The following is a 71,783-nucleotide window of genomic DNA, read 5'->3' as shown; positions in this document are numbered from 1 at the left end:
CAGTGGGGTCATTGAGAGGGGTGGTCATGCTGAGAAAGCCACGGAGGCGGACAATAAGGCGGACTAAGACAATGATGAGGTGGGGTCCGCGTCCCGCGCCAGAGCCGCCACCGCGGACAGACGCCCACCCAGACCCTCCCCTATAGGTCAAGGTTTTGCGGCCGGAGTCCGCACCTTTGGGGGGGGGTACTGTCACGTTCTGACCTTTATTTCTGTTGTTTTGTATTTATTTAGTATGGTCAGGGCGTGAGTTGGGTGGGCAGTCTATGTTTGTTTTTCTATGTTTTGGGGCAGTTCTATGTTTTCGGCCTAGTATGGTTCTCAATCAGAGGCAGGTGTCATTAGTTGTCTCTGATTGAGAATCATACTTAGGTAGCCTGGGTTGCACTGTTTGTTTGTGGGTGATTGTCTATGTTGATGGCTTGTTTCAGCACAGGTCTCATTTTGTAGCTTCACGGTCGTATTTGGTTTATTGTTTTTGTTACTCGTTTGTATAATGTTCAGTTTTTCTTGATTAAAGATTTGCCATGGACACTTACCACGCCGCGTATTGGTCCTCAGATCCATCTCGTCTCTCCTCTTCGGATGAAGAGGAGGACGGCCGTGACACTCACCTTAGCACATACACACATACCCACACATACATATCACAATTGCTGCTACCAGACTCATTTACTATTGCTAATACTGCACAATTTAAACACTTGCCCCCCAATCCCCCCTTTCCCTGATAAATATGCAAATATTGGACTATAAATTGTGCCTTCCTGTATTATACTTATGCTAAAATGTTTATTCTATTCTACTAAGCCATTTACTTTGTATTCTTATATTTTATTATTGTTGCATTATCGAAAAAGAACCTGCAGGTAAGCATTTCATTGGACTTAGTGTATCCTGTACATATGACTAATAAAACTTGACACTTGAAACTAGGTGTGAAAACAATAGTAATAAGATGAAGCCTCTTTTATAGAGACATATTTTGATTACAAGCAAGTGTCCCGTTCCGGTGATGCACGCACATGGGGCGGCAGGTAGCCTAGTGGTTAGAGCATTGGATTAGTAACCGAAAGGTTGCAAGATTGAATCCCTGAGCTGACAAGGTAATAATCTGTCGTTCTGCCCCTGAACATGGCAGTTAACCCACTGTTCCTAGGCCGTCACTGAAAATAAGAACTTGTTCTTAACTGACTTGCCTAGTAAAATAAATGGAAAAAAATAAATCTTGCACCAAAAATCTCTGTAGCAGGATGGCTAATGGTAAGGTCAGGACCTTGACAAGCTTAACAGTGAGACATGACCATGAAAGCATGTAAAACTGATGGCTATAGCTATGTTCAACAAGTATATTATTCTTCTGGCTTTATCTAGCCCTATTTGGGATATTTTACCTTGCCTCACTGGCTTTCTAGGTAATCAACCCTCAGACGACATCAAATCAAACAAAATGTTATTGATCACATACATGTGTTTAGCAGATGTTATTGCGGGTGTAGCGAAATGCTTGTGTAATCTGCAATGTTATAGACAATAAGCATCTGATTATGTGTTAACTTGCATGAGCTGCATTTGAAATTGCATGTGATCATATCCACGGTAAACAAAGATTTTTCTGATTCCGAACTGGGCGTGCAAACTTTCATGACGCTGCCAAGAAATGGGTCTATATGTAGTGGTAAAACATTTGGTGGGTAAACTCTGATCCCCAGTCTTGGGTAAAGAAGTAATGTTTCCTATTCTTTCAATGCATTTTTACGCACAAGGTGGGTAAGCTATTAGGCAAAATATAGCTGTATTTACCCTTCACAACACCACTGATCTATTCAATGGAGAGTTTCTGTGCAGGTCAAATCTCAATGACACTTGACTCCACGCGAGAGACAGTTTTTGCAGAACTAGAAATATTTATAGACTATTTAGTGCATGTGGAAACTGACAATCATGATGTTTTCATCTGAAATACACTACCAGTCAAATGTTTTATAACACCTACTCATTCCAGGGTTTTTCTTTATTTGACTATTTTCTACATTGTAGAATAATAGTGAAGACATCAAAACTATGAAATTACTCATATGGAATCATGTAGTAACCAAGAAAGTGCTAAACAAATGAAAATATATTTTATATTTGAGATTCTTCAAATAGCCACCCTTTGACTTGATGACAGCTTTGCACACTCTTGGCATTCTCTCAACCAGCTTCACCTGGAATGCTTTTCCAACGGTCTTGAGGAGTTTGCACATGCTGAGCACTTGTTGGCTGCTTTTCCTTCACTCTGCGGTCCAACTCATCCCAAACCATCTCAATTGGGTCGAGGTCGGGTGATTGTGGTTGCCACTCTTTGCCTTGATGACAGCTTTGCACACTCTTGGCATTCTCTCATCCAGTTTCATGAGGTAGTCACCTGGAATGCATTTCAATTAACAGGTGTGCCTTGTTAAGAGTTAATTTGTGGAATTTCTTTCCTTCTTAATGCGTTTGAGCATTAAGGGGGGGGGGGGGGGTGTACAGAAGATGGCCCTATTTGGCAAAAGACCAAGTCCATATTATGGCAAGAACAGCTCAAATAAGCAAAGAGAAACGACAGTCCATCATTACTTTAAGGTAGTGGCGGATTTAGGTATAGGTAACATGGGCAGCCGCCCAGGGTGGCATCTTGACGGGTGGCGGCACTGTGCGCCCACACAAAAAAAATTGGAATGGTGACATTAAACCAATAGGTTTTCTATTGCTCTTTGCACGTCACGTCAATGATATCATGTCACCGTGTGGGACTGTGGGTCAATTAACCTAGTTGGAGTGGGCACCCTAATTGTAGTTTGTGAGCTAGGCAGGCAACTGCCTGGGAAGGTCTCCAACTCAGAAGTACGAGATGGGGAGGGGGGCGAGGATAGGTTGACCTCAGGTCTCCCCACTGGAAGCCCGGTGTAGGGGGAGCGGGGGAATCTATCAAATAGCGCACCTCTAACTTTGTACAGTACTAATGCAATTAGTAAAATCATTCACACTACGAAATGCTACCAAATAAACCACAATTAATTCATAATACTGTGAATATATAGTTTCACATTATTATTTGTATTTGTTACTTCTTTTTGATATTTATGAGTCTTATTTTTGTAAAAATGTTTATATGTATATAGTTTTAAAAGTTATTATTATTTATTTGTTATTATTTATTTGTTCCAATTGTCTGAATAAAAACTACAGTTAGTGCAGAATGGGGTGTTTTTAGTTGGTGGGTGCGCTGAAGGGGGGGTTCGCCCAGGGAGCCATACAAGCTAGAACCGCCACTGACTTTAAGGCATGAAGGTTATTCGATACGGAAGATTTCAAGGACCTTGAAAGTTTCTTCAAGTGCAATCCCTGTAAGGATTTCTTTCCTAATAATAATAATGAAAATGAACAAATTTACAGAAAGACCTGTGTGAAGGCCAACTTACAGAAGAGGAACGTTTTGAGGCAACTAAATCTTTTCAGTCTGGAAAAACATCAGGGTAGAGGTATATCAGACCTTTTTTGATGTATTCAAATATCCATTATTAACATGTTTCAATTACTCTTATACAAATGGTAGATTTTAATGTACTCAACAAGAAGGTCTGATTTCATTACTACTAAAACAGGACCCAGGTGGTAAGTATAAAGATTCAGTCCATTTAAAAAACTGGAGGCCTCAAACACTTCAATGTTGTGATGCGAAAATCCTGGCAAAATGCATAGCATATAGAATAAAAAAGGTTTTATGAGATATTGTTCATCCTGATCAGACAGGTTTTTTTACATGAACGATATATTAGAGATAATATACGACAATTACTTGAAACAAGTGAACATTATGAAACATTGAAGATACCAGGCCTGATCTTCATAGCAGACTTTGAAAAGGCGTTTGATAAAGTACGACTAGAATTTATATGTAAATGCCTAGGTTACTTTAATTTTGGTGACTCTCTTATACAATGGGTTAAAGTTATGTACAGCAACCCCAGATGTAAAATAGTAAATAATGGTTACTTCTCAGAAAGTATTGAGCTTTAAGAGGAGTAAAACAAGGCTGTTCGTTGTCGCCATATCTATTTATTATGGCCATTGAAATGCTAGCTATTGAAATTAGATCATCAAGGGGTTAGAAATCCAGGGGATAAAAACAAAAGTGTCGATGTATGCCAATGACTCTAAGTCCGCAATCTGGATCCCTGCACAGTCTCATTGAAGATCTTGATCACTTTTCTAGCCTCTCAGGAGGCTATTAAAACCTAATTATAAAGTGTACCATATTACATATTGGATCATTTAAAAATAGTGTTTACACTACCTTATTATTGATTGAATGACTCACTTAAAATTTAGCAAAATGCTGGCCATCTTTCTGAAGGTTAGATTCTTTCAATTCAGCAGCTCTATAATGATGTATTTTAAAGGTGTTGACAAGCACTTGATAGATGCTGGAGGAATGGCATGTCCTTTACTGAATGAAGAGAGACACACTCAATAATTATTTAATTTCATACTTATTTCATTGTCACATTTAGGAGTTTTAACAATGGGTGGATTGATGCTCCTTCACAACAATGTAATTAGGCTACACAATTACACAGGGGCGAAACTTTCACTGGGGAAGGAACATTCTGAAATGACATTTTTGTCCCCCCAGTTTTATCATTGGAATGTGATACAAAACAGGGCAACTGTGTGCTTTAGGACCATGCGGACGCCTCCGAGCGTCGGGTAGGCCGTTTGGAGTGTTTATCCGACTGGATTAAAAAAATATATAAATAATATTGATATTATGCCCCCCCACTTATAAAACCATGTACACGTGTATTATTGCACACTTACCACACCTTGTGACAACCTCCTGCTCTTCTCAGTTCAAAAGGTACATGAATTATAAACTGATTGCACGGTAATTACCAGAAAAAACTAGGCTACTGGGGTCCAGCATCTCCCCATAGACCCAGACAGACGGGCTCAGAGAGACTGAGAAAGAGGAAGAGAGAGTCCTGCTCATCATGAGTCACAGCTGGTGCTGCATGCTGCATGTTGCATGGTGCTGGGTCCCCCATCTTGCTCAACACTGTCCTCTGGAACGGTTACGCAAGCACAGTGGCAGATGGAAAGTGGAAACACTCAGTGTGCTGCCTCCTTCATCTGACTGGAGCTTGAGATAGGATAGAGAGATGGACAGAAACTTCTTATTTGTTTTGACAAACACATCTATAAAAATAGAGAAATTGCGGGCCGCTGTTGAATTTTTCTGTACATATACAGAACATCAGACACACATGGCTGTGAGGACTTGTGGTGTAGCTATCTGAGAGTTTGTGTGGTGCATGATGTTCTCTCTAGTCCACAGACTCACCTTCTGTCTTTGAGAAGATGAATATGGTAAAATATTGATAAGTCAAGTGTGATGAAGGGAATTGTTTGAAAGTAAAGTGTTGGATATGCTATTTTGGGACATACAGGCCTATGTAATGTTGTGTCCTGCTGTGTAACCTATTAAACTATGGTATACTGTTCAAAGACAATACACTGTACTAAGGTTTTATATTATATTGTGCTGCCAAAAATCTAGTGTAGTGGAGAGCTGCTATCTCTCCTTTTTGATTGACTTAACTGTTTAATAGATAATATCGATTGGCCTGAGAGCTAACAATTGCATTCACTCTCACCTGCGCTTCCCATCAATAGTTGTTTATAAGGCAAGGGTGGAAACCTGCAGGCCCTTAACCACTGGCCTTAAATACTCCTGTAACTCTGTGTATTATTTAGGATTTTATTTCACTGGTATAGGGCATAGCCGCCTTAACGCATGTTGAGCTGAGGTGGAGTGGACATTAATGTATTCGTATGGTAAAGAGACATTTACTCACTGTGTTGTGTGTCCTGTTCAAACTGCAAACTTCATTAGTTCTCCTTTACATCATCTGGTGTTTTCATTCATTATTCATACAGCTACAGATAAAAAAAATATATATAATATTCATATAAACAAGCTTCCAAGAAAGAGACAGATAATATCATGAAGAATTGACTTATACAAAAATTACACTTATTTTTTATTGAATTGAACTATCTTATTAAAGCATTAACCCTAGTGAATAACAACAAGAATAACATTTTCCTGAGTCATTATAATAAGATTTTTTTCAGTGTGACTACAATTGCACTAGAATTGTTTCTTTTTTTATTATTTCATTGATATTTTTTGCATGTTTTAGTATTTTCTTGTTAATACTTGTGTTCTGTTTTGTATGACGTAACAACGTAAATTGTTGATCTGTATTATGAAAAAAGAAAATAATAATTGTGTGCAAAGCTATCAAAGGGTGGCTATTTTGAAGAATCTCAAATATAAAATATATTTTCATTTTTACTACGAGTCCTTGTGGTATTTCATAGTTTTGATGTCTTCACTACTATGCCACAATGTATGAAAATAGTAAAAAAATTAAGAAAAACCCTTGAATGAGTAGGTGTGTTCAAACTTTTGACTGGTTTGTTGTTTGTTTAACCTTTATTTAACTAGGCAAATCAGTTAAGAACAAATTCTTATTTACAATGACGGCCTACACCGGCCAAACCCGGACGACACTGGGCCAATTGTGTGCCGCCCTATGAGACTCCCAATCACGGCCAGTTGTGATACAGCCTGGTACTGTATATTAATCCAGAAATCTAACCTATAATTAGTCATGCTTTTATTTTATTTTTTGAAACATTGAACAATCCGCACACATTAATATAGGCTTCCAAATGTCTTTATTGTTAAAGTTGCACTATGCAGAAAACTGCTTGCTAAAACTCTAATAGTTTGTCTAATTTCAGTTTATGTGACAAAATAAGACAGTATAGTGTAGGGATCATTGTACTATCTAAATCGCTGTGAAATATATTTTCCATAACCAAAAATATTTGTATTTCAGCAGTTATAAACTGGTGTACAAAACCGAAAGTAAAAGATACAAAAACAAAACTTAAGAACATGAAGCATAGAAATAGAGCACATCAAACTGATATACTGCATCTTAGACTTGTTTTAAAGTAGATTGGTAGGTCTATAACTCACAGTTCTATGTGAATTTGGTCAAGTCTCACAAAAAGTGTTGTACCCTTATTTATTTACTACAAAAATGCTAATAACTGACACACAATCCAATGAAGGTATCTATAGAAAACCTACTCAAATCCTCTTCAGTGAATTAATTTAAAGGAAGAGCTGCCCAAATCCTCTTAACCAGGACCAAGGGAAACTATTGTGCTTGCCCTGAAGAAAAGTAGCTACTGTGGATGTGTAGGAGAGTTCATCAAAGTGAAAAGACATAAAGGCCCATCAAAGTAACAATTTGCACAGTAGCCAGATTAGGCTATAGCTCAGTGACAATGTCAATTATATATGAGTCCTCTATAATTCTACTGAGAGAAAATGGCTGCTGTTTAAATAGGGATGGCCTTCTCTAGGCCAAATAATCTCATTTAACAAAAGCTCTGGAGGTTTCACGGAGCGTGGATGGGTTGTGGCTGAGGAGCTCCCTAATTCAACTGAACTGAGAGAATTGGGCATTTGAGAATATGTGGAGAATATGTGGCATTTCGATTTCCTATTAATCCCTGCAAAGGGAACTGAATATGAAAATTATACTTTCTTATTGACTTTAAGTTGAGCTGTAAAAGACTTTTCCCCTAATGGTATGAAATATGTAGAAAGTGAAGAATCTTAAGGTTAAAAAACCTGTGTTCTCTAAGTTTACTGTGCTTTTCAGATATAGATGCAGCCAAGGATGCAATGTACCCTATCCTTAAACTCATTGAGGTTACGGATACCAGTATCCTGTGTGTGTGTGTGTATCCTGTGTGTGTGTGTGTATCCTGTGTTCTTTTCTCTCCTTCTCCCCTCACAGGTGAAAATCATCACTCCCCAATCAGTCAACAATCAATCATCAATCAGAAGACACACCTCCTCCTGTTTCCTACCCAATCACAGTTCCTTTCCCTTGGTTTAAAAACCCTGTCAGTTGTTTGCTCTAGAGCGCAATCTCTCTGTAAATGCCGTGTCTGTAGGTCTTGTTGTTTCACTCTCGCGGTATGTATTGACCTCTCTTTTGTTTGAGCACCTCCATATCACTTTGTCCTCACCTGTGAGTATTGTTTTTGGTTATGGTGTTTGTAGGTAAACTTTGTTAAATACACTAGTTAGAACTGGGCGGACCACCCACTGTATTTTTGGTTGGTTAGTTAGCTGCTGTTAAATAGGCTAGTCTAGCTTAGGGGTGTTTTTGTATACTTATTGTTTCTTTCCTTGGGTCCAGCTCAGCCCCTTTTCCTGCTCCCCCCCCATTACCGTGTGTTTATTAATGAACCCCGAGTTTGACGGTAGATTTCAGTTGTCGTGGTTATTTCGTTCACACTTTTACTTTGTCACTATTATAAATTGCATGAGTTATGTTACGGGTCTCATTACCACCCCCCCCCCCCCCCCCCCTCCTAGACTGTCGGGCTAAAAGGGATTCGTAACAGAGGTGAAACTTAACCTTGAACTTTAACACATTATCACATTCAGCAGAAAGAGACAACCTACAACTCCCTGTGCTTGGTCATATTGGACTAAAGTTTTCTGAAGGTCAACATTTAACTGTGACTGTGAATGGAATCCTGTGTGCATGTTGTTACCATCGGGATCATTGAACCTTCAGAAACCTTTTGGCGAGCAAAGAAATAAACAGACAAACAAACGAAGAAAGAATACTGCAGCACCTGGGATTATTTCCCAATATCTCATGTAAAAGAGGAGGGCATTAGAAGTAAATGTGCTGCCATTACAGGGTGATCTTGGTTTCATTCAATGAAGATCATGAAGCAGTGGAAAATCATAAATACAGCAATGATACTGCAATGTAAAAATAAGTTTAGGGCCTTGTCAATGCACCCGTTTTCATCCCTCACCAAGCAAGGCTACGGTAATGAAATTGCATTCAGGAAAAAATGTATAGATGAGGATGTACAGAAATATAATTCATGAGCATTAAACCTGGGATACAGGAAATCACATCACAAAGATACTGAGACACATGTGTTTTGATATCTAATCATAACCTTCCACATCACCCACCTTTACATAAGCAAGACCATTACAAACAATATTTTCTTAATCCTTGTGGTATCTAAATATACACTGATACATTCCATTTATTCCAATAGCTATTTATCCCACTTTCTAAACCTCACTCTGTACTGTTAATCTTCTGAACAGTAATCTGTGGTCTAAAATAAGAAGCCAGGCTTGATCCATGAGGTAATCAATTCAGACAGAGGGCTGCAGGACACAAGCTATATTTAGACTTCCTAAAATGGAGGAATTTTAAATAGAAAGGACCCCTGCTTACCTGGTGCAGAGATGGCCGGAGACAAGGCAGGAACAATAGTGATTCTGTTAATGAGACAAAAAGACAACATTTATTATGACACTTGTAATCATATGCGAACCACAACCTAAGTTTTTTTTCGCCTGATAGTGACATTCTAGCGCTGAGTGAAGTAAAGCAATAGGAGAGCTTGACGGTTGTTCTTAACATAATTTCACACCATGAATCTCTGACTGACAGAATACTCCCACTACTCACTTTCTAAAGCTTCAGAAGATTGATCTCTGTAGCTCAGTTTGCAGAGCCTGGTGCAGAGCACACCAGGATTCAATTGGGTTCAACTCCAAAGACCACCTATACATACAATATATGCATTGAAAAAAGTGTCTGGGGTCTGCCACAGCCACATGAGGCTGAAGAAGTGGGACAGGCTCTACTGTTGGGGGTAGTCACAGAGTCAGCCTTTGAAGTGCGTCTCTGGCTTCATTTCTATGTGCATGTGTTGACTTAAGGATCCAACACTTTTTTTTACATTTTCGCCTAAAATGACACCCAAATATAACTGCCCGTAGCTCAGGACCTGAAGCAAGGATATGCATATTGTTGATACCATTTGAAAGGAAAAATGTTTAAGTTTGTGGAAATGTGTACTTAATGTAGGAGAATATAACACATTAGATCTGGTAAAAGATAATACAAAGGAAAAAAACATATTTTGGGGGGGGAGGGGGGTTGTACCATCATCTATGAAATGCAAGAGAAAGACCATATTGTATTATTCCAGCCCAGGCACAATTTCGATATCGGCCACTAGATGGCAGCAGAGTATGTGCAACGTTTTAGACTGATCCAATGAACCATTGCAAATCTGTTCAAAGTGTTGTATTAAGACTGCCCAACCGTGCCTAATTGGTGTATTAATACATTTCCAACTTCATAATTGTGCACTCTCCTCAAACAATAGCATGGTATTATTTCAATGTAATAGCTACTGTAAATTGGACAGTGCAGTTAGATTAACAGGAATTTAATCTTTCTGCCCAAATCAGATATGTCATTGTCCTGGGAATTGTTTTGTTACTTACAACCTCATGTGAAATTTCTCAAGTGAAATAATGTACTTGAAAACTAGTTGTCTGTCGTTGAATGACAAGAAACACTTCATTGATTGTTGACCAATCACTGACGAAGGGGCGTAGACTTCAGCTACCGAACTTCGACAAGCCACAAGAAAAAACAAGGTGTCCACGAACAGCCTAAAAAAACCAGTCCGAACGCTGCAAAACACCAAAACAAACGTCATAATATACAGTGGGGCAAAAAAGTATTTAGTCAGCCACCAATTGTGCAAATTCTCCCACTTAAAAAGATGAGAGAGGCCTGTAATGTTCATCAAAGGTACACTTCAACTATGACAGACAAAATGAGAAAAAAAATCCAGAAAATCACATTGTAAGATTTTTTATAAATTTATTTGCAAATTATGATTGAAAATAAGTTTTTGGTCAATAACAAGTTTATCTCAATACTTTGTTATATACCCTTTGTTGGCAATGACAGAGGTCAAACGTTTTCTGTAAGTCTTCACAAGGTTTTCACACACTGTTGCTGGAATTTTGGCCCATTCCTTCATGCAGATCTCCTCTAGAGCAGTGATGTTTTGGGGCTGTTGCTGGGCAACACGGACTTTCAACTCCCTCCAAAGATTTTCTATGGGGTTGAGATCTGGAGACTGGCTAGGCCACTCCAGGACCTTGAAATGCTTCTTACGAAGCCACTCCTTCGTTGCCCGGGCAGTGTGTTTGGGATCATTGTCATGTCGAAAGACCCAGCCACGTTTCATCTTCAATGCCCTTGCTGATGGAAGGAGGTTTTCACTCAAAATCTCACGATACATGGCCCCATTCATTCTTTCCTTTACACGGATCAGTCGTCCTGGTCCCGTTGCAGAGAAACAGCCCCAAAGCATGATGTTTCCAGCTTCACAGTAGGTATGGTGTTCCTTGGATGAGATTGCCTTTAAATTTCAATCACTCGGTAAAGAGGAACTTCCGCGATGCGGATTGAAAAGAGCCCTTAGCATGAAGAACGGAAGTAGAATGAGACAAAAGGCGAAAAATCTGTCTACATATCAACACAGCCAAAACCCACCTGTGAACAAAAACACCTTCATAGAGAGATCCTGCTGTGATGTGATTCAGTTAGAAGTGATCCTCTACCCAGGAGCACCAGGGTAACAGGATGCCTCAGACATATTACAGCAGGGAGAAAAACAAAGGCAACATAAAGGAAGAGCCTCGCCAGACCTCATGAGTTGGTGTGTGTGTGTGCACTCAAATGATGTCCCTCAGGTTCTTAAAAATGCTGCTGTTGTGGCGTGGATCCAAGGACTCAAGGGGAGAGGTAACCTGCTAGTTCCTATTAACATTTTCTCTTCATGTTAATTTAAAGCCGGAACTATGGGTGGGTCATCACTGGTGGAGTGTGTGTGTGTGCGTGCGTGTGTTCATCCATGCGTGTGTGCGTGCGTGCGCGGGTTAGAGTGTGACGGCTCTATCTACTGGCAATTTCACATATTTCTATTTATAAACTCCGTTTAGAGAGCAAGAAGCCCCATTTCCTGCTGTTTCATTGTGGAGAGGAGAACAATGACTCTCCAGAGTGTCATCATCTCATAGACTCTCCAGAGAATTGCTCTCTTCCTCCTGTTTGAAGACAAGGAGATAGAGAGAAAGAAAATCAACAATCCTTTTCACAAGGGTAGAATTGTTTATAGAGTGCACATATATCAACGAGCAGAATAAAGCCACTTGATGTAGGGCTCCATAGCTAAAGCGAGAATTGGACATTGGCTGCACAGAGTCACATTAAGAGAAATCCCATGCAACCTTGTTTAAAAAAACACTGGAATCTGATATCCAATCTACACCTCAATTAGGCTGATAGAAATCCTCATTTTTAATTTAATTATTTAAAATATGAGAGTCATTATTTTTATTTCTACACTTTCTTGTTCTGAACTTCCAACATGAGTGGGATGGGTGTGGCTGCGTGACAATGAACAAGAACAGCTGCTCACTGATTTCACAGCTGTAAACGCAGTTACACCTCTGACACCGCCAAAACATCAGCTATGTGGGTGTCGGCTATCCCCTGTTAACGCAGGATCTGATTGAATCTAGGCCTTTATTGTACTAGCCGTCACTCACCAGAGATGGAAAAAGTACCCAATTGTCATACTTGAGTAAAAGTAAAGATACCTTAATAGAAAATGACTCAAGTAAAAGTCACCCAGTAAAACACTACTTGAGTAAAAGTCTGAAAGTATTTGGTTTTAAATATACATAAATATCAAAAGTAAATGTAATTGATCAAATATACTAAAGTATCAAAAGTAAAAGTATACACTACCGGTCCAAAATTTGGGGCCACTTAGAAATGTCCTTGTTTTTGAAAGAAAAGCTATTTTTCTGTCCATTAAAATAACATCAAAATTATCAGAAATACAGTGTAGACATTGTTAATGTTGTAAATGACTATTGTAGCTGGAATTTTTTTATGGAATATCTACAGTGGGGCAAAAAAGTATTGTCAGCCACCAATTGTGCAAGTTCTCCCACTTAAAAAGATGAGAGAGGCCTGTAATTTTCATCATAGGTACACTTCAACTATGACAAACAAAATGAGAAAATAAAATCCTGAAAATCACATTGTAGGATTTTTTAATGAATTTATTTGCAAATTATGGTGGAAAATAAGTATTTGGTCACCTACAAACAAGCAAGATTTCTGGCTCTCACAGACCTGTAACTTCTTCTTTAAGAGGCTCCTCTGTCCTCCACTCGTTATCTGTATTAATGGCACCTGTTTGAACTTGTTATCAGTATAAAAGACACCTGTCCACAACCTCAAACAGTCACACTCCAAACTCCACTATGGCCAAGACCAAAGAGCTGTCAAAGGACACAATAAACACAATTGTAGACCTGCACCAGGCTGGGAAGACTGAATCTGCAATAGGTAAGCAGCTTGGTTTGAAGAAATCAACTGTGGGAGCAATTATTAGGAAATGGAAGACATACAAGACCACTGATAATCTCCCTCGATCTGGGGCTCCACGCAAGATCTCACCCCGTGGGGTCAAAATGATCACAAGAATGGTGAGCAAAAATCCCAGAACCACACGGGGGGACCTAGTGAATGACCTGCAGAGAGCTGGGACCAAAGTAACAAAGCCTACCATCAGTAACACACTATGCCACCAGGGACTCAAATCCTGCAGTGCCAGACGTGTCCCCCTGCTTAAGCCAGTACATGTCCAGGCCCGTCTGAAGTTTGCTAGAGAGCATTTGGATGATGCAGAAGAAGATTGGGAGAATGTCATATGGTCAGATGAAACCAAAATCTAACTTTTTGGTAAAAACTCAACTCGTCGTGTTTGGAGGACAAAGAATGCTGAGTTGCATCCAAATAACACCATACCTACTGTGAAGCATGGGGGTGGAAACATCATGTTTTGGGGCTGTTTTTCTGCAAAGGGACCAGGACGACTGATCCGTGTAAAGGAAAGAATGAATGGGGCCATGTATTGTGAGATTTTGAGTGAAAACCTCCTTCCATCAGCAAGGGCATTGAAGATGAAACGTGGCTGGGTCTTTCAGCATGACAATGATCCCAAACACACCGCCCGGGTAACGAAGGAGTGGCTTCGTAAGAAGCATTTCAAGGTCCTGGAGTGGCCTAGCCAGTCTCCAGATCTCACCCCCATAGAAAATCTTTGGAGGGAGTTGAAAGTCTGTGTTGCCCAGCAACAGCCCCAAAACATCACTGCTCTAGAGGAGATCTGCATGGAGGAATGGGCCAAAATACCAGCAACTTTGTGTGAAAACCTTATGAAGACTTACAGAAACCGTTTGACCTCTGTTATATACCCTTTGTTGGCAATGACAAAGTATTGAGATAAACTTTTGTTATTGACCACAAACTTATTTTCCATCATAATTTGCAAATAAATAAATTAAAAATCCTACAATGTGATTTTCTGGATTTTTTTTCTCATTTTGTCTGTCATAGTTGAAGTGTACCTATGATGAAAATTACAGGCCTCTCTCATCTTTTTAAGTGGGAGAACTTGCACAATTGGTGGCTGACTAAATACGTTTTTGCCCCACTGTACATAAGCGTACAGAGGCCCATTATCAGCAACCATCACTCCTGTGTTCCAATGGAAAGTTGTGTTAGCTAATCCAAGTTTATCATTTTAAAAAGCTAATTGATCATTAGAAAACCCTTTTGCAATTATGTTAGCACAACTGAAAACTGATTAAAGAAGCAATAAAACGGGTATTCTTTAGACTAGTTGAGTATCTGAAGCATCAGCATTTGTTGGTTCAATTACAGGCTCAAAATGGCCAGAAACAATTAACTTTCTTCTGAAACTTGTCAGTCTATTCTTGTTCTGAGAAATGAAGGCTATTCCATGTGAGAAATTGCCAAGAAACTGAGGATCTCGTACAACCCTGTGTACTACTCCCTTCACAGAACAGCGCAAACTGGCTTTAACCAGAATAGAAAGAGGAGTGGGAGACCCCAGTGCACAACTGAGCAAAAGGACAAGTACATTAGAGTGTCTAGTTTGAGAAACAGATGCCTCACAAGTCCTCAACTGGCAGCTTCATTAAATAGTACCCGCAAACACCAGTCTCAACATCAACAGTGAAGAGGCAACTCCTTTTGCCCATCTTAATCTTTTATTTTTATTGGCCAGTCTGAGATATGGCTTTTTGCAACTCTGCACTCACTCTGTCAGTGAGTGAGTGCGTGCATGAGTGTAAGAGAGCAAGAGAGAAAGAACACACCTCAAAGCAGAATAGCCAACACATAGAGACACTGGCCAGGGGGAGAGAGCTAACGAAGGACGCCGATTCAATGTCATGCAAATGTATTGAGGGGGAACTCCTGTGGCTGACAGGACAGAAAAGGTCAGAGAACTAAACATTGGGAGGCGGACAGGTCCAGTCAGGTCCGATGACCTTGATCCACATCCAACTGAGAGATGGCCAACCTAATGAGGTTGGTGGAGTGACTGATTTGGAGGAGGAGGCAGTTGCCCCTTACACACTGACTGATATGAGGTCAGATTTGCGTTTCTGAGTAGGATGAAGTTGCACACAATCAATGCCTTCATTACCACTGATTCATGAAAGGACTGGATAGGTTGACACACTATGTTGCTTTCACCTATCATGTTTATCTATATCAGTGAGTGTGGAAGAAAGGACACAACGAAAGGGAAAAAGTTACACCTCTTTAAACAGAGCTTCTACTTTAAAGAGAGGAGAGGAAGACGCTGCATGTTTAAAAATAGGCTCTTAACTTAATCTCCCTGTAACTGTTTGAAATAACTGTGCCCAAACAACAGATGAATGTGGATGATTATTTTCTTTACATTACCTGCCTAGAAAATAATACAAGGCTGAAAGCTCCTAGTCTGGACTCTCCAGACAGTATCTAATATGTGATATTGAGTGTAGCTACTGCATGTGGCTGTGAGATTAAAGGTCCTGAACTGTGAATTGGCTTGGTCAGCATCTGCGGCCAATAGAAAACAATAAAAACAACACATCATAGACCATCTCTTGGGAAAAAATAATCAGCAGCATGGCTACCATTCTGTTGGTTTTTCAGAGCTCTAGGTCCTACTGTATTCAATCAAAAGCTGTCACTGGGTTTATGAGGTAAGACTAAAACTTATTTTTCATTCACTAAGACTGTTACGTTAGAACACACCTTATCTCCTTACTCCCACCCGCCCACCCACCCATCTCCCCACCCACACATCTCCCCACCCACACAATCATTCCTGACAGACAGGGTCAGATTGATGCCCTTTATCACACACAAATAAGAGAACAGAAGGAAACACCATGCCGCTGCTCCCACTGGACACCATCACTCATCCCCAGCAGAGATTTATACACTCTTGTCATGTAGCATTGGAGAGGGGGAGACATACACACAGAGGGACAGAGAATGGAGGAGTGAGAGATTGAAATGGAAAGGGAGTGATTGTGTATATGGGGTGGGGGTGAAAAACGTGTGAGAGGTGAAGAGGATGAGAAAAAAAGAACTAGAACATCCTCTCTCCCTCCCAGCCACTAAGCTGCACAGTTAGTACACCATGTACGTACAGTGAATGAGGTTGACTGACGGGTATGAGTAGCCCACATGAAGGCTTCTCTGGGAACCCTGGCATACCCAGGCCCTCTGGGAAACCAAATGCCATCCCTCATGGAGCTTAGTCTGCTGACTAGGGCACAACTCCATGATCCTCACAGAGCGCAGTGTGCCAAGGAACAGAACACAAGGCTGGTGACCATGCATGATTAGGATTACCCATGACACCAGGAGACAGGGAAATATTGTAGCCCCTCAGAGACAACCCAGCTGTTATGATGTAGCCAGCAGGAGTTTATCCTAATGGGAGATATCACTTCAAAAGACAGATGTGACACTGCTTCTCCACACCCTCAGATTACAAGACAAAGTTCCAAGGTGTCTGGGTTTATTTAGTTTAGTTGAATGCACCGGTAGACCAGCAGGGATAATGCACTCCACTGTCTACTTAATGGTGCTGTTCTTTGCTGAGTCGTTGGTTCAGACAGTTGAATAGAAGTGTCTGGGAGATATTTGTCTGCATGAAATGTGTTCACAGTCTGGAGTTGGGCCTGTTCCTTGTCAGCCTGCTACCAACTGATAAGCGTCAGTCTGGTAAGCTTTTTAGGCGTGACGAATAAGTCAATACATTGCATTTAATGTGAAAAGATATGCGTCACGGTATAGCTAGAGCATATAGCTAGGATTAGGGTTGATCCAAGATGTGGAGATGAAACGAGGGTTAGGGTTGAGCTGGGAGCATGAAGCTACGGTTAGGGTGAGGCTTAGGGGATGAGCCAGGATGTGTGCATGAAGCTAGAGTTAGGGCCTTAACACTAGACGAAGCCTAATCCAAATTACTTAATGTGCCCCTCTCCCCACTACATGGCAGAAAGGCAGGCCTCAGTAGAAGCCTGACCTAGAGTTCATTTTCTTTTGAGTGACATTGGCTGAATTTTGTGCTGGCTTTGGACGTGGGAACCATTTTTCTGTCATTCGGGTCAATATCTCTGCGTCATCTAATTTTGATTGGACTGTGGCATCCAATCACAGTACCAGCAGACATTTGGTTTTTAATGAAGACAGTGATCTTAAGTCTGGAGTTATCGTTGTCCATAATTACTACCTTAACTGGCCGGTGTGACTTCTTTTTGGGGAGGTTGGCCAAATTTGTATGACTTCATTGCCATGATAATTTTACACTTCAAGGCTATCCATAATCAGATGGGTCTTCTAGTACCTCCGGAGGTGGTCAGGAAAATCTAACCACAATCTGTTCACAATGTGTCTTTTGATTGTCTACACCTGTCGACAAATGGGCACAATCAGAATGTGGACAAGATCAGGACAACAGCCGCATGTTAGAACCATGTATAAACAGGCTAGAAGGAAGGAGGGCGGGAGAAGGACAATTAGAGGAGAGAGACATGTCTCTGTCGGGGGTCTTTCACCAATTTATCCAGTGCAGCTTTTTTTTTTTTTTTACTGCAAAGGTTTCAAAGCAGTTCCTTCGATGAGGGGCATTAGTGATTGTGTGTGCGTGCCGGCATCATTCTTTACAGGTATACATTCAATGCGTCTGCCAGGGGTCTTTGGATGATTACAGTCAGCTTTGATATTTTTAACACTGACAAGCCAACCTATGATCAAGGCTAGAGGGGAACACTGCTAACTGAACCAAGGCAGTATGTAGAATAGGTAATTCAATGTTCAAACATGCAACTTTCCCTGAACAGAAAACACAAGAATCATAAGGTATGCTATAGGTATTTTACATGATACCAAAAGCATTTGTTCACCTTCATGTTGGTTGTGTTCAATCACCTTCACATAGAAATAAGACATCTCATGCATTTTACATCAATAGCTTTTTATGATGGCAGCCACTGTCGCATGTATGAAGCCATGAGAGACACACCCCTACCTTTAAAATATGGGAACATCTCCATAATTCCTGTGTTGTTCTTGCCTTCAGGCTACCCATATTCTTATCCCAAGCATGAACAGGTTTATGAAGGACAAATAGAGTATCAGGGCCAGGCAGTCCAGTCTTCAACTGCTAGCTCTGGGAAACAATCATGGTGTGTGTGTGTGTGTGTGTTTTGAAGCAGTAAGTGAACAATAACAGACTCTACATCGTTTTCATCTTCTTTCTCAACATTTAAAGAAACGTCCAGCAACAGAGTGGCTGCGAATCCAACTTTTCTGGGCCCATCTTCCTGACAGCTAAAGGTCCCGAAGCTTCTGCGCTCTACTCCTAGAAAACAGGCTACTGTGGCAAAATGGTGCTTGTTGAATAAAGTTGCATCAAAGCTGAATAACAGAACCAAATACAATAGCATAGTATAATGATACTGCAAGACAAACAAAAAAAACCTCATGAGATTTTAGGATGATTGTGCGAATGATTGCATTTCTCTCTCGTGGCCAAAACTCAGAGAATAACACTAGGCCAAATATGTGCTTTGATAGAAACAAAGCAGAAGGTATGCTACCGTTTTAAAACCATCTGCTCTGAAAATGTATTTACTGAAAATCATTCAGAAAACTGTGGACTGCTTCTAAACAACACAAAATGCATAACTCCATGAAACTGAGATCAAATGGTTGGCGTTCAGATGCTGAATGGACGTTTCACTGGTAAAACAAATCATTCACGATCGACAGGGAGAAAAGTGTAGGGAGGGTCACCACAAAAATGTGTGAGTAAAGTAGAGGTAAAGAAACACTTGCGCAGAATGTGATTCAAATCTTCAGCTCTGTGGAAAAGGATCCAAGGGGCGGGTACGTACTTAAAGCAATGCAAAATATCGTCTCCAGCAATCAAACTCCCATCACCTCATTACAGTACAGTGTATACCAACTCAGTCCACCCACACAGCGATAACCCACTGGGTCACAGCCTTTAGCTCCTGATATGCTGTGGGCCCTGGCTTCAAGGATGCTCAAGGCGAATGTATCCTTGAAGCGTGTCAAAACCAATGCCACAGTCCACATGTGCCATACAGAGACAGACGGTGCTGGCAACAGGAGGTAACCCTGCTCTGACACAATCCTGTTTTTAAACTTTTAACATAGTACGTATCCCCAGTGGATTAGGAGATGGAATAGAATACAACTTTATCGTCCATTGGTTAGAACAGAAATTAAAATAGAAGCCAAAATGACTTATTATGCAACTGAAATACATGTACTGTCTGGCATGTAGAAAATGTAAGAATCTGACACTTATGCTAATGTCTCACAGTATAGAACCTAATTTGGCATCACATGAGCCTGGTCTTTATATTTCTTTGTGCTTTTGTTATCATTTGTTGCCAAACAGCCATACGAGATGCAGACAACTTTCACATTGTAAGTACCGTACAAGTGCAACAAAACTAAAACAAACATTTCTTTTTTCTTTTTTTTACTCCCCAAGAGAAGCATAAATATTTTACAGAAGATAACGGCGGTCTCGTTATTTACAAGATATAATAAATGTCTTGACAACTCACAATAACTGTTTCTGTGTTCTGAGGGCTAGGGAGTAACAGAGAGAGATAGGAATGGAGAGAGAGAGATATGGAGAGGACTTAATTACAATCTTTTAACAGTTTAGTTGAGAGGACACTGCACACACCCAAGTGAAAAAGGTTTTCCCCATGACATAGTGGCAGACTACACATACACTGTAGCAGGCTCTTATAGGGGAGAGTGAGGGGAAGGAAGAGACAAATACACAAACATGCTGACAACCAGATAGGCAGTAGTTTTGATAACACACACAAAGAATAGAACTCTTACTAGTTCAAAACGAGAGTACTAGAAAGCTTTTATCCAGCTATGCATTCAAAATTGCATGGAAATTAAATGAGTGACATAAGAGGTCCTCCTAACAGCAATGTATAAGCTCAAGTGTTATCCCCTAGCTTCTGATGAGCTACATTCTGCATAGTGGCCAACTTCCCCCATCGCATCTCCCATTCTCAGAAGCACTCAGTAAAAGCCTCTCCTGTAGGGGCAGATGGAAGAGATTTAAAGGGGAGAGGACTATGACTGACAGCGACATAACTCTCTTTAGCCAAGTGATCCAGGAGAACGAAGCCTAAGGGGAATTAGCTGTACCTTTACAGACAGCAGAAATTCTCCCAAAATGTACCGGTAAATAGATAGGTCTATCACCCTCTCAAAGAAACAAGCAAGGTTGGGGGGGTTGTGCATTATGACTAGAGCTAGGCATTCTGGGAGCTGAAGGAGAGAGGTGGGGGAAGAGGAAGTAACTAGGAATCATTGTGAAAACAGAGCGAGTAATAATGGAATAATCTGAAGGAACGCCCCCGTGCCTGATCTGAAAAGCATGTTAATGTGTTGCATTTGAACAGACAATACACACTAGCCATGGCATACATAACAAAACAGAGAGGGAGGAAAGTCGAGATTAGGAGAGCAAAAATTCCCACATTAGTGGTGTGTATGCACATGTGTATTTTGGAGCCTTGCCACAGAGAGAGAATCAGAACTAACAGAGAAGTTGATGGGCTGTGTTGTATTGGAGTATTCGCTCAGTAGTGAGAGGCTCTTCTTGCTGTTCGAAAGGTTGGGGGTGGGGTGTCGAGGTTTAGGGGGCATGGCTTAGAGTGGCAGCTGGAAGGAGATGTCCACATGAGCCTCCTGAGCCAACGACACAATCTCAGAAAGCTTTACAACCTGAGAGAGAGTGAGAAAGAGGATAGTTTAACACAGACACAGAGCTAAACAGTGGCAGGGAACAATACGAGTACAAAAAAACTAACAAAGCTAAAAAAGGTTTTGATTGCGAGGGGCTGCAATTTCCATTAGGTGGTCATGCCAAGCTGCCACTGTGCTGGCTAACTGATGCTCATCTCTGGAGTAGATCACTCCAAAAACAAGGGAGAGAGATGGTGGGAGTCAGTGAGAGCTAAGCCAGACTAGAGGTTGAGGGAGAGCGAGAGATAAGAGGAAGGGGGCCTCAGCTCTGAGTCAATGCCACTGCTGTTAGCGCCACCAGAAATCAAAGCCATAAAACTCAGGCTGTGTCACTTCAGCCAGGCAGGATGGCAATGAGCTGCATTTAAACTGTCACTATACCCTGACAGTTCCAATGGACACCCACACTACCCTGTTGGTGCCCCTTGTCTCAAACAAACCCCATTACTCTGGACCCTCAAACGGTGCATGACATTCCTTAGTTTCCACATTCACATAGACCTACTGTACCAAACACACAACGCCCAAGGTGCTTAGAGAGACTGAATTGGGTAGAGAAAGGGGGAGAGGTGTGTGACTCACCATTCTAGCAGCCTCGTCCAGATCGTCACAGGCCAGGAGCTTCAGTGGGCTAGCAGCGATCAAAGCTTTGGCATCGTCCACTCTGGATCCTGAAACACAGCAGAGCAGCAGTCTCTCTTTAGCCTCTATCTTTTCCAAAGCTCTTTGGTTCTCTTTTATATTCTTTCAAATATCCTAGTTTGAATCCCTGAGCCGACTAGGTTAAAAAAAATCTGTTAATGTGCCCTTGAGCAAGGCACTTAACTCTAACTGCTCATGTAAGTCGCTGATAGTGTTTGGTATAAATGTGGTCTAGATTACATTTCATATTAGAGTAGGTGATCATTATTGATAAGGACATTTTGCAGAAGAAAGAGCCTCAATACATGCAAGGCATTGAACATTACATACGGTTCCCCAACTGGTTTAAGTTCATCATAATAAATCATATAAAAGACTAAAAACATCAGGAAATCGGCTACATGTGATTTTCATTTTGGAAATCTGTTCCTAAGTATTCCCTCGCATAATAAAGGAGATGTGATTGTATAAAAATGTAAGGAAGGTTAAATAATTACATCTGTTAGGGCCTCGAGGTCCATTTACAGTCTACAAATTATGTGTAGATATTTTACGGCCCCCCCAATCGTCCATTCAAGAAAAATGAAAAATTCTAGTTGATGATCCCTGGGCTGCATGAATGGAAAAAATAGCTCAAGAAGACATACAGTAAAATAGAAGTCTATGATTTGTTTGTGAAGGCAATAATTTTAGTCCAATTACATTTAGTTTAACTGAGTTACTGAGTTCTGTATAAATACACACAATCTATTTTAGTACATCTGGAATAAAGCTGGGAGCTACAGGGTCCCACAGCACAGGTTGTGTGTGTGTGTGTGTGTGGAAGTAGTAGAAGAGCCCAATCATGACAGGCAGCTTGCTCTTTGACCTTTAAAAGGCCACGCTCCATTGTTGCCCTGGTGTCACCCCTTCCTTCTCTCCCGGCCCACTGTGTGTGTGTCACTGGGTGACCGTGCCAAAATGTCAGTGCTGTAGCCGATGACTCCACGAGGGAGGTCAGTCTTACCTTGTAACCGTACCACAATGGGGATCTTCAGGTCCAAGTCTGTAACAGCCATGATGATGCCCTGAGCAATGATGTCACACCTCATGATGCCACCGAAGATGTTCACCAGGATGGCCTGCACCTGAGGACCACAAACAGAGATGTTGACCATGAAAACATGACTGAAGATATGGACTGTAGAAACAAGACAAAGCCAAGCAATCACAAAGCATGATCACAAATCCATAAAGGACCATTAACAACCAAAACCTAAAAATCCTATAGCATCAACAGAATCATAGGCATCAACATTAGCCACAAATCTACCACCAGTGAGCTTTTAACCATCTATCAAACCTCACAGCTTAGGCTATGTACACTAGCATGTGTACGCCCATAGGTGTTCCCTTAAGTCATCCGCCATTTAAAATCTCCCAGATAAATGTCACCCCATAGCTTCCACCAGTGTTAAACCTCACCCCCCGGAATGGGCCCTCCTACTGATATCCTACAGGTATCTCCAGACATGTCTGTCAAGACACACCTACTAGGGGATGCGTCTACTGAAAAGTTTCCTTATAAATTTGAAGTGGGAAGTTTGCATACACCTTAGCCAAATATATTTGAACTCCGTTTTTCACAATTCCTGACATTTAATCCTAGTAACAATTCCCTGTTTTACATCAGTTAGGATTACCACTATTATAAGAATGTGAAATGTCAGAATAATAGTAGAGAGAATGATTTATTTCAGATGTTATCACATTCCCAGTGGGTCAGAAGTTTACATACCAAATACTAATTGAGTGTAGCATTGCCTTTAAATTGTTTAACTTGGGTCAAACGTTTGGGTAGCCTTCCACAAGCTTCCCACAATAAGTTGGGTGAATTTTGGCCCATTCCTCCTGACAGAACTGGTGTAACCGAGTCAGGTTTGTAGGCCTCCTTGCTTGCACACGCTTTTTCAGTTCTGCCCACACATTTTCTATAGGATTGAGGTCAGGGCTTTGTGATGGCCACTCCAATATCTTGACTTTGTTGTCTTTAAGCCATTTTGCCACAACTTTGGAAGTATGCTTGGGGTCATTGTCCATTTGGAAGACCCATTTGAGACCAAGCTTTAACTGATGTCTTGAGATGTTGCTTCAATATATCCACCTAATATTCCTTCCTCATGATGCTATCTATTTTGTGAAGTGCACCAGTCCCTCCTGCAGCAAAGCACCCCCACAACATGATGCTGCCACCCTCGTGCTTCACGGTTGGGATGGTGTTCTTTGGCTTCCAATCCTCCCCCTTTTTCCTCCAAATATAACGATGGCCATTATGGCCAAACAGTTCTTATTTTTGTTTCATCAGACCAGAGGACATTTCTCAAAAAAGTACAATCTTTGTCCAGTTGCAAACCGTAGTCTGGCTTTTTTGTGGCGGTTTTGGAGCAGTGGCTTCTTCCTTGCTGAGCGGCCTTTCAGGTTATGTCGATATAGGACTCGTTTTACTGTGTATATAGATACTTTTGTATAGGTTTCCTCCAGAATCTTCACAAGGTCCTTTGCAGTTGTTCTGGGATTGATTTGCACTTTTCGCACCAAAGAACGTTAATCTTTAGGAGACAGAACACGTCTCCTTCCTGAGTGGTATGACGGCTGCGTGGTCCCATGGTGTTTATATTTGCGTACTATTGTTTGTACAGATGAACGTGGTAACTTCAGGCATTTGGAAATTGCTCCCAAGGATGAACCAGTCTTGTGGAGGTCTACAATTTTTTTCTGAGGTTTTGGCTGATTTCTTTTGATTTTCCCATGATGTCAAGCAAAGAGGCCCTGAGTTTGAAGGTAGGCCTTGAAATACATCCACAGGTACACCTCCAATTGACTCAAATTATGTCAATTAGCCAATCAGAAGCTTCTAAAGCCATGACATAATTTTCTGGAATTTTCCATGCTGTTTAAAAGGCACAGTCGACTGTGCTGGAATTGTGATACATTGAATTATAAGTGAAATTATCTGTCTGTAAACAATTGTTGGAAAAATTACTTGTGTCATGCACAAAGTAGATGTCCTGACCAACTTGACAAAACTATAGTTTGATAACAAGAAATTTGGGGAGTGGTTGAAAAACGACTCCAACCTAAGTGTATGTAAACTTCCGACTTCAACTGTATAACCACAACCTTCATGAAGGTCCAAACATCAGGAATTATTAATTAATCCCTACCACTACCCCCCATCAAAACATCCTTAGTATAAGATGCAGGCTGCTCATGACCCAGATACCCAGCCATGCCGTTCCAGTTGGGGTCAGGGTGAAGGCCTGTGGAATACGTGACATGTCTGTGCCTGCTTGTGCCACAGTGAATACCTACTGCAGCTTAATGGTTCTTCTATGACCACCAGAGATGAGAAATGCTAGTTACAGTGACAAGTGTCCCCCACTCTCAGTCCTTACCTTCCTGTCGGAGGTGATAAGTTTGAAGGCCTCCATCACCTGGTGGGCTGTAGCTCCGCCCCCCACATCCAGGAAGTTGGCAGGAGTGCCACCATGCAGCTTGATGATGTCCATGGTGGCCATGGCTAGACCAGCCCCATTTACTGCACACGCACAGTGTATAGAATGAATACACAAATAACAAAATATGTCTATCACTACTGTTACTACAGTGAACCAAAGCTAGGTGTGTGGTGCAGTGAACCAGTGGTGGGTGTGTTGTGGCACTCACCCAGACAGCCGATGGATCCATCCAGGCCGATGTAGTTGAGGTCAGCCTTGGCTGCCTGTCGGTCCCTGGCATCCTCCTGGGTCCAGTCCTGCATGTCAAACACCTTCTTCTGGCGATACGCCGCGTTGGAGTCAAAGTTTATCTTGGCGTCCATGCACATCACTGTCAGAGGAACACAAGAGAAAGAGGCTGGCATCATCATTGGACGACAAAACCAATGACCCTGTAACTTCATTACGACACAACCCAGCGGCAGATATCCATTTATACTTTGAGAGAACTTTTTGTTATAACTGGTCCAAGGTGACATCGCTTTACTGTGTAACATTTGTTGGCTGTACTGTACATGTCAAGGATGAATCTGGGTTCAGTGGGTTGAGGTATAGATAAGATAGACAGACCACTACATGCCCATACAGTACATGCTCGTCGAACATCTCATTCCAAAATCATGGGCAATAATATGGAGTTGGTCCCCCTTTCTCTGCTATAACAGCTTCCCCTCTTCTGGGAAGGCTTTCCAATAGAACATTGCTACAGAGACTTGTTTCAATTCAGCCACAAGACCATTAATAAAGTTGGGCACTGATGATTAGGCCTGGCTCGCAGTCAGCGTTCCAATTCATCCCAAAGGTGTTCAATGGGGTTGAGGTCAGGGCTCTGTGCAGGCCAGTCAAGTTCTTCCACACCGATCTCAACAAACCATTTCTATATGGACGTCACTTAGTGCACGGGTGCATTGTCATGCTGAAACAGGAAAGAGCCTTCCCCAAACTGTTGCCACAAAGTTGGAAGCACAGAATTGTCTAGAATGGCATTGAATGCTGTAGCATAAGAATTCCCTTCACTGGAACTAAGGGGCCTAGCCTCAGATCATTATTCCTCCTCCACCAAACTTTACAGTTGGCACTATGCATTGGGTCAGGTGGCGTTCTCCTGTCATGCGCCAAACCCAGATTTGTCCGTTGGACTGCCAGTTGGTGAAGCGTGATTCATCACTCCAGAGAATGCATTTCCACTGCTCCAGAGTCCAATGGCAGCGAGCTTTACACCATTCCAGCCAACGCTTGTTATTGCGCATGGTGATCTTAGGCTTGTGTGCGGCTGCTCGGCCATGGAAACCTATTTCATGAAGCTCCCGACGAAAAGTTATTGTGCTGACATTGCTTCCAAAGGCAGTTTGGAACTCGGTAGTGAGTGTCCCGTTCTGTGAGTTTGTGTGGCCTACCACTTTGCGGCAAAGCCGTTGTTGCTCCTAGACGTTTCCACTTCACAATAACAGCACTTACAGTTGACCGGGGCAGCTCTAGAAGGGCAGAAATTTTTACAAACTGATTGTTGGAAAGGTGGCATCCTATGATGGTGCCACGTTGAAAGTCACTGAGCTCTTCAGTACGGGCCATTCTACTGCAAATGTTTGTCTATGGCATATCTGTGTGCTTGATTTTATACACCTGTCTGCAAAGGGTGTCGCTGAAATAGCCAAAACCACTAATTTGAAGTGGTGTACAGATACACTATATCACCAAAAGTATGGTTTGCTGACGTGGTAGCGTCAAAGGGCCATCATTGGCAATTCCTGCTGTCAATCAACTCTTCTTTTGGGGTTGGTAAATTCAGTCCATAACCACAAAGTCCTTAGAAGTACATATAAGCATTTGAAAGCTTTTCACATTTCAAAGCTAAAATAGTGCCTCTTACTTGACCCTCATCAGCCACCATACTCTGTCATATATGGCTATGGTGATGACAGTTGGTTGTGCAATAACACCCTCTCATTCCTTCAGTACTATTGGGTTTAGCTGCCTAATTGGCCCATCACTTAAAAGTACTGTGATTCACACTATGATTGTTCACTGGGAGTGCATTAGTGAGCATGATTGACAGTGAGTAATAGATCGATGGGAGAAGCCTACAACCAAGATTTTAACACTGACTGGCAACTCTCTCACCCAGCACTTAACACTTGCGTGTCGAACAACATCACTGGGAACGAAAAGCAAGTATGTGTGTGTACCCTGGCCAGAGGCGTCCTCCACCATGGGGTTGATCTCTAGCATGGAGGCATCGTACTTCATGAAGACGTTGTACAGCTTGATTATGTTAGCCGCTGCGTCGCCGATCAGAGCAGCAGGGAAGCCCATCTTCGTGGCAATCTGGAGAAAGAGAAAGTGGAGAGAGAAAATGAGAGAGACCGAAAAAATATATACTTTGGCAACACTAAGTAATGTATTCCCAGCTTGTAAAACACTTTGAATTCAATTGAAGGTGAGAGGACGTGAGGGAGAGGAGGAACAAACTACAATAAGAGGTATGTGAGTGAATGTGAGAGACAGGATGTGTCAGTTCATGGAAACACTGCAGGCACATGTGACATGTACTAAGTGAGATGGCATGTTGAATGAGCATCACAGACTGTATCAAAGTCAACCCTGACTTTGAAAGACACTGCGTGAAGGGATAACTAACAAGATTCTAAGGCCTTTTGAGGCTTCTGGGGCTCTTCTCATGAGAGAGAAACTCGAGACAGACCAAATATAAATATACAGTAAATGTTGCCACAAGCATTTGCTTAAACGTGCTCCAAAATAGCTACAAATCAAGAGTTTGACATGCGCTTTGTCTTGTCTGACTAGGTATTTTTACAACCCGATCCCAACTGTACCGAAACCGCCTGTTCCATCTTGATTCCATCCATGATGTCGATTGGCTCCTTCACAATGGCGTCGGGATTCTCCGCCGCCACATCCTCAATGTTCACACCCCCCTGAGAGCTGCCAATCAACACAGGGCCCTGTTCAGAGGGAGGGTACGATAGATTATTAGTACCAATAATTATACACCGTCATTGAGTGGCAAGTGGCAATCAAACTGAAACGGAGCAAATTAATGGAACATAATTCTCACAGCAATATCACAAATTTAACAAAAGATTGAATTGATCCATCGGTCATCAAGTTCTCAATGTACAAATGACCTCAAACCTGTACCCACGCACATTGACTCGGTACCAGTACCCCCTGTATATAGCCTCGTTATTGCTATGTTAATGTGTTACTTTTTATTATTTTTTACTTTAGTTTATTTGGTAAATATTTTCTTAACTCTTCCTGAACTGCACTGTTGGTTAAGGGTTTGTAAGTAAGCATTTCACAGGAAGGTCTACACTTGTTGTATTCGGAGCATGTGACAAATAAAGTTTGATTTGGAATGACAACTGGTATCTCTAACCTTTTGAGTGAAAAGACTAACTGCATATAGCTTTACAGCAGGACAACCAAGTCCCATGGAGCACAAGCATTTCCAACATGTCCATACCCATGTCCTTTACCACTACACCATCTAGTGGTAACATCACCAACAACATTCTTAAATCAAGATTCACACAACTGACCAATCTGTCGGTGTCACCTGTTGTCACCTGAGAGGCGTGGAGGGGCGGAGAATGGCCTCACCTGGAAGGATCTCTCCATGGTGATGGCGAAGTAGTACTCCCTGCGGGGGTACCTGCGCTCACAGATAAACACCTGGTTACAGATACGGCCCTGCTCGCCTGTCTGCTTGGTGTACAGCTTACGACCAATCATCTGAGAGGAGATGTCCCGGGCCTCCTCTGGCCTGTAAGAGAGGGGAAGAAGAATCGACATTGCCATGGTCAGACAGAGTAGAAATGTGGGTGCAGTTTGAAAGGAGATGTCGCTGACACTCACGAGTAAACAATCTTCACTCCTCCCTTCAGCCCTCCTTCGAATGTGCCTTTGCCTCGGCCTCCAGCCAACACCTGGGCCTTCACCACCAGATCCTTGGTGCCTGAGACAGACAGAGACAGACAGAGAGACAGAGAGAGAAACAGTAACTGTTACAGATATGCCGGACATTCCACTTATACACAAAGATAATGTATATGAAACAAACTACTCAAAACATTGTCAAACACAACCATTTTAGCAGAAGCATGCACTCATAAGCCCCTAAATGACTAGACTGTTGCTTTCAAGTTAATCTGTATCCACCACCAAACAAATTGTGTTAGCAATGAGTACTTAGTGAATAGTTTAGTCCTACTCATTAGAAACGTTTGTGGTCATACGCACATCCTTAACTTAGGTGCTGGGCTAATAAAGAATAGTAGTAAAGAACAAGAAGGCCCGTTCACTGTTTTTGCTCCCAATTCACCGCTTTGTTGACAATTATTTAAATCCGAAATGGATCTTCGTTAGGTCAAACAGACTTGTGCTCATATCCCAAAATATACACGTCACTATTCACCACTAAACACGCTGGGTGTGGAAACATTTAACATCAATAGTCAATCATAATTAAATCACAGAGTTACATATGGTCATAAAGGATTATATACAATTGAAGTCGGAAGTTTACATACACCTTAACCAAATACTTTTTAACTCCTTTTTTCACAATTCCTGGCATTTAATCCTAGTAAAAATTCCCTGTCTTACGTCAGTTAGGATCACCACTTTATTTTAAGAATGTGAAATGTCAGAATAATAGTAGAGAATGATTGATTTCTGCTTGTATTTCTTTCATCACATTCCCAGTGGGTCAGAAGTTTACATACATTCAATTAGTATTTGGTAGCATTGCTTTTAAACTGTTTAACTTGGGTCAAATATTTCAGGTATCCTTCCACAAGCATCCCACACAATAAGTTTGGTGAATTGTGGCCCATTCCTCCTGACAGAGCTGGTGTAACTGAGTCAGGTTTGTAGGCCTCCTTGCTCACACACGCTTTTTCAGTTCTGGCCACAACATTTCGATAGGATTGGAGGTCAGGGCTTTGTGATGGTCACTCCAATACCTGGACTTTGTTGTCCTTAAGCCATTTTGCCACAACTTTGGAAGTATGCTTGCGGTCATTGTCCATTTGGAAGACCCATTTGCGACCAAGCTTTAACTTCCTGACTGATGTCTTGAGATGTTGCTTTTGTTGTTGTTTTTGCTATTTTGTGTTGTGCACCAGTCCCTCCTGCAGCAAAGCACCCCCATAACATGATGCTGCCACCCCCGTGCTTCACGGTTGGAATGGTGTTCTTGTCCTAACCAACTATAGTTTGTTAACAAGAAATGTGTGGAGTGGTTGAAAAATGAGTTTGAATGACTCCAACCTAACTGTACATCATGGTGCGAACTACGGGGTGCAAAGGGGGAGGCTCAGCTCCCCTAAAATAATGCTAATCTAACCATTCTCCTATTTGTTTAAAATGCAGTGGTAAATATATGAAAATTTCCCAATGAAAAGGAAACCCCCAGCTCTCTGTCATGGTCGCTGTCCATCCAGTAATGGGGGTGGCAGGTAGCCTAGTGGTTAGAGCGTTGGAACCGAAAGGTTTGCAGATCGAATCCCCGAGCTGACAAGGTAAAAATCTGTGTTTCTGCCCCGCAAAGGCAGTTAACCCACCCTAGGCCGCCAATGACAATGAAAATAAGAATGTGTTCTTAACTGACTTGCCTTGTTAAAAAAAGGTCAAATAAATCAATTAAAACATTTTGAATTCCAGCCTCAGCTCCTTCATGCATAGATTTTCCTTTGAAGGCATATTTTCAAATTTGATAAAAATAGCCTTTATTCCAATGCATTTGATTTATCTGTTGATTTATCATTATTTGCTTTTGTCAGTCAATTGTTTAGAGCGCTCATTGCTTTGTTTTTCAGGTCTACGCATTCTCCGTGACATCCGTAGCCAGAAGTAGTAGCATTTATTTAGCAACATTATTTTCTATCAGTACTGTTTTCTTTCCTGGATCAGCTGATGATGATTGATGTCACTAGACAACTAGTCTATAGCTAGACACCATTGCACATCCAATTCATCCAACAAGTTTACATCAATACAGGTAGGCCTACAGTTAACTCTTTGGGTTAGAAGCATTCGATTTCGCAATGACATAGATCTACATTATTTGGGATTTATGTGCCCATGAGAACGGTTTTCACAGCGAACCATCATTACATTTTACGTAGGCAGTTTCATTTACAGTGCATTTTCAGAGATCTTCAAGATCCATAATTCGTAAGTATAATGTTGTAATTTAATTGTAATTTTAATTAAAATGCTTAATAATGACAAACACTGATAAATGTCCTTAATGTAAGGAAAGAAAGGTAGTGTTTTATGTCACACAATCTGTGAACAAGCATTAACTAGCATTAACATTAATTATGGTCAACTTTAGGGTGTAAAATGTGCTTTGATTCAACTCATGTATTAAATTGAATGTAGGATACCTATTCTGTGTGTGTTCATTTGTTTAAAATTGCCTTGGCTGAGAGGATAGGCTACCCGAAGTGGTGTAGGCCTAGTGTAAGGTAAACGGCATTTACCCACCTTAAAAAAAAAATGCACTTGAAAGTAATGGGAGCATGGCCTTTTTCACTGTGACCAGCAATCAGAGTTCACCCACATATTTATTTTAACACATAAATGTCTACCGGTAGGCCTATTTGAAGTTCATGGTAATACACATTGTATACTAGTTTAGTAAGTTGACCTTGTTTATTGGAACATTGCTGTGGGGACTTGCTTCCATTCAGCCACAACAGCATTAGTGAGGTCAGATACTGATGTTGGGCGATTGGGCCTGGCTCACATTCGGCGTTCCAATTCATCCCAAAGGTGTTCGATGGGGTTGAGGTCAGGGCTCTGTGCAGGCCAGTCAAGTTCGTCCACACCGATCGACAAACCCTTTCCATGTGGACCTCAACCCCAGATTCCTCCTCCACCAAACTTTACAGTTGACACTATGCATTCGGGCAGGTAACGTTCTCCTGTCATGCGCCAAACCCAGATTTGTCCGTCAGACTGCCAGGTGGTGAAGCGTGATTAATCACTCCAGAGAACGTGTTTCCACTGCTCCAGAGTCCAATGAACCAGTGGAAAGCGAATAGCGCGTAAAAATCGTCTGTCCTCGGTTGCAACACTCACTACCGAGTTCCAAACTGCCTCTGGAAGCAACGTCAGCACAAGATCTGTTCGTCGGGAGCTTCATGAAGTGGGTTTCCATGGCCGAGCAGCCGCACACAAGCCTAAGATTACCACGCGCAATGCCAAGTGTCGGCTGGAGTGGTGTAAAGCTCACTTCCATTGGACTCCTGAGCAGTGGAAACGTGTTCTCTGGTGCTTCACCATCTGGCAGTCTGTAATGGGAATTTGAATGTTGGTGCTTTTCTTGTAACTAATTTCTGAGTCCTATTTATGTGCTGTTCTATAAACCAATCTCTGTGTTCATGCAAGTGGCTGACTGCAGCTATTGATAAGTGGGGATTTGTTCAATTTGGCAGTACGCCGAGACGTTTCGAGAACTAACGAAAGTTATCAGTTTCAAGGTCTCAGTTTAAAGAGGAGAAGCCTTGTGGGGTGTTGGTCTGTCACGTTATAAAACAGTATTGGTCGGTCACATGAATAAAACAAAACGGCAATGATTAATGAATTATTCTAAATCATGCAAAAATAACTTGTCTTATATAGAGCTATACACAGACAACTGCTGAGTCTGCCCAGGGAGAGCTCCTGATTGACATGTGTACTATGGTGCACTGAGTTGGTTGGAACCTCTCCAGCGTGCTGACAAACAGTTATTCATTTAAGATTGACTTTGAGTGTCTCTGTGTAAGAATTTTTTCACAACAAGTGCAACAGACGAATCTGGGTTTGGCGGACGCCAGGAGAATGCTTACTGCCCCAATGCATAGTACTAACTGTAAAGTTGGGTGGAGGAACAACAATGTCTGGGGCTGTTTTTCATGGTTTGGGCTAGGCCCCTTAGTTCCAGTCACGGGAAATATTAATGCTACAGCATTCAATGACATTCTATATGATTCTGTGCTTCCAACTTTGTGGCAACAGTTTGGGGAAGGCCCTTTCCTATTTCAGCATGACAATGCACCCGTGCACAAACGAGATCGGTGTGGAAGAACTTGACTGGCCTGCACAGAACCCTGACCTCAACCCCATTGAACACTTTTGGCATGAATTGGAACGCAGACTGTGAGCCAGGCCTAATCGCCCAACATCATTGCCCGACCTCACTAATGCTATTGTGGCTGAATGGAAGCAAGTCCCCGCAGCAATGTTCCAATATCTAGTGGAATGTCTTCCCAGAATAACAAAGGCTATTATAGCAGCAAAGCGAGGACCAACTCCATATTAATGCCCATGATTTTGGAATGAGATGTTCAATGAGCAGTTGTCCACATACTTTTAGTCATGTAGTGTAACTCTGATTATGATTAAGCAGTGGTTTAAAATACTTTAAAGTGCTACTTAAGTAGTTTTTGGGGGCATCTGTGCTTTACTATTAATATTTTTGACAACTTTTACTTCACTACATTCCTAAAGAAAATACTGTGCTTTTCCCTGACACCCAAAAGTACTTGTTACATTTTGAATGCTTAGCAGGACAGAAAATGGTCTAATTCAAGAGAACATCCCTGGTTATCAAGAGAACATCCCTGGTCATCCCTACTGGCTCTGATCTGGCGGACTCACGAAAGACAAATGCTTCGTTTGTAAATTATGTCTGAGTGTTGGGAGTGTACCCCTGGCTATCCGTAAATTTAAAACATTTAGTTGTGCCTACTGGTCTGCTTAATATTTGTAATTAGAAATTATTCATACTTGACATTTTTGTCATTACATTTTACTTTTGATACTTAAGTATATTTAAAACCAAATACTTTGACTTTTACTCAAGTATTATTTTACAGGGTGACTTTCACTTTTGCTTGAGTCAATTTCTATTATTATCTTTACTTTAAATGAAGTATGACAATTAGGTACTTTTTCCCACCACTGTGATTGACTATGCGCAAAAGTGAATGGAAGTTTAAAAAATCCACACCCACCATGTGTAATGTGCGTAATGGTCATATCAGGTGAAATGTGTATATTTTGGGATGTGAGCACTCAGTGAACCATCCCTAGATATCGTTAGCAGTCATAGCTCGTAAGCTAAAAAAATATACAGAAAACAAATATAAGTTGGGGACAGCCCTAAACTGCACTGTCTTATAGAGCTGTGACGATACCAGTACAGCAATATTTTTTTCCATGGAAAAAATGAAAAAACAAAGCAGACCAAACTCTTTAGTCCTTTAAAAACCTGCAGTATGTAAAATATTGTGTGCTACAGCTTTTGAAAATAAATGTGACCGTGGATGACACAACATTAGGGCTGTTTTCCTAAAGAAGTCAAATCCACTTTGTGTTTAGTTTCCATGCCACGACACTAACGAATATTGCGATCCTGGTATCGTCCCGGCCCTACTGTCTTTTGAACTCTTGCTCTTAGTATTGCACTACAATGATACTGGGGCATCCCTAGATTACAGTATACATCCCACTCTCAGACCATACCTGACTCAGCCAAACATCAAAGAAGATTGGTTAGTTAATACATACAGACTCTCTACTACCTGGTCTGACATAATATAGGCCTACTGTCAATTCAAAGTTTTTATCCCCAATTTACTCTAGTGCAATTTATTTGCCCACATCCTATTAGGCTATGGATTACCAATCTCCTTGGCAACAGAGTAGGCCTCATCGGGTGAGCTGGCCACCTTGCCCTCGGGCACACAGACGCCAGCCTCTTTGAGCAGACCGATGCTCATGTACTCGTGCAGGGAGAGGTTCCTCTGCTGCTGCTGCAGGTGGGGGGACTGCTGCTGAGGCCCAAGCAGGCCAGAGGAACCACCCAGCACCTTGAGAGAGGGAGTAGAGTGAGAATGGGATAGAGGAGAGAGAAAGTGATGTAGGGAGAGGAGGGTACATTAACACTAGTGAAATTACAGTACCTACTCATGTCAGGGGGAGTACATCGTCTGTGCAAGGACACTGAATGAAAATTGCTACATCCATACAAAAGGGCACACACAGATGCACACAACACAAATGTGGAGTAACGTTTGTGTCAATAGTGGAAGTTTGCGGATATGAAAGAGAAATACATCAAACATGTCATTTGGACGTCAATTGAATCGACACCAAAAACGTTTTTCGAATGTATAAAAGGCCCACTAACTCTTATAAATTGGTCAGTTAGCTAGCTGGCTATTGTAGCTAACCTATTTAGCTAAATCTCAGATGCCGACAGCCTCGATGTCGCATAGCCTCTATTCATCCCGTTCTGACGTCGGCGCTTTGGTGTTGGAGGTCACTGTGTTTAGAACTATGTGAGCGGAAAATCTTGTTAGCAAACGCAAATCCCTGAACCCCCAAAATGGCTTGTCTTTTAATACATTTAGTTGTTTATGAATACATTCATTTTGCCATCGCTAGCAAGTGAAAGTAACCAGCTAGACAGTGATATAGACATGAATGTCTAGGTAGCTAGCATAGCCAGTTTCCTAGCAGCCTCAATGGCAATGAGCTAATGTCAATATGACCCTGTCTCTTTTGGGGGAATTTTGGACGTCGAAGAAGGGGCAGCAAAAGAATAATCACAGCTACAGGCAGTCGGATTTCGTGCCATTTTCCCCAATGCACACTTACCTTGGATGCAGTGGTAAGTGTCGATCTGGCCCCAGAATTTCTCAGGCTAGCCGAAAATCGGCCACAAATCAGGGACGCCGCCATGTTTCCTTCCCTGAAGCGAACAATAAATTGGGCGCATGCGTAGTAAACCAAGTGCCCCTTACACAGACTTGTGCACATTCCATGGTCTTTACAATTTGAAGACAAGGCTATAAATAAATACATATGGTCAAGTCAACTCCACATTGCGCATACGTATAACTTATTATACAATGTCCTGTCAAATTATATCAAGAATATCAGCACCACACAAAGTATTTACTCAAAAGTTGTATTTATTTACAAGCCTGAAAAAAACTACAATATATACAGCCTTATTTACACATGGAGCAACAAGTCAGTCAATTAATATGCAGTTTTTCAATATAAAGAATATAAGGTGTGCTTGATGAATCTTGCCTGAAATAAGCAGTTTTTACTTTTGGAAAAAAAAGAAAGAAAGTAAAAAAACTCAGGTAAGTGCAACTACAATGTCAAAATCCACTCCTGGTGACATGTTTTCAGCAATAGCAGAGATGATAAGGAGCACTTGGGTTCGAATCAACTTTTTTTTTTTTTTTTATGAAATACTGTTATATTCCTTCCTACACAAAAGGTACATGTACTTTTCAACACTATTCCCCATTGCCAGTCTAAAAAAAAAAAAAACAGCAAAGAAACAAATAAAGGGGAACCTGATAGCAAACGAAAGGAGTATGTATGTCTGTTATCAGTCACGTAGTACCAGACATTTCCCTGGGGTGTATTCCTTAGTCGGATTCCATTGCACAACATTTGGTCTGTTACAAAACATTTTGCAACGAAAACCTTTACTCTAGGAACCAAACGAAACGGGACCTACCCAAATTTGTCAATAGAAACATTTGTTTTCATCGCAAACCGTTTTTCATTACCGAATCTGACTAATGAATACACCCTGAACTGAAACAGTGGACTTTAGAGAGAGCTGGTGATATTACATTGGGGATCACAGATAGTGTTGTACAAATGTCTCATCAACAAGCCGGTAATAGAGAGGGTCAGAGAAAAACAAGACCATGAGATGAGAATCTCTCAATATTCTCTGGATTCTATGTAGTTGTTTGCTATATTGGATAGCTAAACCTGTATCAACTGATGCTTATCGTAAATGTTATGGGTGTGATGAATAGCTGGGTCTACGAGGTACTGGGTGTGTCCAATTCCCAAATCAGAGTCAGATATACACACACAGATGGGCAGACAGAGACAGACACACACACTTAGTCCGAGTCACTGCTGCTGCTAGATGAGTCTGTAGACATGGCCTCCACGTCGTCCTCGTTCTCCTTGTTGTGGCCGGGGGGCTCCAGCCCAAAGTCGTTGCCATGGTGAGGAGGGAGCATGCCCACTGAGACATCTGATGATTGCCAGGGGTACTGAGGGGTGAGCACATCTGATGAAGGGAGGTAAGAAAGAGTAATTAAACAGTGATAGGGTTAGTATTACAGTATATTTCACAGAAACATATCAAAACACACAGATCCCAGGAGAAGACAAAAACAGTTGATTCCATTTGTCAAAAGGAGGAACCACACAAACCGAAAGCATACCTGGCAATCTCCCAGCTGCCAGTGCATCTCCAGGGAGGTGTCCATTCACGCCATTGGTTGGCAGGTTGCTCATGTGACCCAACAATCCACTGCGCATCTCCAGGTCAGTGGGGTATGGTCTACGCGGATCACCTGTTATAAGGAATATGCCATGAAGTTGATTGAAGAGTAATTACAGTAGTATTGTGAATGCAAGTGACGGCTATGAGAGAGACTGAGGTTCAAATATTCCCCATCAGTACTGAGAGGAATTTCCAGTCTGGTGAGAAGGAACATGCAAGGGAAGGAGGATCTGGCGGGGGGTGGGGGTTGAAAAATAGAGGGCATCGAAGACAGCATAACAGAAGCTCAAATGGGCAGAAACAGGACATACCTGGTACCCAGTTGAGAGGGGCACAGACTGCATTGCTGGCACTGATCCTGTGGGCATATTTGATGATCTCTTCTGAGGAGATGCTCCCTGAAAGACAACAGTACTTTTAGTTCCATGTATTATCTTTGGTAGTATTTATCATAAAGTTCTCCGGCTATTCAGATGAATGCTGTGAAAAATCAGGCTCACCTTTTTTGGCCTTATCAATAGATTTCAGTTTCTCCTTTGCTTGGTATACAGCAGTTGCCTAGAAGAGAGGTTTGGGTAAAAAGGTTAGGTTGAATCAAAGTCAGAAACAAAGTGCTGTTTTGTTCCAATTGCATGTTATTAAAATGTGACCCATTTTATAGTCTCTTTAGGATTTCTAATTTGTCCTCAGCTCTGCTGTACTCACAAGTATATGTTCAGCCTCCTTCAGCTGTTTCTGGAGCTGCTGGATGTCGCTGTCTCTCTTCTCCACCTCCTTCTCAAGGACCTGCATCTCCTGGTGCACCTTGCCTTGCTCATGGGCCACCCTCATCAGCTCCTGGAACTCTTTGTCTCTCTGTACCAGCAGCTCCAGGATCTGCCCACAGCAAAACACATCCATTTAGACTTCTGACATCTATTGCATGCACATTGCAATGTATACTATTAAGTCAGAGTTGTATGGAGAAAAGGCAGACTCAAAAACCTATTTCACAATACATGTAAAATAAGAACTACATTTTATTAGTGGTATAGTGTACATTTAATTATGTGACTATTAGCGATATTGCTACATAAAAAATAAAAAAAGGTATAGACGGGTTAGTTGACATCACGAAAATGATGTGCACGCTTCAATGGGGCAGAAGTCTGTGTGCTGTTGTGAGTCTGGATGGCCAGATGGCTACTTCTTGTCATTGTTGCTAGCTATGTGGGGAATCATAAGTGGCTTGTTTCAGCTAGTTTCATCTTGTTCTTGATATCATGTCTTGTTTTGACTGATATCACATCTATGTTAATATGGCTAAAATTCACTAGCTAACCCACAACTGTAACAATGTATTTCAGAGACAACAAGTGCTTATTGTGCAAATGTATTTGTTTTCAATAAACATTGGAGACGAAATATAGTTTACATGTTGTCAACTATCTTAGCCAACCTTGTCTTTTTTTTCTAAACAACCAACCTGTCTACATAGCGAACGCATTGTACAGTTTTATGTTGAATCAGATGCCTGTTACTAGCCCTTGATCCTGACTCTCAGTTCCATTACATTACACATAAGAGTCATGACGGCATCTTCTGTACGGGGGAGTTTAAGACACCCAACGCTCGGTCTGAACATTAACACGCATCGCTTGCGATACAGTTTTGAAAGAATAAGGACCCTGTTTTTCATATCAGCGAGGAATGCATTTTTTCACTCCAAAAAATTTAGGGGGTTCGCACTGGCTGAAAGTTGACTGCATTTGAATTGGAGCTGGGCTGCCTCCTGGCATGAGCCAGGTGCTCCGTTCAAAGCCCAGGGCAATGTCGGCTTAAAACAAAAGTGACGTAATTAAGCACGTGTAGTACAAAGTAAGATTGTGTTTTCACATGCAAAAGTGATTGTTTTTGATAAAAAATTATTTAATCTGCATTCCCAATGAAAACTAAGTAGAAAATAAACATTTATTTTATGGAACATATATGACAGCGGTGCAGATTACTGTTCAATTTGACAAGGCCCCCCCCCAACAAACGTGTTGTTACTGAAAAATACTGTTGGCTGCAACTGTGATAAAACCGGTTAAAACAGTGTACATTAAATGTGTATTTTGCATTTGTGAAATAGTTCTTACGTGATATGAAATTAACGTGATTTATGTTTCTAGAACCGTACCACAATTGATTCACGTTTAGATTACTTGGCTGTTTTGTTTTCCAAAGCCAATTTGCCTTTAAACAGAATATCTAAGGTCCTACGGAGTAACGTTAAGCTCCTTTAGTCCATTATTCGGGTTAGCCTGTTACCTGAGTGTCCTCACCTCCTTGAGGGAGTTTTTGGCTCCTTGACAGTGCAAGCATCTCTATCAATTCCCTGAAATATGAGTAATATTGGGTTTAGTTTCCATGCATGATAATGGAGAGAAAACAGAACTTCTCAGTTTGAAAGACAATACTTGACAGAGAAAATGACCAGATAATAAATTAATGCTAATCAGTTACTTGAACATTGCGTTTGCAAAGATGAGTTAATATAGTCCTCCTGACCATCCATTCAGACCTGGTCTCAGAGCATTTCATATTATTCTGTACGTATCTCAGATATATGGTTCATAAGACAGATGGTTACTTAAGGTAAAAATGAAAGGTGGGGGATTGTCGGGCGTAATACGCAAATGTCTAGCAACCGAAATGAGAGTTTGAATCTCATCACGGGCAACTTTAGCCCTTTTTCAACTTCATACTACTTTGCAACTACTTAGCATGTTTACTAACCCTTCCCCTAACCCAGCTAGCATTAGCCACCTAGTTAGAATTTGTAACATATGTTTTGCAAATTCCGAACATATTGTACATTTCTCAAATTCGTTAAATATTGTCAATTTTGCTAATTTGTAATGTACATTTAGCAAATTCATAACATAATATGAATTGTAGTTTGTAACATATCATAAATGGGTGATGGACATTCACATATTAATACATAACATAAGAAACGTCACATATACAATATGGAGTGTTTCGGATTTACTAACAGAATAATACAACATACTCTGAGACCAGGTTGTCCATTCAATAAGTCAAACCCATTTATAAATGCCTACGTTTCTGGGACCGGTTTCCCACAAGCATCTTAAGGATAAATTAATCTTAGAATCCTAAACTGAATTTAGCCTTAAAATGTTACTATGGTTCTAAAATGAACTTAGTCTTAAAATTATTTTGGGAAACCGGACCCTGGTTCTGCGTGTACAACCACAGCTAGAACAATGAGACAGATATTTCACTGGATGGATAAATTTGAAGCATCCGCTTGGCGTTTCCCCTCACCTATGGTAGTGAGATGAAGCCCAAGGGCGGGCAGTGGGAGAAGATCGAACGAGATGGATTGTGGGCGAAATCGATAAATCATTTGATCTCAATACAGTTTTCTGTTCCCAAAACTAGAATCTGTTATAAACAGAGTGGACTAAGGTTTGTAGACTTTACCTTTTTTGTATTTAGTTTGTATTTATTTGTAAATATAGTTGTTTAAGAGTTATTGCACACGCGCAATTTACAGTAGGCGTTCCCTAACGTAAATATGCATATGACGCTAGAACGCGCCAATAGGATCTCACTAACTCGTGCTTGCTCTGCACCCCTCCTTACCTACTATGCCCACTATGGCTCATTTGTTCCCATTGGAAACGACACGCTGTGCTCTCTTGGTTTAGTTATAAAAATCTTTGGTACTACTCAGGTCGCTAACAATACACTCAGAACAAGAAACGTAGGCAACGGCATTTTTGAATTAGCGACAAACTAGATACTTTGAATGGCTGTTAAAATAACAATTATTAAAGGTTGAGAAAATAATCATTTCGTACCTGGATAACACCTCTAAATCGTCCAGTACCAATAATAACCGCTCTTTTGTAGATTTGTCAGCCACCGCCATGGTTGTTGCCACGCCACTGCGCAGGACAGGAAATTGAGCTAATATTTTGTTGTCTGGAAAGAAAGCTTGGTAGCGACTGTTCTCGCCCTCTGTTGGTCGTTACATCAAAAAGAGAAAGAGGCGGAGCCACATCTAGCTATACTAAATACTGAAGAAAAGTTAAGAGTCTGTCTGCTATTGCGTTTGAGTTAGGCAGTACAAGTTGTGTTAAACTACGGCGTCTGATTTAGGAGCAGTTGCAGCAAGATACCAAACAATTTCGACGTGATAAACACAGTCGTTCTCTTTTTTTCGAAATAAAATAAAGTGTGCATTTCACGATGGTGAAGGTATCTTTTAATTCGGCCCTCGGGCAGAAGGAAGTGAAAAAGGACTGCGAAACCCTCATTCCCGAGGACAAGGTGAGTCGCTAAATACTGTAGGAATTTTTACAGAAAATTGTATAGCTTCAGCAATCCACAGATATGTTTTTTGACTCACTGAATAATGTTCACTGTATTTGATTTTGATTTTATTTGGATCTCTTTTAGTCCCCATTTGGACTAATCTTCCAAGAGTCCTTAAACATTAAAATACTATTTATAATACAAACACACTTTCACATATAACACACTATTACAAACATACATAATATACTAGCATAATGACCCAATAAATACTCAATCTAAAAAATATTGATTCTTCATCTACTATAGTCCCAAAACATTTCTATATACTATATTTAAATTGTTTTAAAATAATGTTTAAATGTATATATTGAAAGGTTTCTAGTTCAGTTAATTTATTCAATTTCTTTATTGCTCTAAATCGAAATGTTATTTTGCCTATTTCTCTTTTCTGTCTGGATAATGCATAGATAGATGGTGGACAATCTATTCCTAGTATTTACGGAATGCCTGTCTCTTACCAACTGAATACCGTTGTGAATAGAACTTGGCCGTTTTAAATTATGTATATTATAAAATAAAATAAGCATGTTTTTTTTCAATTATCTTGTCGATTGATGACTAACCAAGAACACTGCGCATTACTGCAACAGAATAACCATATCTCCACCATAAAACAATCCTAACTGCTTTATTCTGTGCATTCTGTAGCCTCCTAACTTCACTTGATGATGCATTTCCCCAGACCACCGAACAGTAGTTCACCTGACTCTCAATTAATGCTTGGGTTATTTGCTGAATAATTTTTCCTGGTAAATATTTAGCTATCCTTCTGACTATGCATGCTGTTTTAATAAAAACATTTTTTTTTTTTTTACATGGATTAGTTATTTGAGACAACCATGATAAGCAGTTGTCTAGCTGCACTCCCAATAGTTTGGTTTCTGCCACTTCAATTTGTACTCCTCCCATACTTAATTGTATCCCATGCTGTTTTGGCCTTTTCCTAGTTGAACAGACCAACATAACTTTGGTTTTCTTGGTGTTTAAAACAAGTTTGTTTTGGCAAACCCACTTCCTGATAATCTCCTTGTAAAGCCTGCTGTACCTGTTGAACCGATTGTCTTGCTGCATAAATTGTAGTATCATCTGCAAATATAGTAGCTTGAGTTTCAACCAAGGCATAGGGAAGGTCATTGGTATATATTAAGTAAAGAAGTGGCCCAAGGCAGCTTCCCTGCAGTATTCCACAGTTTAACTTGTTATGGCTGCAATCCCGATATCGGGATAAGTGTCATCAACAACCGCTGAATAGCATAGCGCTACATACAATAAATATTTATATTCATGAAATCACAAGTGCAATATAGGAAAACACAGCTTAGCCTTTTGTTAACCCACCTGTCGTGTCAGATTTTGAAATTATGCTTTACAGCAAAAGCAATCCAAGCGTTTGTGTAAGTTTATCGGTCGTTCGATAAAACATTTAAGTACACGTAGCATCAGGTAGCTCGGTCACGAAAATCAGAAAAGCAATCAAATGAATTGTTTACCTTTGATCTTCAGATATTTTCACTCACGAGACTCCCAGTTACACAACAAATGTTCCTTTTGTTCCATAAAGATTATTTTTAGATCCAAAATATCTCTGTTTGTTTGTCGCATCATGTTCAGAAATCCACAGGAAAGAGCGGTCAAGACAACGCAGACAAATTCCAAGTAGTTTCCATAATGTCCACAGAAACATGTAAAATGTTTTTTATAATCAATCCTCAGGTTGTTTTGAAAATATATAATCGATAATATATCAACCGCAAATGTCTTTCACAGTAGGAGATGGAAAAGCAATACCTATCCAAACTCTGTTGCGCGAGCAAAACTCATGTGACCACTTGACGCGATGTTATCGTTCCTGCTCATTTTTCAAAATAAAAGCCTGAAACTATGTCTGAAGACTTGACACCTTGAGGAAGCGATAGGAAAAGGAATCTGGTTCATATCCCTTTAAATGGAGCAAAGGGACGCTATGGAACATGGAGTTTTCAAAATAGAAGTCACTTCCTGCTTTGATTTTCCTCAGGGTTTCGCCTGCAATATCAGTTCTGTTATACTCACAGACAATATTTTGACAGTTTTGGAAACTTTAGAGTGTTTTCTATCCAATACTAATAATAATATGCATATTTTAGCAACCGAGACTGAGGAGCTGGCCATTTACAATGGGCACCTTTTCATCCAAGCTACTCAATACTGCCCCTGCAGCCATAAAAAGTTAACACATTAGGGGAAGAAAACGAACCATTTGATATAGGTGGACTGTTTCCTGTCAGTTAGATATGACTGTACCCAATTCAATGCTACCTCCTTAAAACCATAATGCATAAATTTTGTCTAAATTATTTCATGATCCACTAAATCAAATTTGACAGTGGGGATGTGTGTTCAGGGTGATGAGCTGTGTTGCTTTTACGCCAAACATAACATTTTGCATTGTTGCCAAAAAGTTCAATTTTGGTTTCATCTGACCAGAGGACCTTCTTCCACATGTTTGGTGTGTCTCCCAGGTGGCTTGTGGCAAACTTTAAACAACACTTTTTATGGATATCTTTAAGAAATGGCTTTCTTCTTGCCACTCTTCCATAAAGGCCAGGTTTGTGCAATATACGACTGATTGTTGTCCTATGGACAGAGTCTCCCACCTCAGCTGTAGATCTCTGCAGTTCATCCAGAGTGATCATGGGCCTCTTGGCTGCATCTCTGATCAGTCTTCTCCTTGTATGAGCTGAAAGTTTAGAGGGACGGCCAGGTCTTGGTAGATTTGCAGTGGTCTGATACTCCTTCCATTTCAATATTATCGCTTGCACAGTGCTCCTTGGGATGTTAAAAGCTTGGGAAATCTTTTTGTATCCAAATCCGGCTTTAAACTTCTTCACAACAGTATCTCGGACCTGCCTGGTGTGTTCCTTGTTCTTCATGATGCTCTCTGCGCTTTTAACGGACCTCTGAGACTATCACAGTGCAGGTGCATTTATACGGAGACTTGATTACACACAGGTGGATTGTATTTATCATCATTAGTCATTTAGGTCAACATTGGATCATTCAGAGATCCTCACTGAACTTCTGGAGAGAGTTTGCTGCACTGAAAGTAAAGGGGCTGAATAATTTTGCACGCCCAATTTTTCAGTTTTTGATTTGTTAAAAAAGTTTGAATTATCCAATAAATGTCGTTCCACTTCATGATTGTGTCCCACTTGTTGTTGATTCTTCACAAAAAAATACAGTTTTATATCTTTATGTTTGAAGCCTGAAATGTGGCAAAAGGTCGCAAAGTTCAAGGGGGCCGAATACTTTCGCAAGGCACTGTATATACCTTATGTCATGCCTTATTGGAATGTATTTATTGATAATATCTGTTGGAAAAAAGTTTGGCTGTTGCCACACGCATACCTTTACATGCTTTTTACATTGTATCACACATTTAAAAATATAATGAAAGTGGGCCCTCTTTAGACCTATACATGCCGCTTGTAAGACTATGATCCTTGCACTATACATGGTACAGGCAACATCTTGGTGTCATTATACTCCTTATAGTGTGCTCTAAAATATGGAGTATTTGTATATTCTGAATAAAAAATGTTCACATTAATTTATTCAACATGAAATATTATTATAAATGTCTCAAAATACCCTTTTTGATTTAGCTTATTTTTAGATGTATGGTTTGGCACAAAATACTCTTTAAACTAGGGCCCCCCCCCCCCCCCCCAAAAAAAAATGGGTCTACTGAAAGTCGTTCTGTCCTTTCGACCAATCGATTGGTCTAAATGTTTAAACTTATTTTTCCATATAAAGACACACACCCTATGTTTGAATAATACCAACTACAAATGCATTGAGCTTGTCTGATGCTTTAAGCACACTAATTGATTAAATAATTAAGACACAAATAACTTAAGAGCCCGGGCACACTGTTAAAAATAATAATAATAATGACAGCGAGTGCCTTTGTGACTGGCACACGTTGTCTCGCTCTCCTCCCTACTGCAGAGAAAAGGCACCACAGCACAGCAAGTGTTTATTGCGCTCTCTGTGCTGAAGCTGCAACATTTCAAATTCCTAATTTGTTTAGGAAAACCATTCCCTCAACCCTTGCTCTCTTTACATGAAACATGTGAGCATTGCATGCATGTGACCAATAGGGCCTGATCTATAGCCTATCATAATCACATCAATAAATTGGTTATAACAAACTCCAAACACAGTAATGTCGACAGCAAAATGGATGCGGAGAACATGAAAGCAACTTGAAATGGGTGAATGTTTACTGGTTGCTCAGGAGGGAAAGGTGAAGTCAGATCTATGGAAGACATTTTACTTAGTTGTAGAAACTACTGGAGATCAAGATAAAGGAGGGTATAGCAGTAAGTGTTGTGAGTTATGTTGCTGTTAGATTACAATAGTATTTTGTTTCTGGCCATTTGGTACAGTTTAGACAACACTAAATATGTGTACCAGAGAGGCTGTTCTAACGGAATTTTTTTTCTATAAAGCCTTTATTATAGCAGACTAAAAACAGTTGCATGCATTCAAAGCTCCCTTAATTTTAAAACGAAAATACTTGATTGTATTTCAAAGCATGAATGTCTCGTATGTTCTGATGGATGAACAAATTAATGATTGATTTGATGCAGTAGCCTATATATTGAAGTTACGTTATTAAGACTAAACAGCTTAGGCCTACAGCTAGGTGGTGGTTATACAATGATACTATACAAAGCCTACTAATGATAACGACATTATGATAATGATGATCATTATAATAATAACAATGAGATCAAGAAAAAGGAGTATAGGAGTGAGAGCTGCATGCATATTATGTGACAAACAGGTGCTGTTAGATTAGTATTTTTATGCCTGTTTGGAACAGTGTAAACAACACTAAATAAATTATACCTAATAGCAGTCTGTTCTAACTAATTCTTTTTTAAAGCCTTTATTACAGCATAGCAAAGATTTAAAAACCGCCAAATCTGTGAAATTGCTTTACCCAACATTTTGCCGTTGCATGAGGCTTTGTGCTCAAGGAATCAGAAGGCTATTAAACAAACAGGCAACAGAAGCAATATCTAGCTTATTTCGGTAGATATTCTGTATATTTCGGTATATATATATATACAGTACCAGTCAAAAGTTGACACAGCTACTCCATTGCAGGGTTTTTCTTTATTTTGACTATTTTCTACATTGTAGAATGAGTGAATACCTAAACTATGAAGTAACGCATGGAATCATGTATTAACCAAAAAAAAGTGTTAAACAAATATGAGATTCTTCAAAGTAGCCACCCTTTGCCTTGATGACTGCTTTGCACACTCTTGGCGTTCTCTCAACCAGCTTCACCTGGAATGCTTTTCCAACAGTCTTGAAGAAGTTCCCACATATGCTGAGCACTTGTTAGCTGTTTCCTTCACTGCTGTCCAACTCATCCCAACCCATCTCAATAGGGTTGAGTTCAGGAGATTGTGGAGGCCAGGTCATCTGATGCAGCACTCTCCATCACTCTCTTTCTTGGTCAAATAGCCCTTACACAGCCTGGAGGTGTGTTTTGGGTCATTGTCCTGTTGAAAAAACAACATCCTAAATGACCCCCAGCCTTTAGATGTGAGCTGAACAATGCACTTGAGATGCATTTAAAGCCTATGGATGCGAAAGTGAACTTATTTCCAAACGTTTAGGACAGTTTTATGCTGCTTTGCAATCTATCAACAGCAAGGGTTCCATTAGAGGCGCAATATTTTTTACTGATGCATTTGGCAATATTAAATTAATACGCACAAAACATATGAACAAAAGCATTCGCTATGAAAGTTGATATGTAGGCCCTTCATATATTGGCTATGCACAGCACTTTGTTCAATTTACCGAATCGGTTATTGTTTTCTTGCTCAAACCGCGAGCAACACCTGTAAACCCAGACATTTCTCTCAAAACACAGGGATGTTGATGCTGCTGCCTCTGCGGCATTGTTCTCAATCCCTATATTTTGCTATTATGCACATAGCAACATATTAATCGTTTTCATGTTGAATATATGGATGTGAAATTGTATTTCAGAATGTAGCGATACTCCATATTTTAGAGCCCGCTATTAGGAGCATGAGACCAAGGTGTTGTGTGTATGGTTGGTTGTGTTACAAAAAAAGCATATCAAACAACCTTCCAATGAAGGTTCTATGTGACAATTGCCAGAACAGTCTAATACCACAAAACAAAAATCAGCCCATGCTGGCATTGAATCACCCTATACAGTATGTTTGCTCCTTTGAACTTTCTGGGGTAGTTTAGGGGACAGTTATCTTGTTTTTATTTGGGGTAGTCAGTGTTTTCTTGCTGGCCAAATGTTCACTCGGATGAGTTTAGAGACAAAGCAAGATGACCAAAGTAGCCTACTCTTGGGCCCAATAGGCAGCTTGCTTTCAGGTTAGCTAGGCAGGCATAGGCTTCAAATGCATTTCAGAGGAATTCTTCACCTGAGACTTAACCCACACCAGTGTGTTGCCAGTGTCTATGTTAATGTAAGCTCTAGTGTTATTTTTCGGGAACTGTGTTTCCATCAGAAGAGTGATACAGGACTTTGGGCGAGCAGAATCAACAACAAGACAAGGTGTTTAACCAATGTTCAGTTAGCCATTCATTGTATTGTAGAAGCCAGATGAAAGGAACCGGTGGCCAGGCCGTGGCACCAAGTCGGAGCAGGTCCACCGATGCCATGAGACTGGAGACGGTCCATGGAAAGTGGAAACTCAAGTCTGAGCCTTTTTGGTAAAAGACTGGGATAAGTTTCAGGTGAAAATGCTCCATAAAATGGAGGGAGGTGTTTTTACACCACTTCCCAGCTGGCAGGATGCCGCTCGCCTGGCTAGGGAAGCCGTCTAAGGGAATGTGTTGGTCAGTAGCTCATCAGATGGCGTGAGAGACGGACAGTGGGAGGGTTGGCTCTGTTCACACTCTGCCTGATTTAACAGGTTTCATTTCACCTTTATTTAACCTCTCTGGGATCGTTCGGGACGCTAGCGTCCCACCTCGCCAACAGCCAGTGAAAGTGCAGGGCGCCAAATTCAAAACAACAGAAATCTCATAATTTAAAGTTCCTCAACCATACAAGTATTTTACACCATTTTAAAGATACACTTCTCGTTAATCCAACCACAGTGTCCGATTTCAAAAAGGCTTTTCGGCGAAAGCAGAACATAGGTTAGGTCAGCAACTAGTCACAGAAAGCATTCAGACATTTTCCAACCAAAGAGAGGTGTCACTAAAAGTAGAAATATAGATAAAATGAATCACTAACCTTTGACGATCTTCATCAGATGACACTCCCAGGACTCAATGTTACACAATACATGTATGTTTTGTTCGATCAAGTTATATCCAAAAACCTCAGTTTAAATTGGCGCCATGTTCAGAAATGCCTCCAAAACATCCGGAGAAATTGCACAGAGTCACATCAAATAACAGAAATACTCATAATAAACTTTGATGAAACATACATGTTTTACATAGAATTAAAGATAAACTTGTTCTTAATGCAACCGCTGTTTCAGATTTCAAAAAAGCTTTACGGCAAAAGCACAATAATCAATAATCTGAGAATGGCGTTCAGCCACAAATGCAAGCCATACAGTTACCCGCCAAATTGTGGAGTCAACTAAAGTCATAAATAGCATTATAAATCTTCACTTACTTTTGCTGATCATCGTCGGAATGCACTCCCAGGACTCCCACTTCCACAATAAATGTTTGTTTTGTTTGATTACGTTCATATGTATGTCCAAATACCTCCGTTTTGTTCGCGCATTTAGTTCACTATTCCAAAGGCACAATGCATGAGCGCAAAATCCAGAAAAAAAGTCAAAAGAGTTCCATTACAGTTTGTAGAAACATGTCAAATGATGTTTACAATCAATCCTTAGGGTCATTTTATAATAAATCTTCAATAATATTGCAACCGGACAATAGTGTATTCATTACAGAGGAAAAAGAAGGAACGGCGCACCCGTGTGACCACGCAGTAAACAACTGATTGGCCACAGCCTAGTCCACTTGTTGAAACAGCTCTTATTCAACCCCCTTCCACAATAGAAGCCTCAAACAATTTTCTAAAGACTGTTGACATCTGCCGGAAGCTGTGGGAAGTGCAATCTGGCCCCATAGACACAGCATATTGGATAGGAAATCACTTAAATGAAACTACAAACCTCAGATTTCCCACTTCCTGGTTGGATTTGTCTTCGGCTGCCATATGAGTTCTGTTATACTCACAGACATCATTCAAACAGTTTTAGAAAATTCAGTGTTTTTTATCCAACACTACTAATAATATGCATATATTAGCACCTGGGACAGAGTAGTAGGCAGTTTACTCTGGGCACCTTATTCATTCAAGCTACTCAATACTGCCCCCCTGTCACCAAGAAGTTAACCAGGTAGGCCAGTTGAGAACATGTTCTCATTTACAGGGGCAGAGTGATTGGCAGCAGGCACAGGGCGAGGGTGTGTCCTATGTGCTGTCAAGGGTTCGACCAATAGCACGCCTGAGTCTGCTCTGCAACCACTTGACAGTTCAGTAATATTATGTAAATATAGGCCAACTTCATAATGACATACACCCCTTAACAACACAGAGGCACCCCTAGAATGTGGTATTGTTATTTGCCTTACCTTTGTCAAGTTAAACCTACTAGTGTGCCTGTGTGGCTAAGATATGACCAAAAGACGGCTAGTTATAGAAACAGTAGATCTAGCTAAACGCATGTTGTTTTTCCAAGTTGCCTACTAGCCACTTTATAAACAAGATGGCTCCCCACAGAGAGTTGACATTAGGAAGTCAAGTGATGTGGTTGTCAGCAGATCCCCCCCCCCCCTATGTAGTTTGCATGGCCTCGACTAGGCAACTTTCAAGGGTATGTCTGTGGTCGGCATGTTTGAATACGGAAGCAGATCTGATATCGAGTTAGCACCTCAGTCTTTTCCTGTCAGCTGAACGCATCAGCTACTTACTGAGCTAGTTGTTATTAGACAACCTTGGCAACACGTTGGTACATAAATGCATAAACTGTTGCATGTAAATCATGGATGGAGCATGCAAATGTACAATAGAATGAAAGTTCAAACTGACTGTTTTGAATGTGTCATTAGCAGTCTCTATAGATGGGAGGGAAATGCCTTGTTGTATGGAAGTGAATGCAAAGTAGGAGCGACGAATATTCAGCAGTGCATAGACTTGGCCTAGTCAGTCCCCCCATGATTTTTCAGGGATTCTGACATTTTGCATGGCGATTGGTCGCGAAAATGCGCTGAGGGAAAACCTTCGGAGCTTGATTGAACCATATTATGCGGTACATGTGCAGTGATTGGTTGAAATTACAAGCCCACCTTTTGATGGGTCAGTTTTATGCTATAATATTGCAATGATTTGACCGTTTTATGCAGAAATAGTGTGTGATTGGTCAAATTTGCTAGCCCTAACGTGGTTAGAAAGGTTCGTAAATAAGACGTGCTGGCCATAAATTCACTGAGCATTACTGAGGATATATTCTGGGCATGTTGGGGTGGAGAAGGAAGAAGATTAGGATTTAGTTGCCTGTGCAATGTGAGCTCTTCCTCGGTCACAGTAAAACACTACCTGTCTCCGAGCTACTGAAATTCTACCTCTTTTCAGGGTGTTACATTCCTGAACTTTAGAATTAAGATGCTGTGTCAGTTCGAAAGTAGAAGGGGAAGTATTTTCTCTCCTTGTTAGGGAATTTAAAAAGAGGCATACTATAGAAAACAAATTGTACTCCTCTCCCGTTTGCAATTGTTATTTTTGATGTTGTAAATGCAGTGGTAATACAGCATGGCTTGATTTATGAAGACGGTCAGTACCACTGAATTAGTCTAGGCCAGGTAGTTTGCATACTGGAAACTTGGCCACACCTGCTGTATCCTTGTTATCTGTGGCATCAGCAGGTTGGGGAGCATGTGGAAACTTGCAGGAACCCATAGCTGAGGGACATCCTTTCCTCGGAACAGATGTAGAGGCTGGAAGAAGATGCTGAGCCAAGGGAGAGCAGGCTCTGACGCAACCTATTTCGTTTTCTTACAAGAAGAAGCATAAGCAGCTGAGTTCACCCTCAAGGCCCTAGGGAGAAATAAGGCCAAAACAACACTTTTTAAACACATAGCCCCCAACTTATGTAGCATAGCATATGACGCCCTCTATACCATGTGAAACCACAATGATAACATAGTCAAAGGCGATGCATACGTGTTTGTCTGTAGTGGCTTTTCCAAAGAGAGAAAGACGAGGACACGCACAACAACAATTTGAAGCTCATAAAGACACAACAAGCCTCAGAAACACACAGTTAATGTGGCGTCTCATTGTACCATAGGCAGAAATAGCATTTATCTGAGAGGGAGCACAAGTGTTCGTGTGTAGTGGTTTCCTTGGTGTGACTGGTTTGGACACACAGACAAAGCATTGATCATCACCCTAGCGTGACTGTGTGATGTGATTGCAGCCCCAGATGTAGGCCTAGAGCCAGTGGTCTGAGGGGGCTTAGCTGTCTGAGGGGAGAGTAAACATGCTTAAAGTATAGGACAATATTAGGCTACATAAAGTACAGCACATCCAGTATTTTTAAAAGTCCAATGCAGCCATTTTTTTTTTATCTCAATATCAAATCATGTCTGGGTTACAATTAAGAACCTTACTGTGATTTGTTTTTAAAATTGAATAAATGAAATAAAAATAGTAGCTTCCTAGCTATGAACAATTTCTCAAGCATCAATTTTGATAGGACTGTCTGGGAGTGGGGAGGGGTAACTGAAAACTCGCTGTTATTGGGCTGGCTTGGTTAGACGCTGTGAGGCCGGTTGTACATATTGGCAATTCTCTAAAATGATGTTGGAGGCGGCTTGTGGTAGAGAAATGAACATTCAGTCCTCTGGCACCAGCTCTGGTGGACATTCCTGCAGTCAACATGCCAATTGCATGCTCCCTCAACTTGAGACATCTGTGGCATTATGTTGTGTGACAACTGCACATTTTAGTGGCCTTTTGTCCCCAGCACAAGGTGCACCTGTGTAATGATCGTGCTGTTTAATCAGCTTCTTGATATGCCACACCTGTCAGGTGCATGGATTATCTTGGCAAAGGAGAAATGTTCACTAATAGAGATGTAAAAGAATTTCTGCACAAAATCTGAGATGTTTTTTGTGCATGAGGAGCATTTCTGGGATCTTTTATTTCAGCTCATGAAACATGATACCAACAGTTGCGTTCATATTTTTGTTCAGTGTATTTAAAACGTTTGACTGCACTGGGCCTTTAAGACACTTGACTAGGTTTTCTGCAGTGTACACTAAGCTATGCTCCCATATTGTCTATTTCAGGGTCAAAAGTATGTTTCTTGATAACATTTACGCTGATGTCCAGTATCTGCATACAGCTTCTGGATGCGTGTATGTTCTTCCCTTTCATCCTGCAGAAATGGGGAAACCAACATAGTCAGAGCAGAAGAACACAAAAGGAAGAGGAAGTGAATTGGAACAGACTGGAGGAACAAAACTGAGACCAAGTTTAATTTTAGCGCAGCAGCTTTATACTATCAAAGTTCAACATGAGAAAAAAACCTGAGGTTAATGTGCGGTTGTGGGATGAATGTCAACTTTAATAAAGCCTCTGACTCTGACGATTGTAACCAAACCGTTCATGGCTTTGGGCACATACAGACTCAGTTACAAAACCATCCATGATGGGGATTTTGTTTTCTCACTGGGCGTAATGGTGTGAGGTAGGCCCACCACAGCATTTGAATCAGACTTTGTCATTGGCAGAGATTCTTGTTGCTAATGAAGCAGAAGTTCCTGTTTTAGTGCATTATATTACCCTATTTACTCTTACAGTAAGTCGAAGCCTGTCCCTGGAAACTCCCCTTCGGTCAGCAAAGGCAAAACCACCCTGGCATTTTGATCTCATGGGGAAGAGATTAGAAGTTAAACCAGCCAGAAAGCCTCAAATATTCCCTTTTTGCCCTCTCTAGGAAATGACTTGCAGCCAAGGCTTCCGAACAGAGTGGATATAATGGGATATACGTTAGTGTTCCTCTCCCCCTTGCTCCCTCTTGGTTTTTGCTATTAGCCTACTCCCCTGTGTTTCTCCCTCCTAGTCTCTCTCTTTATTGCTTTGCGTCTCCCTGGAAACGCCACCCTGCTGCTCCGAGATTTGTGTTGACATTAACTTGATTGAGGTCAGGCTAGCTCTTACTACTTGGGAAGGGCGAAGTGCTTGCTTCTCATTGTGCAATAGCTTTTCTGCTGAAGTTTGGTTGAGAATGTGGGCTCTTCCTGTCAAACTATTGTTTGGACCCAGAAACGCTTACTCATGCAGTCATACTCCTCAACTGTACAGATGGGCTCAACAATAAAAATGTTCTCAGTCAGCAAACTTGTTTCTTCGGAAGCCAGCTCTAGAACTTCCTATTGTTGAAATGTAGAGAAATATGCCATCAGGGCATTACTGAAAAATGTTGAGACTTAATGATTTTCCTCCAATGCCCATACTCATTACCTTGGTCAGCTAGACCAGGGGTCGACCCATGTCTAGAAAGTCCCTTCACAAGGGGATACGAAGATGGTGGACAGTTTTTAAAGAAGAGACCTTATCGTGAAATCCCATGTTTGCTGATAAATACTGTGTCGTTTGTCCACATGACTCACTCCCTCAGTCAACCTCAATCAGCTCAATCCATGGCTGTTGATCAGAGCACTTAGCTGTTCATTATAGCAAGCAGGGCCTTTGGGTGGTTTGCAGTCCTCCTTAGATCTTTGACCCATCTGAAATTCCCAGGACGTTTGGGAGTGTCTGGGGTGAGTCAAGTGCTAGTGTTTTAGTTCACAAGCTTTTTTTTTTTAAATAGAGCTAAGACCAGCTGTATTACACCAAGATCCAAGGATCAAACCCATCTCCTAGCCTTTTCTATATCACAAATTGACTGCAATAATGTCAAGGCATTAGGAATATACACTGTAGATGGTCTACTCTCCCCACCCTCTGTTTTCTCTGTTCTCCTACTCTTCCTACCTTTTTTTTCTGCTTTCTATCTCTTCGTCTCCCTCTCTTGCTGTGCTTTTGTTGATTTGCATCATCACTCGCCCTGCTCTGTGCCTCTTTGGGGAGAATGAAGCCCCCTTCATCCGTTCCTTAAACACTGCCTTTGTTTCGTCTCCGCTCGCCATGCCAATGTGCTGCACCCCCTCTGAACAAACCTTACCTCTTTTTGTTGTTTTGAACCAGGAGTGTTGCCAAAACTCTCATATCTAGTGTGGCTGTGCCCATCCCTCCTACACTGCCTTGAACACAGGGGTGAGGTGGAAAAGGAAAGAGAGAGAAATGAATGGAGAGAGAGGGCAGAGAAAGGAGAGGTTAGAGATGGGCAGAAGTTTTTCAAGAGAGAAAGATGAGGGATTGAGTGACTTAAAAACCTGAAAATACAGTGTGTGTATGTCTGTTTGCCTCACATTCGGCCTCTTCCCTCTGTTTCTTTAGGATCCGGAGGTGGCTCTGCCAGTGCGTCAGCAGTCCAAGGCCTGGTGCTGGTGCGTGTGCCTGGGCTTGGCCCTGATGCTGTCTGGCGTGGTTGTGGGAGGGGCCTACCTTTACAGGTACTACATCCTGGAGGTGAGACTGGACCACTCTGACCCCTGTGTTTATCTAGGGGTTATTGAATACTGTAACTGGCAGGATTGGAATGTTGTATTTATTGTATTTGAATACATGATATGTTTAGAGTTTTTATTTGACATGGCAAAAGATACATTCTGCTCGAAGGGCAGAGCTCCATGCAGTGAAAAGTGGGAATATAAATGTATTCTGTGTCCACCAGGAGGGCAGGGTGTTTGTGTGTGGGGCAAAGTACCGAGAGGAGGACATTGTGAACTACCATGAGGAGACAATGATGACCCAGGAGGAGGAGGATGTGGAGCTGGACCTGCCCTCCAGCTTTAAGATGATCCAGGAGAACATCCGCATACTGGTGGACCAGGATGTGGCTCTCATCAACGTACCCGTGCCCGAGTTCGAAGACGGTGACCCCGCCGACATCGTCCACGACTTCCACAGGGTAAGACTTGACTGAATTGAAAACTTCAACCAGGCTGTTTTTTGCTAACCCCTGTTTGTTTCTGTGGGGATAACAATCCACAGACCATGGATTGTTTGTGTTCAGTGGCATTTCTTAAGGTCGTTATCTTAGTCTGTTCTATTGGTGCTTCTCCACAGAAACTGACTGCCTACCTGGACCTGTTCCTGAACAAGTGCTATGTCATCCCCCTCAACACTTCCATCGTCATGCCTCCCAATGACTTCCTGGAGCTTTTGGTCAACATCAAGGTAACAGGAACTGCTTTATGAACCATGTTACAATAATGATAGTAATACATTCGATTTCTTACGCACTCGTCTGGGTACCCAATGTAACCTTATACTGTTTTTACAATGTTGTAAGAGAGACTGACATTTAAATGTTTTTGAAATGAACCACTTAGTATCTCATGATGTTAATGATAGGATGTGTTAATTCAATGTTGTATTCCTCTTTCTTCCCGAGGCTGGTGCCTACATGCCCCAGTCCTACCTGGTCCATGAGGAGATGGTGGTGACAGAGCGCCTGGACAACGTGGAACAACTGGGATTCTTCATCAACAACCTCTGCCAGGGCAAGGACACCTATAAGCTTCAGCGCAGAGACAGGATCCTGGGTCAGTACACACCTGCATAAATACACACACATACCATACATCACACCTTGCGCACGCTTCATAGTTCTTTGGAAAAGTGAAGAATTATGCTGACATGCCCAAAGGAAATGGGCTTCTCTTACATTCAGCCGTTTTTTAGCTTGAGCTCATGACTGACTGGTCTCTAAGTACGCAGTTAGACCTCCCATACCTAACACACTACTCACACACACGTGCAAGTATTCACACACACGTCTAACAAAACTACCAAATGGGCATTGCGACATACACTATATATACAAAAGTATGTGGACACCCTGGATTCTGCTATTTCAGCCACACCCGTTGCTGACAGGTGTATAAAATCAAGCACACAGCCATGCAATCTCCATTGACAAACATTGGCAGTAGAATAGCCTTACTGAAGAGCTCAGTGACTTTCAATGTGGCACCGTCATAGGATGCCACCTTTCCAACAAGTCAGTTAGTCAAATTTCTGCCCTGTTAGAGCTGCCCTGGTCTATTGTGAAGTGGAAACGTTTAGGCCACACAAGCTCACAGAACGGGACCGCCGAGTGCTGGAGCATGTAAAAATCATCTATCCTCGGTTGCAACACTCACTACCAAGTTCCAAACGGCCTCTGGAAGCAACATTGGAACAAGAACTGTTCGTCGGGAGCTTCATGAAATGGGTTTCTATGACCAAGCAGCTGCACACAAGCCTAAGAATGCCAAGTATTGGCTAAAGTGGTGTAAAGTTCACCGCCATTGGACTCTAGAGCAGTGGAAATGCGTACTCTGGAGTGATGACTCATGCATCACCATCTGGCAGTCCGATGGATGAATCTGGGTTTGGCAGATGCCAGGAGAACGCTACCTGCCCGGATGCATAGTGCCAAATGTCAAGTTTGGTGGAAGAGGAGGAATAATGGTGTGGGGCTGTTTTTCATGGTTCAGGCCTCTTAGTTCCAGTGAAGGAAAATCTTAACGCTACAGCAAACAATTATGTTCTAGACAATTCTGTGCTTCCAACTTTGTGGCAACAGTTTGGGAAAGGCCCTTTCCTGTTTCAGCATGACAATGCCCCCGTGCAAAAGGCAATGTCCAATTGAGATTGGTATGGAAGAACTTGACTGGCTTGCACAGAGCCCTGACCTCAACCCCATTGAACACCTTTGGGCTAGATTGGAACGCTGACTGCAAGCCAGGCCTAATCACCCCCAACATCAGTGCCCGACTTCACTAATGCTCTTGTAGATGAATGGAAGCAAGCCGCCGCAGCAATGTTCCAACATCTAGTGGAAAGCCTTCCCTGAAGAGTGGAGGCTGTTATAGCAGCAAAGAGTGGACCAACTCCATGATTTTGGAATGAGATGTTCAATGAGCAGGTGTCCACATACTTTGTCATGTAGTGTTTCTGGCTCATCTCTTTACTCCCAATGAGTCTGAGCCTGTATGAACAACCAACCACCATATTGTGGCATCTTATACAGGTTTTTGTTAGGCGTAGATCAGCAATTTAACCTTCCCATCTCCCACATTACAGGTATGCAGAAGCGTGAAGCTCTCAACTGCCACAAGATCCGTCACTTTGAGAGCAAATTTGTGGTGGAGACCTTGATCTGTGAGCCCTAGTGACGTCGCCATGGGCAAAGTGTGACATCTTCTCTGTACAACCTCTTCATTTCACTGGGAGCGCAGTTGGAGATTTGTAATCCTCATTTTCTGTTTTAAATTTTCCCATTTTGTTATTCTACATCAGGTAGTTGTGTGATAATTTTTATGTGAAATGGGGCAATTTTGTCTGCTTAAAATCTGTCAATCAGTTCTGTGTTTTTTTTTCATTATACAGGGATGCAATTATTCGATAGAGGGTTTCTATTTTTTGGAGGATATATTCAACGGCGGGACTGCTAGCTTGTGAAAAATGTAAACATAGATCTCAAAATCATCAGTGAGGTTAAGATGACTTTAGTAATCAAACTGGGATTAAGGGGCTTGAAGCAGATAATGTATGGTATAGTCAGATTTTCTGAAACTGAGTCTAATTTGTATTTTTGAATACAGAAACAAATGTGCAAAGGACTAGTCCAGGGTGTTTTATAGATGTTACATTTTCTGTTGAAACTGTTAAGATGTCTTAACTGGAAAACATCTTAAAATAAGTGTGGATACATGTTTCTTTCATCTAGCTTTAAGAATAAATAGAATAAATCAAAATCAAGATAGTTGTCTATATAATTTAAATCAGTTATTTTTTTCTTATACAACAAAGGAAAACACACTTTTTTTATATTGGGATAAAAGTATTTAGTTCTTTTTTTTTTTTTTCCGAACTCCATCTATATTACTAATTTGTATATAACCTCTGTAAAGATATGACCAACACCACAATAAATCTTAAACCAGTACTACGGACCTCCATGGCATAGCCAGCGTGTTTGTGACAAGAACATATCAAATAAGTCTGAGTGCTTTTCTTAAATACACATTTGTCTGCTAACTTGGCGCCATCCATTTCTGGCATATTTTTTTTTATGTAACGTTTTATTTAACTCGGCAAGTCATTTTAAGAACAAATTGTTATTTACAATGACGGCCTAGAAACAGTTGGTTAACTGCCTTGTTCAGGGGCAGAACGACAGATTTTTACCTCGTCAGCTCAGGGATTCAATCTAGCAACCTTTCAGTTACTGGCCCAACGCTCTAACCACGAGGCTACCTGCAACCCTTTTCCTGTGAGCACATTTGCCACTCTTTTGAATGGAGTCATTGGTACATGTTGACTGTATGCGCTGTCTCATTTGCTTATGTTTGCTCCCATAGCAGTATGTCTCTCCTCTGATAGCTAAATGTGGTGACGGATCAGTTGACAAAGTATGACTATAAGCCCTGTTAAATGATCGTAGTGGAACTCTGCAGAGGTGGGACCAAATCACAAGTAAGTCTTAGCACTCAAGCCAAGACAGGCAAGTCCGAGTCAAGTTTCGAGTCCTAAACAAGTCATAATGTGCTCTTCACCAAATGTAATAGTATATTACATTTATGCAAATCATGAATGCTTTTAAAAATATATATTTATTACTTTCCAAATAAACTTTATTTCCATGGAAATACATGGGTAGCCATGAGAGACAACAAAATATTGTAGTGCTCTCTCCAGATATACTCTACACATTGCATTTGCAAAATACCAAATTTGATAAAAGTCTTAAGTCATATGAGGACGCAGTATGATGCCACCATGGCTGAAGACACGCTCCACCGGAGCACTGGAGGCAGGCACTGCAAAGACCCTGATGTCTACTCGGGACAGTGAAGGAAGAGCCTTTCTGTTCATTGCCCAGAACAAGAGGGTAGAGGTCGACTGATTAATTAGGGCCGTTTTCATAACAATCGGAAATTGGTATTTTTGGACACCGATTTGGCCGTTTTTTTTTTACACCTTTTATTTAACTAGGCAAGTCAGTTAAGAACACATTCTTATTTTCAATGACAGCCTAGGAATGGTGGGTTAACTGCCTTGTTCAGGGGCAGAATGACGATGTTTACCTTGTCAGCTCGGGGATTCAATCTTGCAACCTTACAGTTAACTAGTCCAACGCTCTAACCACCTGATTACATTGCCCTCCACGAGGAGACAGCCTGTTACACAAATGCAGTAAGAAGCCAAGTTAAGTTGCTAGCTAGCATTAAACTTATCTTATAGAAAACAATGTCAATCATTTTCACTAGTTAACTACACATGGTTGATGATATTACTAGTTTATCTAGTGTGTCCAGGCTCGTAAGCATTCATTCAAACAGCACTTTAGTGCGTTTTGCCAGCAGCTCGTCGCTGTGCTTCCAGCATTGAGCTGTTTATGACTTCAAGCCTATCAACTCCTGAGATTAGACTGGTGTAACCGATGTGAAATGGCTAGCTAGTTAGCGGGGTGCGCGCTAATAGCGTTTCAAACGTCACTCTCTCTGAGACTTGGAGTGGTTGTTCCCTTTACTCTGCAAGGGCAGCGGCTTCTGTGGAGCGATGGGTAACGCTGCTTTGAGGGTGGCTGTTGTCGATGTGTTCCTGGTTCGAGTCCAGGTAGGGGCGAGGAGAGGGACGGAAGCTATACTGTTACACTGGCAATACTAAAGTGCCTTTAAAAACATCCAATAGTCAAAGGTATATGAAATACAAATCGTATAGAGAGAAATTGTCCTATAATTTCTATAATAACTACAACCTAAAACTTCTTACCTGGGAATATTGAAGATTCTTGTTAAAAGGAACCACCAGCCTATTCATATGTTCTCATGTTCTGAGCAAGGAACTTAAATGTTAGCTTTTTTACATATTGCACTTTTACTTTCTTCTCCAACACTTTTTGCATTATTTAAACCAAATTGAACATGTTTCATTTTATTTGAGGCTAAATTGATTTTATTGATGTATTATATTAAGTTAAAATAAGTTCAGTATTGTTGTAATTGTCATTATTACAAATAAATAAAAAAATGAATCATCCGATTAATCGGTATTGGTTTTTTTGGTCCTCCAATAATCGGTATCGGCGTTGAAAAATCATAATCGGTCGACCTCTACAAGAGGGCATTCTGTCCTTTGCATATGTCAAAGTAGTGCTGGAGTGGTCCCAACAGCTTTCTTCTGCCTCTTACAGTATGCTGCAAACAGCCCTTCTTCTTGTCCAAAACTATGGTCCTCTCGCTCTTCCTCATCAACAAGAGGCACAGCTTGCTCAGTCCCTGTAGCATCTTGCAGAATCAGTTCTGGCAAAACAGGTAAAAGCATAGCAGAAACAAAAAGGCCAGTATTAGAGTATTAGTGATGCAGGTGGTTACACTGAAAAAGTATTATTGTTGCAGTCAATTGGTTTAAATGATGAGAAAAAGTTACTTTAAACTCAATATTTACCTTTCACTCTTTGTGCCACCTCCTCCTTGACCAGCACATGGTGCTCCACCCACATCAGAGAAAAAGCCAGATCCAAGGCAGCTGCTTTGAGGTAGACTGGATCTGAAAAGGGGGCAGTGATTCCATCTTGAGTTCTGGCCATTTTCACATGGAAGATTCCAATAAATATTTTGTTCAGGGATGCCTGGAGATTTCTGACCAGGCCGCTCAGGAAATGGACTTGAGGTTTCCGCTGCTCCAGGTGGTGAAATCATGGACAGGACCGAGGGAACAACAGAACTGATTGTGACTATCTTCTCCCCGTGTCATATCTGTTGCTTCTCCAAATGGCTTCAGGATGTCCACCAACTCCTTCAACTTATTCCACTCCCGTACTGTGAACAACAACTCCTTCAACTTATTCCACTCCCGTACTGTGAACAACAACTCCTTCAACTTATTCCACTCCCATACTGTGAACAACAACTCCTTCAACTTATTCCACTCCCATACTGTGAACAACAACTTATTGTGCCCAACAACTCCTTATGCCCAGCCTTTTCTAAAACATGACTGATCTTTAGATGGTCATATTGGATAACTGTCTTCACTTGTCTCAGTGTTGAGTTCCACCTTGTGTTAACAGCAGCAGGGATGCCTCTTTCCCCAAATTCAGCATCAAACACATGAATGTTGTGCTTGTATGTAGCAGTGAGCTGATTTTTGATAACTTTGAAAGAGGAATCATCACTTTTGTTTCTTTCAAGCCATCTCCCACCATCAGCTGGAGAGTGTGGGCAAAACACTGCAAGCACTGTTTTTTTTGCAATAGCAGCATCCACTGTTTGCTGGTCTTCCAGGGTTAGGTCATTCCAGAGCTCTGGGTCATCAAGGTGACCTTCGTCATGTACTTCATCTTCTTGTTCAATGGGGAAACACACCATGAATGCTTTTCTCATGTTGGCAGCATTGTCACTAATGATATTGTGAAATTTATCTTCAATGCTGTACTCACCACATATGGGCTCAAATTGCTCACAGATTCTTTCGGCCGTGTGTGGGCCTTTGAAGCGGTCACAGGCCAAGAGATTGGACTTGAGCTGTATCCTCTCTCCATCTTTCTCCATACAGTGCACAGTGACACCAAGGAACCCCCTCATCTTCCGGTCGGACCAAATGTCCACTGTGACTGAAACATGGTCTGTGTTGCTCAACTGAGTTTTCAGTTTTGAACATCTCTCTGTAGCGAGGTTCTCTACTTTTGATGTCAATGTTCTTTTTTATTTATTTCACCTTTATTTAACCAGGTAGGCTAGTTAAGAACAAGTTCTCATTTGCAACTGCGACCTGGCCAATATAAAGCAAAGCAGTTCGACACATACAACAACACAGGGTTACACATGGAATAAACAAACATACAATCAATAATACAGTAGAAAAATCTATATACAGTATGTGCAAATGAGGCAGGATAAGAGAGGTAAGGCAATAAATAGGCCATGGTGGTGAAGTAATTACAATAGAGCGATTAAACACTGGAATGGTAGAATGTGCAGAAGATTAATGTGCAAGTAGAGATACTGCGGTGCAAAGGAGCAAGATAAATAAATAAATACAGTATGGGGGTGAGGTAGATTGGATGGGCTATTTACAGGTGCAGTGATCTCTGAGCTGCTCTGATAGCTGGTGCTTAAAGCTAGTGAGGGAGGTAAGAGTCTCCAGCTTTAGTGATTTTTGCAGTTCGTTCCAGTCATTGGCAGCAGAGAACTGGAAGGAGAGGCGGCCAAAGGAAGAATTGGCTTTGGGGGTGACCAGTGAGATATACCTGCTGGAATGCGTGCTACGGGTGGGTGCTGCTATGGTGACCAGTGAGCTGATAAGGGGGGCTTTACCTAGCAGAGACTTGTAGATGACCTGGAGCCAGTGGGTTTGGCGACGAGTATGAAGCGAGGGCCAGCCAACGAGAGCGTACAACGAGAGCGTTCTACGGCACACTGGGCTGTACTCACTGTCAACCACTGACAGAAAGTGACGAAAACTCTTGTTTTCCACAATTGACAGAGGCAAGTTGCAATCGATAACCAGGTCGGACAGTATTGCATTGTTGATAGCTTTCTGCTGTGGATGATTCATGCTGTACTGCCCTACACGGTTCTCCATGAACTGTGAGATTGGAGACTGTTGTGGTTCACTTGTGCCACTGTTGTTCATCTGGTATTGTTCAAATCTGTAAGCATATAAAATAAATATTAAGTGGGGCAGTAGCACAATCTTGCCTGGTCTCAATCTTGGGTGCAACGATCACGTTCCCGCACTGGCTGACTGCGTGAAGGCTCATTGATTTAATGTTATGTTAGCCTACATGCTATAGTAGCAAAGTTATATATAACTGTTGGCTATATTAGCCACAACTTACCATTCTTTGTGCAGCTTCAAATGTCGAACAAAGTTGGAAGTTGTTGGGCCTCCATGTGTAATTTTCTTCTCGCATGTTCTGCAAGTTGCAATCTGCCTTTTGTTGACTACAGCGTAGTCTGTATATACAAAAATAATCATTTGGGGTATCATCTTTCCAAGGGCTCAATCTGAATTCACCCGCCGACATTCCTCTGCATAGCCACACGCAACTTTTTCTCAGCTGGTACAATTTAATTGGCTGCTGTCCGATTCAAACTTTAATCCGTTAAATGAAGAGTTGATGCGCTGTACACTTTTTTTAATAGCATAATTTTATATATTTGGGCTTGGGGAGGGTATCAAGTCAGGTCGAGTCATAAGGCTCAAGTCCAAGTCAAGTCACGGTGTTAAAGTCAAAGTCGAGTTGCAAGTCATCATATTTGTGACTCGATTCCAAGTCATGTGACTCGAGTCCACGCCTCTGGAAATCTGTCTGATTAAGATCCTGATGAGTTGGAGCTTGTAGAAGTGTGTCATGGGAGAGACGCCAGGTGTTTTTTGCTGGTTCACCTCCACAGTCAATGATGAGGGCCCAATGTGTTTTTCTACAGAGTACATAATGTACATGCTTTTAGTATGTTTGGTGAATAACCAATCCTTACTTTAATTTTTCTGACTGAAATTCTGGGACTCATCTCGAACATCCCTGTTTATTTATTCATATGGATCACATCAAAATAGATTGAAGTTCAGAATATCTAAAAGACCACATCAGTATGACTCATTTTTGTTATGAAAGGCACAGTACAGGTTAGAATATGACGTGTGTTTGCATTGTGGGAACATTGCTCCCAGTTAGAAGAGGAATCTATGAAGCGCATATACACAGATGGCTAGCCATCCACTGACCCTGTGGGAGAGCTCTTGGCACCACACAGAGATGCTGGTAATGCAAGAGATTACATGTTGTTAACAGTCTCCTCTGTTCCATAAGGTGTATTTTTCTGTTTTATAAATCAAATTTTACTGCTTGCGTCAGTTACTTGAAGTGGAATAGAGTTCAATGTAGTCATGGCTCTATGTAGTACTGTGTGCCTCCCATCTCTGTGAATAGACCTGTTGTGGCATGTCTTGTGGGGTATGCATGGGTGTCTGAGCTGTGTGCCAGTAGTTCAGACAGACAGCTCGGGGCATTCAACATGTCAATACCTCTCATAAATAAAAGTAGTGAAGAAGTCAATCTCTCCTCCACTTTCAGCCAGGAGAGATTGAAATGCATATTATTAATATTAGCTCTCTGTGTACAGCCAAGGGCCAGCCGTGCTGTCCTGTCCTGAGCCAATTGCAATTTTCTTAAGTCCTTTTTTGTGGCACCTAACCACAAGACTAAACAGTAGTCAAGGTGCGACAAATCTAGGGCCTGTGGGACCTGCCTTGTTGATAGCCTGCTAGGTAAAGTCCCCCCTTATCTCAGCTCGCTGGTCACCATAGCATCACCCACCTGTAGCACTCGCTCCAGCAGGTGTATCTCTCTGGTCACCCCCAAAACCAATTCTTTCTTTGGCCGCCTCTCCTTCCAGTTCTCTGCTGCCAATGACTGGAAAGAACTACAAAAATCTCTGAAACTGGAAACACTTATCTCCCTCACTAGCTTTAAGCACCAACTGTCAGAGCAGCTCACAGATTACTGCACCTGTACATAGCCCACCTATAATTTAGCCCAAACAACTACCTCTTTCCCTACTGTATTTATTTTATTTATTTATTTTGCTCCTTTGCACCCCATTATTTTTATTTCTACTTTGCACATTCTTCCACTGCAAATCTACCATTCCAGTGTTTTACTTGCTATATTGTATTTACTTTGCCACCATGGCCTTTTTTTTGCCTTTACCTCCCTTATCTCACCTCATTTGCTCACATCGTATATAGACTTGTTTATACTGTATTATTGACTGTATGTTTGTTTTACTCCATGTGTAACTCTGTGTCGTTGTATGTGTCGAACTGCTTTGCTTTATCTTGGCCAGGTCGCAATTGTAAATGAGAACTTGTTCTCAACTTGCCTACCTGGTTAAATAAAGGTGAAATAAATAAATAAAATAAATAAATAGTGTTGTTAAGAAGGCAGAGCATCGCTTTATTAAAGACAGACTTCTCATCTAACAGGCTGACCACAACGCTCGCATAGCAAAATACATTTAGACATCTATGTTATTGGTTTACAGTTGCAGTTCCCTATAAGCATGCTGAAATTCTGTTGTCAACTTGTTTACTGTAAAATAGCATTGTATCTGGTCAAACACAATTTTTTCCAAAAGTTTACTAAGGGTTGGTAACAGGCTGATTGGTCGGCTATTTGAGCCAGTAAAGGGGGCTTTACTATTCTTGTGTAGCGGAATGACTTTAGCTTCCCTCCAGGCCTGAGGGCACACACTCTCTAGTAGGCTTCAATTGAAGATGTGGCAAATAGGAGTGGCAATATCGTCTGCTATTAGCCTCAGTAATTTTCCATCCAGATTGTCAGACCCCAGTGGCTTGTCATTGTTGATAGCCAACAATAATTTTTTCACCTCTTCCACACTGACTTTATGGAATTCAAAAGTACAATTCTTGTCTTTGATAATTTGCTCCGATATACTTGGATGTGTAGTGTCAGCGTTTGTTGCTGGCATGTCATCCCTAAGTTTGCTTATCTTGCCAATGAAAAAGTCATTAAAGTAGTTTATCATTGGGCTTTGGAATGAATGAGCCATCTGATTCAATGAATGAAGGAGCCGAGTTGGCTTTTTACTATCATTCTTTATATATATACTATCATTCTTTTTTACTATCATTCTTCCTTTGTTTCATAGTGTAGGTTTTTCTTTTCATTTAGTTCAGTCACATGATTTCTTAATTTGCAGCACATTTGCCAATCAGTTGGGCTGCCAGACTTAATAGCCATTTGTTCGGTAAAGTTCATATTTATATCCAACAATCTTAGTTTACATTGGCGCGTTATGTTCAGTAATGTTTTGCTTCCAAAACATCCGGTGATTTTGCAGAGAGCCACATCAATTTACAGAAATACTCATCACAATAACTGTTGATGACAATACAAGTGTTATGCATGGAATTAAAGATATACTTCTCCTTATTAATGCGACTGCTGTGTCAGATTTCAAAAAAGCTTTACAGCGAAAGCACACCATGGAATAATCTGGGTACAGCACTCAGAGATCAAAACAAGCCATTATTGATACCCGCCATGTTGAGGAGTCAACAGAAGTCAGAAATAGCATTATAAATATTCACTTACCTTTGATCTTCATCGGAATGCACTCCCAGGAATCCCAGTTCCGCAATAAATGTTTGTTTTGTTCAATAAAGTCCATCATTTATGTCCAAATACCTCCTTTTTGTTCGCGTGGTTAGTTCACAAATCCAAATTCACAAGGCGCGAGCACTAGGTCCAGATAAAAAGTCAAGACAGTTCCATTACAGTTCGTAGAAACATGTCAAACAATGTATAGAATCAATCTTTAGGATGTTTTTATCATAAATCTTCAATAATATTCCAATTCCGTTGTCTTTAGAAATTAACGGGAACGCAGCTTGCTCTCACGGCCGCGCACGTGATTTAGCTCATGGCATTCTGCCAGACCCCTTAGTCAAACAGCTCTTATTCGCTCCCCCTTCACAGTAGAAGCCTGAAACAAGGTTCTAAAGACTGTTGACATCTAGTGGAAGCCGTAGGAAGTGCAATCGGACCAAATTTACACTATCTTGGATAGGCAAAGACTTAAACCTACAAACCTCAGATTTCCCACTTCCTGGTTGGATTTTTTCTCAGGTTTTTGCCTGCCATATGATTTCTGTTATACCCACAGACATCATTCAAACAGTTTTAGAAACTTCAGTGTTTTCTATCCAAATAATAATTTGCATATCTTAGCTTCTGGGACTGAGTAGCAGGCAGTTTACTCTGGGCACCTTATTCATCCAAGCTACTCAATACTGCCCCCCAGCCATAAGAAGTTAAAGTCGCAGCTGAACATTCGTCTCACTTAATGATTGTACTTGATTGAGCAAAGACCACCTATATTAATGAACTTTGTCATTTTGTATCATTTAACACTAAAATATTTTAATTATTCTCCCAGATTTATTTGTGTAATTCTACATTTCTAATTAGCAACACATCTACTCCTTGTTAAAAAATGTCAGTGTAGAGTCCTGAACTATAATAATAAATAAGCCATATCACTCAGCATTTTGTGGCAGGGCAGGCACTTTGTTGATTCTTGATGTTCAGTTGTAGAACTTGTGTTTTTATCTAAATTATTTATTTTAACATAAATTGGTTAAAAGACGCTGGAATTGAGAAATATGCCCCAGACCTCTTACTAGCAATACCTTGTTTTAGAGACATTTTAAAAGCATGCTTATCCAACTTTTTGTGTGTGTAATTAGGGCAAAAATGTATATATTTTGACTGGTATATACTTGCCACAGTGGCTGGTGGACCCAAAAATGTATTTCCCACCATGCTCATACCAGATTACCAGTCAAATATAAATTAGAGATAGAAAAATAATTGCATTATTAATATACACTGAGTGTACTAAACATTAGAAACACATTCCTAATATTTTAGGAAGGCCCTCAGAGTGCCCTTTGGCCCTCAGAACAGCATCAATTCACATGGACTCTACAAGGTGTCGAAAGCGTTCGACAGGGATGCTGGCCCACAGTTGTGCCAAGTTGACTGGATGTCCTGTGGGCGGTGGATCATTCTTGATACAAATGGGGAAACTGAGCATGGAAAAACCCAGCAGTGTTGCAGTTCTTGACACATCGCCACAGTGTTCCCTCCAATATGTGTTTGGAAGGCTTTTTTAGAGCATTTTTTTGTTTGTTTTAAATGTTTAGAAAAACCCAATATTACACAAAAAAAAGTTGCAAGCTAGCTAGCTAGCTGTCTAGTACATCTAGTCTCTGTGTATTTGTTGCCATGGTAACAGGATTGTGTGGGCCTGGCGTTTTGGACAATGATGTATATGAAACCTGGATTGCTATTTACAATGTATTGGCAGTTGAGGCTTTCAAGCCATACTGGCACTCCCCAGTAGGAGCAGTCCTCCTTAGGAATGAATGGAATTCTACAGTATTTCCAATAAATGTTTAGATGACAAAGTAACATGGATTTAAGTATTATTTTTTAATTGCGGGCCGTTGAAATACGACACTAATGGTATTTGGCTCCAGGTAGACAATTGTTTGTTTGTTTGTTTGTTTGTTTGTAAGTAAGTAAGTAAGTCATACCCCTTGCCTTATTCCACATTTTGTTTTTACAGCCTGAATTCAAAATGTATTAAATAAATAAAAAATTCACACAACTACCACATATTGACAAAGTTAAAACATTTTTTTTTTTTCAATTGTAGCAAATTTAAATGAAAATGAAATACAGAGATGTCTAATCTACATACTGTAAGTCAATACACGTTAGTATATTGTGAGTCTTTCGCGGTAAGTCTAAGAGATTTGCACACCTGGATTGTACAATATTTGCACATTATTCTTTTTTAAATGATTAAATCTCTGTCAAATTGGTTGTTGCTTATTTCTTGACAGCCATTTTCAAGTCTTGCCATAGATCTTTACGGTGGTTTAAGTCAAAACTGTAACCAGTCCAATCAGGAACAAAAGCATCTCCAGTGTATATTTGGCCTTGTGTTTTAGGTTATTGTCCTGCTGAAAGGTGAATTTATATCCCAGTATCTGTTGGAAAACAGACTGAACAAGGTTTTGACTGTGCTCAGCTCTATTCCATTTATTTTTATCTTTAAAAAAAACTCTGTATTCCTTGCTGATGACAAGTATACGAAAAGTGGTACTCAGTGATGTTGTGTTTGCCCCCAACATAACGCTTTGTATTCAGGACAATAAGTTAATTTCTTTGCCACATGTTTTGCAGTTTTACTTTAGTGCCTTATAGCAAACACCATGCATGTTTTGGAATATTTTTATTCTGTACAGGTTTCCTTTTCACGCTGTAATTTACAGTAGGTTATCATTGTGGAGTAACTACAATGTTGTTGATCCGTCCTCAGTTTTCTCCTATCAAAGCCATTAAACTCTTGTTTGTTTTAAATTGTTTTAAAGTGACCATTGGCCTCAGTGAAATCCCTGAGCGATTTCCTTCCTTCCTTCCTGTATCTTTGTGGCGACTGGGTGTATTGACACACCATCTAAAGAGTAATTATTAACTTTACCATGCTCAAATGGATATTCAATGTCTACTTTTCAAATGTTTTACCCATCCACCAATAGTTGCCTTTGCAAGGCATTTAGAAAAACATATTTTCACTGACATTACGGGGTATTGCAAGCGACACAATCTCAATTGAATCTATCTTTAATTCAGGCTGTAACAACAAAATGTGGAAAAGGTCCATACTTTCTGAATGCACTGTATCTCTGGTATTTCTCTCTGTTTCCTCCTCTGATAGGTAGACTCAGTGATATGAGCTCATCATAAACAGTGAGGTGACTTTCTTCTTACAGAAATTAACATTAAAATATTTTCTGGTTGAAAGAGTTCAACAAAACTTGCACAAGCCAAATGTGCTAACTCCTCACACTTTGCAGAAGTCTTGTGACTTCTTGTTAAGAACAGATATAATTAGCTTGCGTGTGGGTATGGGTATGTGTTCACTTCAGGGTATTGTGCTGTTTCCTCACTCTGTTCTGGATGTTTCTAGGTGATTGAGGAGGAGTTCAGCCACATGATGTTGCACAGAGAGAGCTGCTGTAGGCCCACAGGCTAGAGTGGGGGCCACTCCAGCACAGACCCCAGATACACACACATTAGGGACATAACGCCAAAAGATCTGTGTTCAAACCTCCCCTTATCAGAACCATTAGCTTTTATCTGCTTAGTTTCAGCCACACATTACCCAACATCTAGTTTCCTTCTTGCATTCAGTAGGCTTGGCTTCACAGTAGCTGTGGGGAAATGTTGACAGTAGCACCACCTGGTGGTCAGTATCATAGCTTGCTCTCCATTATCTGAAGATCCTCATCAGATTCCATTCACTCTAGCTTTTTGGCATCAAAACCAGTTACACCGAACTGAAATGTGAGCCCATTTCAAAGATTCCTGGGCATGAAATGTAAATTACGTCAGCCATATCTCTCAATCTCAGAGTACAATCATCAGGTGAATATCATTAGACTGTTGTCATTCTCTATGGAAGCATGCCAGTGCTGACATCTCTACTAAGTCTTCTCTACTTTTGGTGGCCTTAACTTCATGTTGTTTTGCAATTATAATATTGACAAAGTTCCAGTGAAACTTTCTGCTTTTCATCAGCAGGTTTTCTTATCATAGTCCTTCATTTATAAACACAATTTTTCTCCACACAAATATTATATATGGAATAAATGGGATATATTGTATAAAAATACTTCTTTGTTTTTAGAATATTGGTTCCGAAATAATATCCTGTCGGTGAGCCAACTGGTAAATGCAGAGGGTCTTTTACTCAGTTATAAGGAATTCCTATCGCTTTACAAGGTCCCTGTAACACCTAAAGATTTTGCAATTGTTTTAGATGCCATTCCCTCAGGTG

At 40.9% G+C, this 71,783-nt stretch overlaps 3 protein-coding genes, 1 long non-coding RNA gene and 1 pseudogene across 6 annotated transcripts; 1 reads left to right on the top strand and 4 right to left on the bottom strand.

Moving 5' to 3' along the window:
- Nucleotides 1-4,492: 4,492 nt before the first annotated feature.
- On the bottom strand, nucleotides 4,493-5,969 carry LOC110520345 (uncharacterized). The gene is made up of 2 exons (XR_002472968.3): nucleotides 5,886-5,969; nucleotides 4,493-5,170 (listed from the first exon to the last, which is right to left on the bottom strand). It is a non-coding gene; the product is annotated as an uncharacterized LOC110520345 (long non-coding RNA).
- Nucleotides 5,970-19,921: 13,952 nt separating this feature from the next.
- On the bottom strand, nucleotides 19,922-36,279 carry LOC110520344 (succinate--CoA ligase [ADP-forming] subunit beta, mitochondrial). The gene is made up of 11 exons (XM_021597600.3): nucleotides 36,098-36,279; nucleotides 35,121-35,307; nucleotides 29,297-29,396; nucleotides 29,042-29,204; nucleotides 28,252-28,380; nucleotides 27,604-27,742; nucleotides 25,587-25,748; nucleotides 25,316-25,458; nucleotides 22,888-23,008; nucleotides 21,822-21,910; nucleotides 19,922-21,218 (listed from the first exon to the last, which is right to left on the bottom strand). The coding sequence occupies exons 1-11, from the start codon at nucleotides 36,257-36,259 to the stop codon at nucleotides 21,144-21,146; spliced, it is 1,470 nt and encodes a 489-aa protein (XP_021453275.2). The 5' UTR covers nucleotides 36,260-36,279; the 3' UTR covers nucleotides 19,922-21,143.
- A 117-nt stretch (nucleotides 36,280-36,396) lies between these two features.
- On the bottom strand, nucleotides 36,397-41,906 carry med4 (mediator complex subunit 4). Of its 2 annotated transcripts, XM_021597598.3 has the most exons (7): nucleotides 41,627-41,906; nucleotides 40,065-40,131; nucleotides 38,478-38,648; nucleotides 38,273-38,330; nucleotides 38,084-38,170; nucleotides 37,711-37,842; nucleotides 36,397-37,553 (listed from the first exon to the last, which is right to left on the bottom strand). In XM_021597598.3, exons 1-7 carry the CDS (start codon nucleotides 41,695-41,697, stop codon nucleotides 37,381-37,383), a joined length of 759 nt encoding a protein of 252 aa, XP_021453273.1. In that variant the 5' UTR covers nucleotides 41,698-41,906; the 3' UTR covers nucleotides 36,397-37,380. The 2 variants fall into 2 exon arrangements, with proteins under 2 accessions (XP_021453273.1, XP_090086253.1); XM_090230127.1 differs by lacking the exon at nucleotides 40,065-40,131 and having other exon boundaries at nucleotides 41,627-41,732.
- On the top strand, nucleotides 41,749-59,284 carry LOC110520342 (integral membrane protein 2B). The gene is made up of 6 exons (XM_021597597.3): nucleotides 41,749-42,098; nucleotides 55,684-55,815; nucleotides 56,021-56,257; nucleotides 56,416-56,526; nucleotides 56,744-56,894; nucleotides 58,420-59,284. The coding sequence occupies exons 1-6, from the start codon at nucleotides 42,018-42,020 to the stop codon at nucleotides 58,506-58,508; spliced, it is 801 nt and encodes a 266-aa protein (XP_021453272.1). The 5' UTR covers nucleotides 41,749-42,017; the 3' UTR covers nucleotides 58,509-59,284.
- Nucleotides 59,188-62,927, bottom strand: LOC149984675 (uncharacterized; annotated as a pseudogene). The gene is made up of 3 exons (XR_016494940.1): nucleotides 62,783-62,927; nucleotides 61,789-62,312; nucleotides 59,188-61,643 (listed from the first exon to the last, which is right to left on the bottom strand). The product of XR_016494940.1 is annotated as an uncharacterized LOC149984675 (transcript).
- Between the last annotated feature and the right edge of the window lie 8,856 nt (nucleotides 62,928-71,783).

This window comes from Oncorhynchus mykiss, chromosome 3, assembly GCF_057628025.1.
Source record: "Oncorhynchus mykiss isolate SJ-2025 chromosome 3, ASM5762802v1, whole genome shotgun sequence".
Taxonomy (NCBI): Eukaryota; Metazoa; Chordata; class Actinopteri; order Salmoniformes; family Salmonidae; genus Oncorhynchus; species Oncorhynchus mykiss.
Note: the sequence above shows the minus strand (reverse complement) of the source record. Positions and strands in the feature narration are given on the sequence as shown.

What these genes read in the sequence shown, in the direction of transcription:
- LOC110520344 (XM_021597600.3), bottom strand. Translation starts at nt 36,259, where the DNA reads ATGTGCACAAGTCTGTGTAAGGGGCACTTGGTTTACTACGCATGCGCC. An exon ending in CCATGGAGAGATCCTTCCAG is followed by an intron (nt 28,381 to 29,041) that starts GTGAGGCCATTC and finishes CCCTCTGAACAG; the next exon opens with GGCCCTGTGTTGATTGGCAG. An exon ending in TTATCACCTCCGACAGGAAG is followed by an intron (nt 23,009 to 25,315) that starts GTAAGGACTGAG and finishes TGTGGTCCTCAG; the next exon opens with GTGCAGGCCATCCTGGTGAA.
- med4 (XM_021597598.3), bottom strand. Translation starts at nt 41,697, where the DNA reads ATGGCGGTGGCTGACAAATCTACAAAAGAGCGGTTATTATTGGTACTG. An exon ending in AAGGAGGTGAGGACACTCAG is followed by an intron (nt 38,649 to 40,064) that starts GTAACAGGCTAA and finishes TGCTGTGGGCAG; the next exon opens with ATCCTGGAGCTGCTGGTACA. An exon ending in CCCTCTCAACTGGGTACCAG is followed by an intron (nt 37,843 to 38,083) that starts GTATGTCCTGTT and finishes TCCTTATAACAG; the next exon opens with GTGATCCGCGTAGACCATAC.
- LOC110520342 (XM_021597597.3), top strand. Translation starts at nt 42,018, where the DNA reads ATGGTGAAGGTATCTTTTAATTCGGCCCTCGGGCAGAAGGAAGTGAAA. An exon ending in AGCTTTTGGTCAACATCAAG is followed by an intron (nt 56,527 to 56,743) that starts GTAACAGGAACT and finishes TTTCTTCCCGAG; the next exon opens with GCTGGTGCCTACATGCCCCA. An exon ending in GCGCAGAGACAGGATCCTGG is followed by an intron (nt 56,895 to 58,419) that starts GTCAGTACACAC and finishes CCCACATTACAG; the next exon opens with GTATGCAGAAGCGTGAAGCT.